Source organism: Xyrauchen texanus, chromosome 31 (genome assembly GCF_025860055.1).
Source record: "Xyrauchen texanus isolate HMW12.3.18 chromosome 31, RBS_HiC_50CHRs, whole genome shotgun sequence".
In the NCBI taxonomy this organism is placed as follows: Eukaryota; Metazoa; Chordata; class Actinopteri; order Cypriniformes; family Catostomidae; genus Xyrauchen; species Xyrauchen texanus.
This window is the reverse complement of record NC_068306.1, coordinates 26,925,756-26,987,310: the sequence shown is the minus strand read 5'-3', so window position 1 is coordinate 26,987,310 and position 61,555 is coordinate 26,925,756. Positions and strand designations below refer to the sequence as shown.

Below are 61,555 nucleotides of genomic sequence, written 5' to 3'. Positions count from 1 at the left end.
GAAGGGGTATATTTTGCAATAACAACCAGCTGACAGTACATTATCCCTTACATTTCTAACAATTATTCAGTGAAGACTTGATACCAACTGATAAACATACTTTATATCTCTACTATTTTTCCTTGTATCTGAATTAAACGTACATGTATACGTAGTACTTATTTGCAGGCTGGTTGTTAAAAAGGTCTACAGCATATCACAGAATGCTACATCCACAATGTGCAATTCAGCAAAGAAATAGAGAAATGTGTGATGCAGCCGTTTCCTTCAGAATCAAAGCACATGCTTATGTTTTACTAAAAAGAGAGAAGCCTAATTTTGTCGGCCAACAGGAAGTAAAGTAATTTCCGAAAATGTACTGTTATAAACACTTTGGTTTTTGGTTTCATAAAAATAAATAAAACCGTTTTAAACCATTTGCCAGCATTTAAAAATGACATTTTCACTCCAGAACAACTAAAAGAGACTTTGTTCCCATTTTCGGTTATGCGCTGCAAAAAATAGTTTTTAGTCCCTGATTAATAATGTACACAGACTGTGGTATGAGATGATTTTACAGTGATCTAAAGCAGCGCTAAACATCTCCTTTGATTGAAACCTACACACAATCAGAAAACTTATCTAACAAGTCATTATCTTAAATTAAACACAGACAAGGTGAAGTGGACATTAAAAACAGGAAATAAAATGAACATGAAACAATGATTTGAGCTGAAACTATTGTATTATGTGAGAAGAGACCAAGAAGTGAAACGACAGAGATGAAACTAGCAGATATGTAGAAATTCAGTTGCCAAGAACAGCAGTCAATTACACAGTTTAGCACCATTACACAAAAAAACATTTGACAGCAGTAGGGCTGGGTATAGAGTTCGATACATTTTATGCAAGTCAAGTCAATTTTATTTGTATAGCGCTTTTCACAACACACATCGTTTCAAAGCAGCTTTACAGAAGATCAGGCATTAACAGATGATAAAACTGTAATGTCTATAATGTTGATTAATTATCATTGTGTAATTAGATAAAATACAATTGTTAATCGTGTTTAATAATAAGTAATGAAATAATAATTGTATTTATAACCCCAGTGAGCAAGCTGAATGTGACTGTGGCAAGGAACACAAAACTCCATAAGATGTTGATTAATGGAGAAAAATAACCTTGGGAGAAACCAGACTCACTGTGGGGGCCAGTTCCCCTCTGACTAACATCATGAATATAATGTAAATATTACTTATGTATAGTTAAAGTCATGGTTTAAAATTATTAAACTAAGTAAGGTTTAAGGCTCAGTGTTTAAATATTGATTGTGTTTGAACTGTAATATTAATGACCAATGTCTTTGAAGTCCATCCTGGATTAACTGCAGAAGTTCACATAGATGCAATTGTCCTTGTTAATTAAGTCTTTTGTTGGCAATTGTTAGTCTATGTATTCCATTTCAAGATAGTAGTTCATCAATAGACCGAGGTGATGCAGGCAGAGATCAGGGATGTGAAACGCAGTTCAACCTGGCCGGTAATTTCGGTGAGGTTCGGTGTGTTCCATCCTAAATCCAAGGTTCAGACAATGGCATATGAAGTATCCCACGTCTTATGGTTGGAGCTGGCATCAGTTCATCCTCTGAAGTCCATCATAATAGACTGAAGTGATGTTTGGCTGGCACCGGCTGCATTTAGTCATCATCATTCAGCGACACATAGCAGTGGAGTCCAACATAAAGCAGGAATGGTGCTGGATCCAGCCGGTTCTGGTGACCTCAGGATTGGAGTCCCGAGGTTGAGACAGGGAAACAAATAAAATAATATAAGCATACATGCCATTCAATTTATTGCAGAGTTATAAATCATGATCAATGTCTCTGGTTTCTGGTTCCGGCAGACCCAACTAAAGCAGCCTAATTGTGGGTTGGAGGATAAATTAGGTGTATGCCTGGCTAAATAGATGAGTCTTTAGTCTAGACTTAAACTGAGGGAGTGTCTCTGCATCTCGAACAGTGTTAGGGAGACTATTCCATAGTTTAGGAGCCAAATATGAAAAGGATCTACCTCCTTTGTGGGTTTTGATATTCTAGGAACTATTAACAGGCCAGAATTTTGCGATCGTAATGAATGTGATGGAATATAGCGTGGTAGAAGGTCACTTAAGTACTGCGGAGCTAGACCATTCAAAGCTTTGTACGTAGTTAACAGAATTTTAAAATTAATACGGAATTTAACAGGTAGCCAATGTAACCATGATAAAATGGGGCTAATATGATCATATTTCTTGGTTCTCGTTAGCTTTCTGGCTTCTGCATTTTGAATCAATTGAAGTTTATTTACTGATCTTGCTGGACATCCTCCCAGTAATGCATTACTATAATCTTGTCTTGAGGTCATGAACGCATGAATTAGTTTTTTGGCATCCGCAACAGAGAGCATGTACCTTAATTTAGCAATATTTCTTAAGTGGAAGAATGCTGTTCTACAGACATTGGTAATTTGATTTTCAAAGGACAGATTAGTATCAAATATAACACCTAAGTTCTTCGCTGTTGAAGATGATGTAACAGTACATCCATCGAGAGTCAAATTATATTGTAGTGGCTTATTTTTAGAGATTTTTGGTCCAATAATTGGATATATATATATATCGTGAATAGGGTTGCAACGGTATGAGATTTTCACTGTATGATAACCGTCTCAGAAAATATCACGGTTTCACTGTATTACACAATTACTATTATCAGTGAAAACAGAAGAGTTATTTTATTTATTTATTTATTTTTGAGTAAACACTTTATTATAATTGAAACTTGAAACCATTTATTTTATTGAAGTGTAAAAAAAAAAAGTCTCCCTTTTGAAAATAAAATAAATAGAATAAATAAGGAAACTAACAGAATTATAATAAACATGCTAAAAATAGCATGTAACTATAACATATTAGTTTACATGTTAAATTAACTACAAAAAAAAAAATAACATCAGCTGTGTGAGCTTTTAATGTAATGTCCTTATTAATGAGTATTAATAATGAACATATACTGCTCCTGTCTGTCCCTTTAACTCAGTGGTTCTCAACTGGTTTTACTTCAGGTCAGATTTTACATTAGAAATCAAGTGTCGACATGCCATAGATTAAATATAACCTGTATTTAATGTATCCGGGGTTGCATAGTTTTGTTCATGGTTTTCCAGTTCAAGGACATGCATCAAGTGACATTATTTTTGTTGTTGATGTCAATAACAGAATCTACAGGAAGTTGAAGTGCAGATTTACTTATATGAGCCCATTATTATCCCGTTTGTTACCTAATATTACATATTTATACACATATTACACAGAAGGAAAGGCTCCTCGTTACCATGGTTAATGTGCTAGTCTTAAATAATATTAATAATAATAATAATAAATTAATGTATTTATGAAAAATAAATACTAGCTGAAACACATTTTAAAACTTTAACTAAAACTGCCACTGTTGATATAAAATGAGGTCTAATAGATTCTACTTTTAGATTATTTCACATGAATCTGAAACATTTTGTCAAAATATAAGTTACTTTTAAATTTGTAAAGGTGATGTGTGTAATTATTAATATTTTTAACTATTTTGGTAAAGGGGCCACATCAGGCTTTAAGTAGTGCATAGGGGGCCACATTTTATTGCTTTTGAGATACAATGTTCTGCATTGATTTGGTTTTTGTATCTTTTAAGCCCAGAAATAGTTTGTACTCAATTTTCTGAAGTGTATCTGTGACTAATGGGACTATTCTGCAATTGCCTAAAATATTGTATTGCTCTACAAAGATAGATACTTTTCTATCAGGCATTAAAAAACTGAATAAAGGCTGAGCTTATACATTTATTTTGCCATCTCTACTTCCCTGTTAATTTATTATTCAGTAATAATAATAATAAAATAAAATAAATTTATAGAACTTTTAATGTTTGTTGCAAAGCGGGCGAGTTTACTTTGCACAAATAAAAAAATACATATACATATTCTTCTCTGGCTTGCTTTTGCTTGCATGTCAATGATGCCGAGATCTACATTTATATTTAATTTAATCACTGAGAAGGTTTACCAGCAAAATTAGTAGCACCAAACATCACAAGCAGCCTCAAGAATGGACACAGAGTATATACTGTATAACACTTTTCCTGGAGCAGAATATTGCACAACAGATCGGCAAGTTTGTTCAAAGGAGAAAGCGAGACGTGTATGGTTGCCAGATTGCACAAAATAAGTATTACATTAGGAGGAATATTTCCAATTGCGCAAGTATAAATCTCAAACTGGGGGTGTTTGGTCTCTCATCTGGCATGTTAAACGCTTATGGAGACGCGTTAGGTCCTGTGGCAGGGCGCAGGGTGGGTCGGGTCGTGATCCTACACACCCGGTCCCGTATGAGGCTAATTAAGCCTCCTGAGAGGGATAAAGGTCGACTGCAGGGGATCGTGCGGGAGAGAGAGATCGTTAACGGACATGTCCGTCATGTGTGTTTATGTTGTCTTTTAAGTTTATCATTAAACCATTATTTATATCGTCAAGCCGGTTCTCGCCTCCTCCTTTTCATTGATCCCTTTCATCTCTCTCTCTCCTCTCTCTCTCTCTCACTGTCGCTCTGCGTTGGCCTTTTAAATTTTTCTTTTAAATTTGACAGTTTTTGGGGGGGTACTACACTGTTACAGGAAGTACCCCCCCCCCCCCCCATTTTAATTATTTCTGTTTCCCTCCCCTTGTCCCCTCCCTCGTCCAGCTAGACGGGGATGACCTGCCGGCAGACTAGACTTAAAGCATGCCCTCCCCCATGGAAAGAGGGGGGGTGTACGTCAGGCCGGGGGCTCCCCAGCCTGAGAGAACGAGGGAGGAATGTGGCAGGGTGGAGGGCGGGGCCGGGTCGTGATCCTACACACCCGGTCCCGTGTTAGGCTAATTAAGCCTCTGAGGGATAAAGGTCGACTGCAGGGGATCGTGCGGGAGGGAGAGATCGTTTACGGACATGTCCGTCATGTGTGTTTATGTTGTCTTTTAAGTTGTTCATTAAACCATTATTTATATCATCAAGCCGGTTCTCGCCTCCTCCTTTTCATTGATCCCTTTACAGGTCCCAATGCAAGTTAACTGAAATATCCAATGAAAAATAAAAACGTTTTCCGATAAATGAGCCACGGGCCGTATGTTGCCCATGTCTGCTTTAGCTGTTTGCGAGATTATCATTAAATCTGCGTCGGCAGTCCTCAATAGTCTATCACTTGGGCGGCCGCCGAAATATCTTCAATGGGAGAACCATGGCATTGTTCTTTCCCTGCTGTCCGCGACCCAGTCCGAATAGACCAGTTGAGAAACACTGCTTTAACTCACACACAAACTCATGTCAGACCCCCTTGCCTCGCTTCTCTCAGACATTTTCTCCGCTGCGCACACGCGTGTGTCGCAAGATGACGAGTCTGACAGGCAGACAAGGAATAAAGGAGATGCGAACATTCACGTGAGATTCTCTGTCCGGTTGCATTTTTTTCTCAATACCGTAGACAAGCAAATGTACATGTATGATAACTGTCCATTTTCAAACCGTGGTATACCGTGAAACCGGTATACCGCTGCAACCCTAATGGTGAAGGAGGGAACAAAACTAATTTATTCACACACATGAAATATTTTCCTGGATAATGAAATACCCGATGGGTAGAGAATGCACGTATGAAGCTTCTCTGCCAGAGAGATGTTTACAATTGTTGTAAAGCCATCTTTCAAAAAGTTGAACAACACATTTGAAATGCACTTATTTTTTCCAGTTTCATTTTAACTTTTAGTTCAAATAAATAAAAATTAAAGTTCAAAGTTTAAAATCAAGGTGTCTTGCTTTATTGTGTAAGCTTAACCCTAACCCTGTTTACCTAGACAGCAGGATGTCGCAATCAGAATCAAATTCAAAAGAGCTGTGTAATAAAGGATGATACACAGTGTCAAGAATGGTCTGGTGAACTGGTCATTGTCACAACATATACAGGGAAATATGGTGATCAGGATCTTGATGTACAGTGTACATTACCCCAAATTATTTTCCAACATTAAACATTGATTGCAATTTTAGACTATTTGAAATATTAAATTGAAATTATATTCTTTGCAGAGAGGTTTCCCGGATAACGCCCGTTTCACACATACGTACCGCATACGGTACAGGAGCAGCATGCGCTATAGTGCTTTCACATATGCTGCGTTTGCAGTGCGCTACTGATCCGCAGTTTCTGTGTGCCACAAAATCAAAAATGTGTAAGTAATTTTGATTTTAAATCCAAACGTTAACTTTGACATTGTTTAAGACATTGAAAAAGTATGAAAATTAATTTTAATCATTGTGATTCTTTGTTTTACATGTAGTTCGAGTTGTTGACAGAAGAAAAGCTACCGCGCTATATCTGTTGCTAAGAAGGAGAAGAATGAGACGCATTTGCGTTCACTCTGTCTTTTTTTTTAGGGTAAAAAAATCATATATGATGGCATTTTGCAACTTTTGGGACTATAATCATACTTTTTTGTTTTTCTTGACCCTGTAATTTAGTAACTGTAGAACACATTAAGTGAAATTATGCGTATATGATGAAATTATTACAGTTTCTTGTCAATCTATGTCTATTTTAATGTGAAAAATGCGCTGCCACTTTAATTCAGTGCGGTGCAGCACAGCAAAAATAGACTCGGTGCGGAAACCATCGCTGCACTGCTGTATACGCACCGCAACTGGAACGGATCGACGGACTGCATCCGCGTGCAGTGTGAAAGCTAGTGCAGTGATGGTTTCCGCACCGAGTCTATTTTTGCTGTGCTGCACCGCACTGAATTAAAGTGGCAGCACATTTTTCACATTAAAATAGACATAGATTGACAAGAAACTGTAATAATTTCATCATATATGCATAATTTCAGTTAATGTGTTCTACAGTTACTAAATTACAGGGTCAATTATGCCATCATAAATGATTTTTTTACCCTAAAAAAAGACAGAGTGAACGCAAATGCGTCTCGTTCTTCTCCTTCTTAGCAACAGATATAGCGCGATAGCTTTTCTTCTGTCAACAACTCAAACTACATGTAAAACAAAGAATCACAATGATTAAAATTAATTTTCAATGTCAAAGTTAACGTTTGGATTTAAAATCAAAATTACTTACACATTTTTGATTTTGTGGCACACAGAAACTGCGGATCAGTAGCGCACTGCAAACGCAGCATATGTGAAAGCACTATAGCGCGTGCTGCTCCTGTACCGTATACGCACCGCATACGTACCGCATACGCACTGCACACGGAGTATGTGTGAAACGGGCGTGACTCCGCACCAGCGCTCGATTATTACACCTTTCTTCCTACTATTTTTTGCGCTGTTGCATTACATCCCCATTCTGTTAGTGTAACGGAAAGTTTATACAATGTCATATTGCTGTTTAATATAAGACATGCATTCCTAAAACTACAGATGCAAGTTGTTTTTAAGAAAACTATATGCCAATAAAAACACGTTTTAAATGTAATAAGTCTTTACATTTTCTGCAAGAGAATAAATTATTTTGTTATTTTGTTGTTGTTATTTGATTCTCTAGCCTATATATATATATATATATCTTAAGACACAAACACATACACAAATTCTAGATCTGTCTTTGTCTAAAATGACTATGGACATTTAAAATAGTTATGAAATGTGTTATTCCTATAAATACATCCCAGAGAAAGAAATTTGCCTGTAATCTGAGAATCACCCATAAATTTGGTTTGGTTTTATAGGCAAATTTTGTATAATTTTAGAGCTTATGTAAGTATGTCGTAACCTATAGTTCATGTTACTGCATATACCTGCACAACAGGGAAGTTAGACGTTAGAGTCACATTCTGCTATTCTAGGTCTTCTACTTTTAAGTCTGGGATTCAAAAGTAATACATTTTAAACCTGGAAATAAATAAAATATTTAAGATCCTGCACTATTTCTAGGTCACTAATCAAATAAATACATTTGTGACCATGATCATGTTAACTTTGGAACATTCTAACATCATTCTGGGATAACATGGATCAAGATTTTTGTATTTATTATTTTATTTGTTTTGGATTGAGCACAATCTTAAGTGAGTTAGTGAAATGGAGTTGGAGAGAGTTTAAACACAACATTCCAGAACAATAAATTATTAACTAAAATGAAACCCTTCCTGTGGCAATGAGAAATAGAAGAGCCAAAACAAATTCACTCTATTGTGATTGAGATAATTCATTTGGCTGATGACACATTGTCTTCTGTCTTAAGTGTTGGTCAAGTCTGTAAAGTCCAAAGGAGAACTAAAGTCTCATTTCATGACTGCAAAATCACTTTCGAACCATCACATAAAAATACTCTAAAGGAATTCATTCCACAAGGAAAACACCAAAGCACACAGTCATTTATTAAAAATGTAATTAGCTTTTAGTAGAATCAGATTGGGTGCATTCACTATGTTATAGGTGTTGGATTAAGTGTGGATTTATTGGGTTAGAAACCATGTGGATTTGTAAGGCTTTTACTTCTTTTCACTTCTGCTTTATCGTCTCAGATTACTTCACTTCCTGATACACAACATACCAAAAAAACCTGTCTCGTGTGTTCTGTATTGTACTGTGTACTGTAGCAAAGGTAATGATAATGGAGTCCTGGTGAGTGAACGGTAAAATGTTTCATTTCTGTACATCAGCAGCTCAAGTTGAAAGCATATTGTAAGTAGACTACTGTGATTATTTATCTTTGTACAATGAATGAAAGTACTCATTTTCATGTACATTAGGCAATAATGATCCTAAGAAGATTATTTAACATGTGGAAATGTCGGTTAGGAATAGATCATTTCTATTAATATTATAGAAAATACTAATTTTGACATGAAATATTCTATTGTTCGTGTTCATGTTTTTGAAGATTCTTTATTATCTTTGCGAAAGGAACCGTTTTCATGACATTTCACATTAAATCAATGACAACATCGTACATTTTGCAAAAGTAGATAATCTGATAAAAAAATAATGGGTTCACTCACTAGTAACAATAAAAAATGTTCCCATTATCTAGATCTATAAGTTTTGTTAACAACATTTTGTTAAAGATTACACCAATAATTTTGATGGAATTTTGTTATGAAATCTTAAAAATAGGCTAAAATATGTTTTTTGAGTACATGGAATAATTAAAACATTTTCAAAATTTGTATTATAGGTAGTACAAAGCTAAAGCCTGATGGAAAGCTGGGCAATGGGAAAAGTACAAATTCTTTGAGAGTAACTATTTTTATACAAGGAGAACACAATGGTTCATCGTGTTTTGACATTAAAGCAAAATCTAGGAAAATGGAAAGTCTAAAAACAATCGTGTTGTATATTGCTCTCTGTGGATCCTTTTCTGCAGTTACTTCATTTTCCCTGAACAACTGCACCATAACTAATTCCCGATATGACATCAACCTGAAAGTACTTTGCTACAAAATGGGCTTTTTCAGTGTTCCTCCACAGATACCCAGCAACACACAGATATTAGATGTTTCCTTTAATGCCTTTGCACAAATCAAAATCGGAGACTATCAGAATTTGCTAAACCTGAGAGATCTGAATGTATCCAACAATAAGATTGTGTGGATCCAAGAGGGTGCGTTTGATTGTCTCTCCAATTTAACCAATCTCAATCTGGGCAACAACAAATTGAAAGGGGTCTCAAGCGGTATGCTACGCAGTCTAACCAATCTGCTGGTATTACGTCTTGATGGTAATAACATTGAAGAAATTGATGAGTCCGCTTTCAGCACCCTTCAACATTTAAAGGTGTTGAACCTCACAAACAACCACCTCCGTTACATAGGAAGAGTCAAGCCTGTTCTTGCATCTCCAGCTTTAGAGGAACTCTACATTGGAGGCAACCATTTTGATGTTTTTAACTCAACTGAAATGTCAACAAAGCCCTTGTCATTGAAAAAGCTTGATTTTTCCAACAACCCTTTGGGAACGTTTCATCTCACCGACAATATATTTCCTACTCTGAACCATTTTGATTTGTCTTTTTGTGGACAAAATGGAACCATGACTTGGAATGTTACAGAACAGACATATTTCACCTCAGTAAAAACATTATACTTCATGGATGTTCACATATCACACCAGAGTGTTGCTATCGTGCTTCAGAGCTTCAAGAAGTTTTTGTATAAAATCAGGCTTAATAGAAATGTCAAGCTTGTTAACAAGACAGAGCTGCTGTTGAACACATGTTCTCCTGCACTGAGAGTTGTTAGACTGAATGCTAATAAAATAACAGACCTCTCTGACCGTATATTTGAACCCTGTTCAAACCTGACAGAATTGGATTTAGGAGAAAATAATATATTCCAGTTGTCACCAGGCACATTCAGCAGATTTAGGCAACTACAAATACTGCGTCTGCAAATCAATAAACTAACTAATGTTACTAACTCCTTTCAGATGCTTACCACTCTTGAATTCATAGACCTTAGTAGAAACAGCATCAAGCTAAACTGTGGTGATTTCGGCAATTTGACACAGTTGAAAATTCTGTACTTGTACGATAACAAAATCTCACATATTAGTCCCTGTCTGTTCAAAGACCTTAAGAGACTTGAAGTCCTGAAACTTGGGACAAATGATCTATTAATGATTGGTGATGCTTTCAAAAATGGGCCCCATTCCCTGAAGGACTTGCAGCTGAGTTTTAATAAGTTAAGCAAAATTGGAAAAGGCAGTTTCAGCAATGTATCCCAACTCAACAATCTGGAGATACAAGATAATCAGATTTCAGAGATTGAAGCCAATGCATTCAGTGGACTGGAGAAGCTGACCTCTCTGTCACTGTCATCAAACAAGATAACAGCTAGAACATTCAGACACCCAAATGTGTTCTCAGGGATGCCCAATCTTGAGAGTCTAGATTTGTATGCCAATAGCATTTTATTTACTGATAATACATTGAAATACCCTCCCTTTACTGACCTGAAGTTGCTTAGGGTATTGACCATTCACAGTCAACGGCGAGGATTTGGCAAAGTACCCTCAAATCTGCTTCATGGTTTATCCTCCTTGGAAATGTTTTATGGTGGAAACATGAATCTTAATCATCTACATCCAGACACATTCAAGTTTAGCCCTAAACTCTGGTTTTTGGATCTCTCCAAGAATGCACTGTCAGATGACAATGCAATCCCCTCCGAGCTTTTCCATTCCATCTCAGGTCTTACCAAACTCATTATCTCAAGAACTCAACTTCGCTCACTGAACTTCCTGTTGAATGCAAATCTCTCAAGGCTTTCTACCTTAAGAGCCTCAGGAAATGAGATTGATGGAATTAACAAAACTTTGATTGAGACTCTGCCTCGACTCAAAGTCCTCGACTTGCAGAAAAACACTTTTACTTGTGACTGTAACAATGCCTTCTTCATCGACTGGGCCATGAAAAATAACAGAACCCAAGTCTTTTATTTTAACAAGTACAAATGTAGCTATCCTCCGGCTTTACGAGGCATTAGCTTATCTGTTTTTAACACAGATTCCTGCACTGTCAATTATGACATCATCTGCTTTCTTTGCAGCAGTCTTTTGATCATTGTCACCCTGCTTTTGTCATTTGTATGGCATTTTTTGCGATTTCAGCTAGTTTATGCGTACTACCTTATCTTAGCCTTCCTTTACGACAGCAAGAAGAAGCAGATGCTCCAGCAACATGCATTTCAGTATGATGCCTTTGTTTCCTACAACACTCAAGATGAGCTTTGGGTCATGGAGGAACTTCTGCCCAAACTAGAGGGAGAACAGGGCTGGAGGTTGTGCCTGCACCACAGAGATTTTGAGCCAGGTAGGCCAATCATGGACAACATCATTGATGGAATATACAGCAGCCGTAAGACCATCTGTCTGATTACCAGAAACTACCTGAAAAGCAACTGGTGCTCCAGTGAGGTACAATTGGCGAGCTTCCGACTCTTTGATGAGCAGAAGGATGTGCTGATCTTGGTGTTCCTGGAGGATATCCCCACACATCAGCTATCGCCGTACTACAGGATGCAAAAGCTGGTGAGAAAACGCACCTACCTGCGCTGGCCCAAACCTGGAGAAGATTCCAGGATTTTCTGGCAAAAGCTGAGGATGGCTTTAGAGAACAAGCAGAAACCCAATTCTGAGTGTACTATTCTACTGGGGTAATAGAACAATGGACAAGAAGAAGAAAAAAACTATACATTTAGTATTTGTTTTTTATTTCTACTGACTATCCTTGACTAATCAAGATTAACAGTGAAGGAACACCTTTTTGAAAACATTTGTGGCATAGCAAATGTTGATTTACACACACATTATTTGACTTATCCCTACATTTCTTAAAAATAAAAAAACAACCCTGCAAAAATCTGGGTTACAGAGAGGCACTTACAAAGTGAATGAGGCCAATCTGTAAACGTAAAAATACTCACTGTTTCAAAAGTATAGCCACAATACATAAACCATATGTGTGTAAACATGATTTCAGTCTGATAAATTTGCTTACTAACCTTTTCTGTGTAAAGGTATATCCAATTTTACAACTTTGTTGCCATGACAACATAACCTGTCATTCCTAAAATCGCAAAAAAAACTGTAAAAATTACAATTTGAACAACTTTACAGCTCAAATAATACACAAGTTTTAACATAAGAATTAATGTAAGTGCTTTTATAAAACCACAAGCTTCACATTTCTGCCTTTTAAACCCTGCAAAAATATGCCCTATTCAGTTCCGTTGCAAGTGCCTCACTGCAATCTGGATTGTAACCACTGTAATGTAATTGTTTTTGTGGTAATCGAAATTATTCATTTATATTATGGTAAATAATCTCAGTGAATACTTTTTAAAAACTAACCTTTGTGTTCCATATAAGAAATGAAGTTATTTGGGTTTGGAGTGGCATTATCTTTTTTTTTTCAGTTTCCATTTTGGGTGAACTTTCCTTTTAAGCTGAGTTAGAGAAAGGATTTATCATTAAAACAAATTATCCACATTAGGGTTAACTTCAATTCAGTCACAGTTCAGAATGATACAATTTTGTAACATGTTATACTGTAAATTTTGCAAATGAATGCTAAAAATTATACCTTGCCTTAACAATTTTGATGAACATTTTCAGGAAGCATTTCTATTTCAGTAAAATTTTACTGTAGCTCGAAAACTCATACAGTCAGCATGTTTAAAATAGTCCAAGTAAACAAGTCAGTCTCAGTAGGGGTCATTGTGGGATGATATTTGGCTCAAACACTGGACCCCCATATAGCTGGAAATGGGGATAGAAAGGGCCAAATAAAAATCGCCTTTAAGTTAACACTATTGTGCACTGTCTTTTTCAGCAAAGGGTTACAGGTGTAGAGTCAGCTTTTCTTCCTCCTGCCTTTGTGACCTTTGACACCAATGTGTCCATTAGTAGCTGACATAAGATCTATCTGCAGAACTGTTCTGAAGAGTACGTCTCCACCTTCACCACTCCACGCCTCCACGTTGTCTCCCATTGTCCACTTCCCAGCATGCGTCCTCTGCTTTCTTGCAGAAGCCTTTACACGCTAATTGCTTATTGCTAACTGTCTACAATTACAGTACAATGTGATTTAATCAGCTTAAGAGGCCTCTTTGTGCACAGACTAGTGGATAGTTAACCCAAACATTTTAATTATGTCACCATTTACTAATTCTACTAGTCTTCGTTTACGTTCATTTAATGGAAAAAAGATGCAATGAAAGTGAATGGCTAGCATACTGCCAAACATCTCCTTTAGTGTTCCGTGAAAAAAAGACTATCAGACATGTTTGGAACAACGAACATGAGGCAGATTTCATTTTTCATTGAAGTATTCTTTAAACATCTTCAGCTTCATGGATCTGCAGCAGTTTTGCAAGTGCAATCGATGTGTCTAAGGAAAGCTGAAATGTAAGCAATACTATGACTGTAATTCAGACCATGCTCTTTTGCTGCTAAAGGCACCATAGTAAAAATCTAGGTGGCAGATAGAAAGGACTACAGGAGCCTTAACAGCAGGAATTCTCCTTTTATCTCAAGCCCTGGAGGACCAGTGCATGAGGGCAGCATTGATTTAACACAAGATACAAAAGAGATCTCAATCAAACAGTCATATAATTGGGGGCTCTGCATGTTGTTGTTGTTTGTGTGTGTCTTAGAATTAAACACAGAATTAAACATTGTGTTATGTTTATGTTAGCCTTATTGTGAAGTAGTGTTTGACCACTTACTTTACTTGTATTTATTCTTCCTCTGTTTGTACTCATACAAAGTCCTTTTTGGTGCTTGATTAATATTTATTTTGTGTGAATATTTTACTTGGGATACATATGTTGGAGATGACTGTTTATGTTTTTCTTTTGTATAGATTAATATGATTGTGACTTTTATCCAGAGCTGCTTGACACTCACAGTTAAAGGAATATTCCAGGTTCAATAAAAGTTCAGCTGAATCGACAGTATTTGTGGTATAACGTTAATTACCACAGACAATTCCCCGGATGTTTCAGAGGATTTATTTAAGGACTGTTTTAAGGTAAAGGCTTGCATTTTGTGAATTTAAATACAAGGAGTTTATTTCTGAAGATTGATGAAGTAAGGTGGTTGCGTAATAACTGCCAAGTGGAAATTTTATGTATAACAGGGACGTGGTTAGATTTGACAATAAGTGAAGTTCTATCGGGAAGACACGCAGGCTTAAGTGAAGTTTAAGATGCCATTTATTTGATAAATGTAAAACAGAAAGTAATGCCTCTGACTACTACTACCCCTGGTCATCTATCTTATGTATGTTTTTAACTTTATTGTGTTTTCCTTGACTATTTGAGTTGTGATTAATTTACCTTTTTATTGTCAAATATATAAAATCAAGTCAAATTTTAACTTGACCCTCGTTACTTTAAATTAAGAAAAAGCAAAAAACAAGGTTACTTTGAGGCACTTACAATTAAAGATAATGGGGCTAGTCCATAAATGTTAAAACAAATACAGTTTCAAAAGTATAGCAACAATATGTACACATTATATGTGTTAACATTATTTTAATGTGAAAAAGCAAATATCTATTCTAGTTACACAGGGATATCAACTAAGTTGTAATATTTGATATAACTTTACACAGAAAAGGTAAGTGAGATATTTTATCACACTAAAATCATGTCAACATGTATAATGTTTATGTCTTATGATACTTTCGAACAGTGCGTATTTGAGCGTTTATGGACTGGCACTCTAACAGTGATTTTTAAATAAATGAGGGATGAGTCAAAATACATTTTTGTGGTAATCAACATTATACCACAAAAGCTGTTGATTAAGCTTAACTTGTACTGAACCCGGAATATTCCTTAAATATTCTCAACCGAAAATGTTCTTTAGCACATTGTAAGCAATTTGAGGGTTGCCTTCTACTGTAACAGAATTACATAACTGAATTGTACAAATCTATATTTTAGAAATCTAAGATATAATTACCTTTTGTTTGTCCAATGCAATTTTTCTATGGGGAAAGAAACTCTATTCCCATGGTAGAGAAGTCTTGTGAGGAGAGTAAAGGAAATGACTTCTCTTGTTCACTCAATAAAAGTTGATTCTAAGATGATACCTACTTTGCCCTTTGCCCAGTGTGACAACAGGGGAAATAGACCTAATGGGGCATGGAAAACAAAAACATGTCCTTTTATTGCCTGTATCATTCCCAACCCCTCTTTCACACCTTTGTCTCTCCACTAGAGTGTGAAAGCATTCATAAGACATAAGTGCACGTAGAGGCTATATATACAGGGTCCATTTACTGAAAAAAAAAATATCTAATTGTTCAACATTGCAAAACACACTTTTATGAACACCCATTTTAGTATAAACTAGTAAAAATGAGCCCAACAACCAGGATATATTCTTTAAAAATGTATTATTTCAGTCAATTTTACACAAATATAAATATGATTGAGGTGATTCCAAAACATACTTTATATAAAAAAGCACAGCTTTAGTCAGTTATACACATTTTCATAATATTAGCTACAATGGAGTAGTGTGAAATCAATCCCTGAGAAGAAATTGTAGCATTTTTGGGATAACTTTTATGTGCAATGTGCATTGAAATGGAGAAACTACTGATGAACGTAAATTTACATGGTAATATGATGATGATATATATATATATATATATATATATATATATATATATATATATATATATATATATATATATATATATATGGAATACATCTAAAATCCCAAACAATATGTGTATAAAACAAAATCTCATCTGTGGTTGACTGACTATTTTTGTGTTTTTGCTTGAAAGGTTGACCTTGCATATTATAAAAACTATATTTCTTCATCAGATTGTATTTACAGTATATTGGAAGATTTCATTAGCCAAAATTGGCTGGTGTGAAACCTTTGGCTCACTATTAAATTGTTCCAGCAAGTTCCATCAGTTTATTCTGTCATCCACTATGGCTTAAAGGTGTACGATATAAATCACAATTACTCATTTGCTGTACAATCCAGAGGCAGTGCCACTCCTGTTGGTTATCCACACTGGGAGGTTTCCACAGTAACTGATGAATGCAGATGTCAGGCACTGCTGTTGCTAAGCTGCCGAGAAGTTCTCACTCTGGTGTGTTCATTCACCAGGCCTGCAAAGGACACTGCAGTAATGATAGAGAGTAGCAATTAACAATCATGACTACAACCAAAGACTCAAACATACATAGTGAAAAGTGGTAACCTGCAATTGTTACCTCAAAGAGCTATTTCTACCTGATCTAACCCTTCAAATTAGTTTTCTTGGTGCAACCTAATGTATTTAGGTGGATTTGGTGATGTTAAAACCAGATAATTTGGATGTTCCCTTCCTGACCACAGGAAGTAAACTTTTTGGGTTAACATTTTTTGCATATTGTCAAACATACAGGGGCTCAAGAAAGATTTGGACACTTAAGACACACTTAAAATTAATTTATTTGCATTAGATAACAAAATACCAAACCAAGTGGCAAATAAATTAAGTTCCAAACTTAAGTTTGTTAGCAGCTTGTTTGTCTAGGCTTGCCAACCATATCCCAAGGATATATAAACAACTGCTTCCCTCGCCCCATTGACGATACTTCCGGCATCCCTCCACCTCCCCATCTACACCTTTATATTACATAAAGTCTATACCAATTATATTCAGAATTGTCTATTTCTTGCTTTAGTTGGTTTGGTTGTTCTCAGAGCTCAAGCCCAGTCCCTTGCTTGAGCCCCTTCATAATCGACAGCACATCAAATTTGTTTACCCTAATACATGAATGTAACGGGGTAAGGGATGGGGAAGGAGGAGGCGGGAACTGGCTAAACAGTCAACATAAAGTTTAATGGGGGGCCTGGGTAATTCAGTGGTAAAGATGCTGGCTACCACCCCTGGAGTTTCCAAGTTCGAATCCCAGGACATGCTGAGTGACATCAGCCAGGTCTCCTAAGCAACCAAATTGGCACGGTTGCTAGGGACAGTAGAGTCACACTGAGTAACCTCCTCGTGATCACTATAATGTGGAGAGTGGTGAGTTGTGCCATGGGCCTCCACACGTGGTCTCCGTGGTAACGTGCACAACGAGCCACGTGATAAGATGCACGGGTTGGCGGTCTCCGATGCAGAGGCGCTCATCCTCCGCCATCCGGATTGAGGGGAGTCACTACGCCACCATGAGGACTTAAGAGTCAACTGGGAATTGAACATTCCAAATTGGGAGAAAAGGGGGAGAAACAACTCACGGCCCAGCCCCACACTCCTCCTCATCAAAATGAACCACAGAACTGATATAATGCTTATAGACTTTTTCTCAGAGCTGAGTGAGTAACCACATGTGTAACTGGACATGGTCCACATTTGACAACCCAGTGTCAGAATATGTTTTAATCTTAATTTAAAACATTATAACAATCTATTTGATTTAAATTATATAATTTAAAACCTTGTAAACATTTTCTTTGTGAAAGGATTTGCTTCAAATGTGATCTTTCTTGCCAGTATTTTGTCATGACATTTAGTGCTTGAGTGCCATTGTATGTATGGATGCACACAGTTTAGGTATAGAGAAAAATGTCAACATGTCAAGCTGGAAAATAAAGCTGAGTTTGACCTGCTTGCTGGAGCCCAGGTGTGTGATGGTGTTGGTGTCCATTGTAGTGTATCGAGAGTGATGGGAATACTGAGCAGCTTCCTGTTTGGGAGAATACACTGGAAAAGACACAAGCAGAATGTGAGTTTTGAACCAGTGCTCAAATTCTGCATTCATAAGCAATGAAACATTTGCAAATATCAAAGAACTGTTTGTGAAAGTACTGTGTGTGCATGTATTTACTGTGAGATTGTGTGAAGGGCTGTGTGGAGATGTGTGCTGTGGTCAGTGGCGTCAGGCTGGTGCTCAGGGGGAACTGCATGGGCTGCAGGGTGGTGAGTCCAGATACACTGTTAATGACCGGCACACTCTGAGATGTCAAACCTGATATACAAAAAAATTATAAAAATGCTTTCAAAGTCACAAAAATTTGGTTTGAAGTGTACTCTAGCTTTTGTACTACGGCTTACTTTTGAAGTTCGGTTTTGCCATACTGCTAATTTTAAGATTAAGATTCAACTTTACTGTCATTGTGCAGAGTACAGGTACAAAGCCAATGAAATGCAGTTGTTTTTGCATATCCCAACTCAGTCAGAGCGCAGGGTCAGCCATGAAACAACGGCCCTGGAGCAGGGTCAAGGGCCTTGCTCAAGGGCCCAACAGTGGTATCTTGGCAGTGCTGGGGCGTCGCATTTTGAACCCCCGACCTTTCGGTCAGTAACCCAGAGCCTTAACCGCTGAGCCACCACTGGCCCTATTTTGCTTGCTCATGTAAGATAAATTGATTTTGTATTTCCTAATTTGCAAAATGATTATGTAAATGTAATGAAAATGCAAATAGAGTTATTAAATTGGCCACCTATAATGTTTCCCTTGAACCAAAACATTTGCAAGTTGTTTTAGTTTTGAATTTAATTATTTTAGCTATAGTTTTCAATTTAATTCGCTTTTGTACCTGTAAAGGTCCATTCGGGCAAAACGCATTCTTGCGTTGAAAAACACTAGGCACAGCACAAAGGCGTCTAAAAAGTGAGGCACTTCTGTGCAAGACACTGAAAATACATCAAAATGTGACGCAATATTCAAAGATGTCATATTGATGCAAAAATGTGTATGGCGTAAAAGGGCACTTGGAATTCTAAATGGTCTCAGTTAAGATTGGCTAAGCTCTGCTTACCGATACACAGTTCAAACTGTCCTTATCAGAGAGGGACAAATTTGATAAAACTGAAAATATGTTGATATGTAAACACAGGCGGTCTTATTTTAATGTATGAAGATTTCTGAATTGCTGGGATTTGCAGTTTTGTTTCAGTAAATTTTCTGGGTGGATTGGGAGCTTTGTGATATGAAAGTAAGCATATGTCGACACAGTACATTGAACACTTTTATTTCAAACTAGCAAGGGAAAGCTGCTTTCCATTTTATGAGCATAGTGGTCATCAACACTCAGTTTGAGCTTGTAAACTAATGACTGAAGAAGATGAATCTTAAACTAAATTTGACCAATAGAACACAAAGGACAATATATCACATTATATTTTTTGCATAAATGGGGCCTATTTTAGGACCATTAATATGTTTGCCGTTATAACATTTTCATGACTGTATACTCTCATTACTGCTCTCATTCTCTGTACTGACATACAGTTATGAATATCATCCTGTTTGACTATGTATTAACATCAATAAATGAAATTCAGTACAACAAAACCTATCATATATACAGTATATATGTCACGTTCTGTCTGCACCTTTTTCCAGGACTCTTATTTTGAAGATCTCTCCCTCACTACATTTCCCACAAGCCACTGCCCACTGTATATATACACACCTTTCAGTTTCTCCTAGTTTCTGTCAGTCCTTAAATTGTTATGTTTGAATAGTTATGTTTGCTCCAGTGTTTGCCCCAGTGTTATTATTAAAGGATTGAAAGTTCCTACTCCAGCGTCTCCTCTTGACTCCCAAGCATTACAATATATATATATATTACATAATTTGTAACTGTAAGACTATAAGATTGTAAGGAAAATGTCACAATACAAAAAATGTTAAAGGAATATTCCAGGTTCCACACAAGTTTAGCTCAGTCAACAGCATTTGTGGCATAATGTTTATTACTACAAAAAATTATTTTGACTCATCTCTCCTTTAAAAAAGCAAAAACCGGGTTTACAGTGAGGCACTTACAATGGAAGTGAATGGGGGACAATTTTTTGTGTTAAAATACACACTGTTTAAAAATTTTTTTACAAGACATAATGGATATTTGTATAAAATGATTTTAGTGTAATACAAATCACTTACTAGCCTTCTCGTTACAGCCAATTTAACAAATGTGTTGCATCACAATGGAATGTAAACAAACATTAAACCCTAAAATGACTAAAATTACAATTAAAAAAAAACTTAAAAAGCTCAAATAATAAATTAACAAAATAAATAATGTAAGTGCTTTTATAAAACTACAAGCTTCACATTTCATCCTTGAAACCATCTAAAAATAAGACCCATTGACTTCGATTGTAAGTGCTTCACTGTAACCTTGATTTTTGCTTCCTTAAATGAAAAAGAGGTACTTTTTCTTTAAAAAGAATCAACGTTATGCCACAAATGCTGTCAAATGAGCTAAACGTTTGTTGAACCCAGAATATTCCTTTTATATAACAAAACAGGCATTCTTTTTCATGCAAAGTTAAATTCAAATATAATATTTGACTTTAAGATGAAATATTAGTTTTGATTTTCACCCAAGAAAAATAAGGAGGAAAATTAAAAGGTGATACACTCACTTTGAGCAGCCAAATTCATAATGAGGTTCTGTGCTTGCTGGTGATGATGAGACGACTGAGAAAGACTATGAATGTTGGTCAGAGTGCTCACAGGAGGCAAGACTCCACCTGACACAGAGATCTGGACACACACGCACACACACACACTGTAAATACAGGTATATATAAGGTACACTAAAACACTTTGCAAGTAAGGGCAATGTTTCTTTCCTCCTCAACGTCCACAGTCAGCAATGTGTGTCTTTGTGTCAGAGTTTTTGGACTATGAGAGCTCATAACTCATGTTTATTGGGGGGGCCAATTCACACGAGCCATAAAATTGAATAAAGCCAGGGTTTCATATGCTCTGCCTCCACATGCTTGATCAATGTTTTCTTTGACCTAGTTGAGTCAGTTTTCAAATAAAGGCTGACTTTATCAATCATGTCAGTAAAAATGTGCATTGATCTCTGCTGCACCGAAGTTACATGATATTTCTGGCCTAAGAAACAGGCGGGTAGAATGTACAGTGCTTTTTATACTTTCTTTCAGGCTTGATACCTGTATTTGTCAAGCATGCATGTCCATGATGATTAATGCATATGAAACTAGATACTTTTTACTTTACCATTTTGCCATCCGTTGATAACAGGCTGTGGCAGGGGTCCAGACTACCTGGAGACACCTGTTGCAGTACTGAATGGCTGTTACCATGATGACTGATGGTTGTTGAAGAAGTGACCTCACTGATTCCTTGTTGACTATACCTGAGTTCTGCATTGAAAAAGACAAGAGAGATTGAGAGATGTCTTTAAATAATTACACTACTAAGCTTTGGCAATACAGTTGACATATTATCACAAGGAAGTTTAAAATAGCGAGAAAAGGAGAGAACTTTCCTAGTTGCTCATACTGGCCTGATTCTGTCAATCTTTATTTGACCTTGTAGCATGTATATCTGCAAAAATGATAAGAGTTTGCCCAGTCCAAATAATCCTAAAGACCGCCTTTATAAGATCGACTTATAGACTGACTCTATTACAAAAAACATGCTCCAAAACATACCTTAGAACGGATTATGCTAAATGTTGGTCACTTCCTTTGTATAGGCAAAAAAATTACAATCAAAGAGCTTTTGAACAGTTTGAGGTCAGTGACTGAAGCAGAACACACAGTTTAAGTAAACACACCATTCTCTGACATAATATTTGTAAACATTCTGCAAAATTCGCCCCATTTCACAGGGTGACGGCTTGTAGCTTTTCAGCCAAGTGCAACTGTGTGCTTCTTTCCTAAACTAAAGTTGAGCTGAAAACATTTAATGAATTTAGTCCTTTCAGATAGAAAACATTTATACATATAAATGATGCGATCCAAAGTGCATTTGAACAGCGGTGAAACACTTTCTTATGATGTTACATTCATACGAGCAGACAGAGAAGTAAGTTTGAAGTAAGTTTGGAGCAGAAGAAATAGAAATAAAGCTTGTGTAAATTGTCAGCTTTACACTAAGCTAAAATGCTATTTCTAGCCATTTTACATGCACATGATACCGGCACAATCATATTTTCTATCAAGAAAATTCAAGTTGGATCATAATTTCTTTTTTCTAATAAGTCCTTTGATATTAGGGCAAAAATCATATTCTTGTTAATAATTTTTGTATTGTTATGCTCTAAAAATATTTAAAAAACCTTAAAACAAGATCAGTTAGATTTATCTTGTGTTAGAAACAACACTACATAAGATATTTAGGTTTGTCAGAGAATGTATTTTTAATATGTGTATTTTGTCTTACTGTACTGACAGAGTTTTTATAGTGTAAACAAGTGAAAAAAATCTACTAGTGCTGTAGAAGTAATCCAAAGTATTTAAAGTATACGTTACTGACCTTGAGTAATCTAACGGAATATGTTACAAATTACATTTTATAGCATGTATTCTGTAATCTGTAGTGGAATATGTTTCAAAAGTAGCCCTCCCAACCCTGATAATGTTTAACTAATATACTATTTTAAAAACACTGTATAGTCTAGGGGAAGAATATGTGCTGAAGTTTTGTTTAATGTGATCACTCCCTCCTTGCCACCGAGCTAAAACCTTGAATTAACCCTGGTTTGACCCTAAAGATTGTGGCATGTGATTTTATGTCCTTCAATCTCACCTGTGGGTGTGTCAAAGGAACCGTGGAATTCCAATGAAACACACACACACACATATTCTGCTTCTGTGAGTGGATGTGCGTGTGTGTGCGTGTGTGTGTTATATGTGAGTGGTTGCACTGCAGTGAAATCTTACTGGAATCTGAGTTGCTGTGATGGTGCTGGGTGTGTGAGGATACATGAGACATAAGTGGGTTCATGCTGTGGGGAGTATACGTGTCCATTGACAGCTTCTGTCTGAAGGCCTCTTCCTTACGCCGGTTAGCAAACCAGTTGTACACCCGAACCTCTGTGACCAGATTAGAACCCAGTCCATGAGCTTTAGAGGGTGACACGCCCCTCTGCACACACTCTGCCCTAAAAACAACCCAAAAAACATAAATAAATAATGGAATTTATAGTTATCTATTTAACACACATATTACATCATGGCGCTTTATTTATAATGTTATAATTGCTCATTGTTCTTACTGTCAGAAATGACAAATGTATTTATTAAGAAGCAATATTCGCCATCTGAAGTAAATTTTTAAGGGCTTTTTTTCTTACCATAATTAGGGAATTTTTTCTAACCATATAAAAATATGCTGTGTTTCATCCTTGATTAAATATTTGAATTTAATTCATTCATTAGCATAGAGTATTACTTAAAACAATTAAATCAGTAACAATTTATATATTCTAAATAAGTTATATATATATATATATATATATATATATATATATATGTGTGTGTGTGTGTGTGTGTGTGTGTGTTATACAATATACATATGTAGAATATTTATAATTATTTAAATTATTATATATTGATTTACCTTCATTGTACCTTCACTTCAATTGCTTAATTAAAATAAAATCTGTAAATCTTTAATTATTTAATATGATTTCATTTTTAATGATTACTCAATTATATTGTATGAAATTGTATTATGAAATTCAAATGCGTATGTGTGTTATTATTATTAAAATATATATTAAAATGTATTATTAGTATCATCATCATCATTCATTTTTAACCCTGGTTTGAGGTTACCTGTTACATTCCTCCACCAGCGCCTCCCTCTCTTCTTTGCTGGGGTTCTTCTGTCGTTCATAAGCCTGATAGAGGATTTCCTGAGATGCAGGACCCCATTTGAAGCGGTTTCGCCTCACTCTCTTAGAGCCTGGCTCCCCCTCTTCTCTAAGTGGAGCACCTGATGCTCCCGCTGCCACCGAGCTGTGTCCGGCATGATTGAATTCTGGGAAAAAAAACAGGACCTGATCTTGACTGCCTGAGTCAATGGGGTCAGAGCCCTGAACACGATCGAACTCTGCAGAAATAAGAGGGGGAAACCATTGGGGCAGAGTAAGGCATAACTATACTGTCATATATATATATATATATATATATGACAGTTAATAGCAGCATTTATAACAACAATGTTAATAATTTAGCTATTAAAAAAAGAAATGCTTAAAAATTAAAAAGCTCACATCACCAAAATCTGAGAATTAAGAGGATATATATATATATATATATATATATATAGGAAAATAACAGGAAAATAAACACTGTCTATGGTAATTTTTACATTATATGCGAAAAGGGATGTCGACTTACGTCGGTCGATTTCGCGCTGTTTCTGGACATACCAGGTGTAAAGCACGGCTCGTTTGGTAGTCTTCATCGGTGTTCCTTTATTCAGGTGCTGCGACAGGTGCGACTGATTGAGACCCGTGACATCAACCACCTCGCGCTGGGGAATATTGTGCTGCTGCATGTAGCCTTTGACAGTGCGCGCGACCCTCCACGGATCCTCTCTGAGAAAAACACAAACTATTGTTCTGAGCATTCATAATTATCTATTACATTTTTTCTATATTTCTTTGTGTGTAGAATTAGCACATGTCCTTTAAGTCTACCGTTGTTTTGAAAATGCTTGAAAAAAAAAACCCCATATATATATAATATTCAAAAGTATTAAGAACTCTAACATGTATGGGCCTATATCAGTACAAATAAACATGAGTGGACATACTGGTTAAATTATTTTAACTCTAAGAGTAACGTGATAAAAGATATTTTTTCACAACGAGACTGTTTTGTCAGAATTATGTTGACTATCATTGGGAATAATATAGAAACAAAACAAGAGAGAAAGAAAGAAAGAAAAACTAATTCCATTGTTAAGTAATCTTCAGCACATAGCACATAAGAAGCATTTTTTATATACACGCTTGCTTGTTACTGTTTTAATACATCTTAAAGAAAATAACTTGTGAGTCCGCAAATGTTTGTATTGGGAAATGAGTCCTCACATTAGAGTGGTCGAGGATGTTGATTTAAGCCTATAACTCTGGACAATGAATAACTAGATATCTTTTCCATCTATTCATACGACATTGTGTATCTTTCCGTTGATGATTTATAGAAATAAATTAATAACAACAACAACACGTGGTTTCGTTTTGACTTTGTGCGATGTTTTTCTATTGTCCCTCAGCATGTTGCATTTTTGTCAAAAAAAAAGGCCAAAACAAATTACAAATGATTTAAAATGGTTAAAAATACAAAGTTACAAAATTAAGTAATTAATAGGCCTACAATAATACAATATTAGAAAAAAAAAAAAATAGGCTACTATAAGAAAAAGTTAAAATATACAGCCCATTTAAACGGCAAAACATTCAAAATAGCATAAACAGTTTTGTAATGTGTGTAGGCTAGGCTACTGTTATCTTTACAGATTCTTTTTTTTTTTTTAAGTAAATCAAAATAAATAATTGGATAAAACTAGATAATTTTACTATATTCGGTAGCACTTTACAATAATTTTTGCATACATTATTTTTAATAAGACCAGATTTATTTATTCTGCAATGAAATGCAATGTCAATCTCTGACTCACGATAACATGCGGTCCACCTCAGCGCGCTGCTCCGCCGCCTCCTCCGTGTTCAGAGACTGCAGCTCCCGCAGGATTGGCGGCGTGTCGAACTCATCCCCGTCATCCGAGCCTTCATCGCCGGACAGTTTGCTCCCTTTACCTTGCACGCTGCTCAGAGTCAGAAACACCGGTTTTGAATCATTAGAGTCGCTGCCGCCGTGGGCACTACCTGGGGATAAGGTTTTTTCCACTTTTATTCCGAATTCAGGGGGACATGGACACAAATCCTCCAGCGCCTGGACCAGCACATCCTTAGTGACCCCCGAGTCCAACAAGGCGCTCAGGAGCTCCTGCTGAAGCGATGTCAACTTGGACACCATGTCAGAAAACATCAATCCGGTATCGTTGGAAATCCTCGCGGACTCGGGAAATAGACGTAAAATTAAAATAGGATGAAATTAAGGCAAAGTTTGTGGACAGAGGTGAACAAAGCGTCCTTTACACAAAGATTTGCAGTTGCCCAGGGTTTAAGCGCACCTGCTGAAGGAAGTAGTTCCACGTTCGTGAGGGGCGGAGCTCTGGGGAAGAAAAAAAACAGGACCTGATCATGGGGACTGCCTGAGTCAATGGGGTACGAGCCCATGATTTAATGGCCATTGGCAGTCGCACGTTGTGCAAATTTGAAATGCTCTTTTTACGAATTATACTAACTACAAATTCATAATTCGTTGGTATACGTTTTCCTCAAGTACATGTATATGATTTGTTTTGACAGCTTAAGGGGTGAATTTTATCTAATTTTTTATAGCTGCACTAGAAAGATATTCTACATGTTTCAAACTGTTCATTTAGTTTTTCATGACTTTGCATGCATTGGCTCTTAAAGCATATTTAGTCATACTTTATAAATTTGGTACCATATATCTTTATAAGACTATATATCATTATACCTGTTTGATAACCTCATTGAGCACTCTTCCATAAGGTGATGACAGTTTTAATTATTATGAGATTAATTTAAATTTAAAAAGAAATAAACAATTCTGTCCTGCAGAGATCTTCAAGTGAAAAAAATAAATCCCACCACTTTTTGGGTGATAAGCTTTAGTTTTCAATTATAATATTAGGCCCATTTTCTTATTTATTAGACATTGAAATTTGGGTAGAATGTATGTAATATGGGCAATAGTTAATGTGACAAGGTAATCGTCAGTTGTAAATTTGTGAAAATGAAGAACTTTTCAAATTTCACTAATACAAAATGTATAAATTATAGTAACTTCATAAACATTTTTTGTGTGTGCTTTTTTGTTTTGTTTTTTGTAAAATAGATAATTATAGGTCTTAGACCAGTAATTCAAATTTTCTGCTGGAACAGAATTTTAATGCATGCTGCATTTCAACCTTCTCACACATTTTGAAGACTAGTCAGTTCTCAATGATTAACAGTAGTTAATAAGAAACTTACAGAAATTACATATTTGTTTCCAGGATGTGAATCTACTTCTGTTGTGAAAAGCTGCAGTGGAGTATGACTGTATCGGATGAATAATTTGTTCGTTTTTTTCCCTCTCTCTCTCTCTGTGACCAGGAGGTAATGGGGGTTATGTTGTTCCTTGATGCCATCAAAGGCTCTGCTGTCTCTCTAACATAGCCCCTTCCCACCCCTAATATTTTTACGAAATAACTGATTTGCCTATATGGATAAAGGAAGGGTAGGGCTTCGTCTTAGAATTTGGCCAGTCGTCTGTGAGAGCAGACTGTTTAAATGGACTGACCATTAATTTATATTTGACTTGAATTACCAGAGTTGTCAGCCACTTGCCAGATAGTGCATGTTGCTACTTTAAGCCGATTTATGCTCAAATTATTCTTTTTTGTTAAACCCTTTATAATACTTACGTTGTGACACACACACAAACATTTAGACATGACGGGCAAGTTGGGGAATCAGTGACCAGTGAGATGAGTTCCAGTCAGTAAGCTGGACCTTGACTTAGACTCAAAAGGACACACACACACAAAAATTGCATGGTTCATAGACTTATCCGATGTCCTGAAACTAAGGTGAATTCTCATGTTATTTATTGTGTGTTTGCTGTGAAAGGACTGTCCACAGGTGTTACATTATACTCCATTGATCACCCTGTTTGACAATAACTGCAGTAGTCTTTTACAGATTTGCACTGTATATATTTACATATTTTGCGTAGCAACGTATCATTGTAAAGACGTAAAATTTCTGCCAAATGCATGAATTTAAGCAATAGTACATTTAAAAATCATTTACTCACCATCATGCCATCCCAGATGTGTATGACTTTCTTCTGCAGAACACAAAAGATACAGTGCAATAATACATAGAACTCTAGTGGTTTAATCAATTTTTTCCAAAATGGTATAAGAGGTGTGGGTGAGAAACAGATCAATATTTAAGTCCTTTTTTATTATCAATCTCCACTTTCACTTCCACTTTTATTTTTGGCAATTCACATTATTTGTGCATATTACAAATGTGACGAAGGCAGGCAGAGAACGCGGATCTAAGTGCAGCTTTTATTAGTAAAAAAAAAAAAAAAAAAAACAGGAAAATTCAAGACAAAGAAAAACAAAAGGAAACCTGGCACAGAGCATAGTAACACATGCAAGAACCAACAAAGCAAACAAGAAAACTAAGGGCTTAAATACAAAAAGGAACAAACAAGGGAATGAGGAACACCTGGAGAAACAATCAGGGAATGAGAACTAATCAGGGGAAAACCAATCATAAAATGAAACTACAAAAAAGGACAACAAAAACCAAACAGGAAACAGGAACTAAACTTCAACATAAAAAGCACAAAAACAAAAGACAACAGTGAACATGACAGAGCCCCCGCTTTAAGGAGCGGATTCCAGACGCTCCAAAAAGCAAAAAAAAAGAAAAACAAGCAGTCCAAGGGGGGCACAAGGGGCAGACAGAGCGGTCCACAGGACGGGGACCGGGTCAGGGGGCCTGGGAGGAGGCCACAGGACAGGGTCAGGAGGAGGCCACAGGACCGGGCCAGGAGGCCTGGGAGGAGGCCACAGGACAGGGTCAGGAGGTGGCCACAGGACTGGGCCAGGAGGCCTGGGAGGTGGCCACAGGACCGGGCCAGGAGGCCTGGGAGGAGGCCACAGGACAGGGTCAGGAGGCCTGGGAGGAGGCCACAGGACAGGGTCAGGAGGCCTGGGAGGAGGCCACAGGACAGGGTCAGGAGGCCTGGGAGGAGGCCACAGGACAGGGACCGGGTCAGGGGGCCTGGGAGGCGGTGCCATGGAAAGCTCTGGGGGCAGAGCCATGGAAGTCCATCTGAGGTTGGTTCTTCTGTGACAAAGGCAGGCAGAGAATGCAGATCTAAGTGCAGCTTTTATTAGTTTTTTTTAAAAAAGAAACCTCAAGACAACGAAAACCAAAGGAAACCTGGCACAAAGCATAGTAACACATGCAAGAACCAACAAAGCAAACAAGAAAACTAAGGGCTTAAATACAAAAAGGAACAAACAAGGGAATGAGGAACACCTGGGGATACAATCAGGGAATGAGAACTAATCAGGGGAAAACCAATCATAAAATGAAACTACAAAGGACTACAAAAACCAAACAGGAAACAGGAACTAAACTAAACTTCAACATAAAAGCAAACAGTGAACATGACAACAACATTCTGGGCAGGGAGGAGAATTTATGATAAAAAAATAAATAAAAAAGGACTATTTCTCACCCACAACTATCATATCACTTCTGAAGACATGGATTTAACCACTTGAGTCGCATGGATTACTTTAATGCGGCCTTTATGTTTTTTTTTTTTTGGAGATTCAAAGTTCTGACTATTATTCACTTGCATTGTATTGACCTGTTTGTGTTCTGTAGAAGAAAGAAAGTCATACACATCTGGGATGGCATGAGGGTGAGTAAATGATGAGAGAATTTTCATTTTTGGGTGAACTATCCCATAAACTTTAAAGTTTGTTCACTTAAAAATGAAAATTCTGTAATTATTTATTCACCTTCAACTCACTGTTCCAAGCCAATGACTTAATTTATTGTGTGGACATTATAGCATGAGTAATTAATGACAAAATTGTCATTTCTGTGTGAACTTACCCTTTAACTTTAATAATATTACCTTATCTATTAAAATGTAGTTTTTTTTTTGAAACATCTCGGTAACCTCCCCTTCACTTTCTACAAAAGTATTTAAAACAAATTCATTGTCATTTTATGTTGGCAATTTTACGTTTATGAAAATAATAAAAATAATGTAAATCTGAATAATAGGTAAACTCCCACAAAACAAATTAATAAATACAAAATAAATGTTTAGCCTATTTTTCTATTTACATTTAAAAATGTAACTGAATTGTGCTATTTTTAACTATAAATTAAATAAATAAAACCTACTACTAAAGATTACTCAATTCAATTTGATGGAATTTTGTTATGAAATTAAAACGCATAAATCTTTAAATGACTTTTTGTCTAATGAATTAGAGTGCATAAAAATCACTGAAATTCACTGAAAGCTCAGAGCATTTGTCAAAATTAAAGTGACATGAATGACATTACACTCATTTCCTTTAAGGAGGCAGAGGAGCAAATGAGATCAGTTGTAGAGGAAATAAGGATTGTGTGTGGAGCTACTCTCCCAGAACATATTGCAGCTCTAAAGCCCCCCACCGATATGCACTTAAACACACTTATATGTGGGCTACACTTACACAAATTAGCCATGGCAACCACACTATTCACCAAAATACCAGAGTTACTACTGTTATTGTTGAACACTTGGTAACTTGCTAACTTGGTATTAGCAGCCACTGTCATCACAAAAAGAAATTAAGTGAAACTGCAGAAGGATTTTGAATGCTTAGTAGGGGCTGTTCAGACCGTACGTGCCCTTGTGCTAATAAAAGCTGGACGCAGCATCATGAGCAGAAAGCAGGTGTCTCTAACAGTTGACACGCTATTTAAATTGTCACTGCATCTAAAAAGTGGCAATTAAAAAAAAAGTTTTTTGATTGACTTAAAATTGATATGTAGCATTTTTGCATCACACTTTTTAAGTAAATTCAAATTATGGCCATTTTATTTCAGCATAACTAATAAACCTTTTTTAAATATTCACATATGTTTTAAGTATTCACTTTAAAAGGTATGTCACACAAATAAAATGTAACAAATAATACACATTTAGATTGTTGTTTCCACTTTAATTGGTTCAACAGATAATAATGACTACGGTCAATTGTTAAACTTGATTCTCCTAAGAAGTGCAGATAAAGCTGCACTTCAGCAACGCACATTCACAAGCACATGAAAAAGTTGCATGGAATGAAACTTCACCAAAGAGAACATTAATCACCCAAATGGTGACTTCACACAAAACAACTAATTACTGTAAAATAACATAATTAATTCTAAAAATAAAAACTAAAATTAATTCTTAATAACAATTAATTAATTGCCCCAATAAGTTCCTTTTGTCCAAACAAACTTACTTAAGTTATTCAAGCGCAAGTGCTTCAGTTCTTTATTTGATTGTTTGAATTAGAGTCTTAATTTTATGTTTTTTTAAAGCCAAATAAGTTCAAGAGACTGTCAATTATTTTTTTATTTATCACTCTAAATTTGCCTTAGAATTTATATATTGTATTGTACATATTAATGCAAATTAAGTAAAGTTACAAATTATATAAATATGTACACTGGAGGCCAAAGCTTTGGAATAATGTACAGGTTTTGCTCATATGGAAAGAAATTGGTTCTTTTAGTCACCAAAGTGGCATTCAACTGATCACAGTGTATAGTCAGAACATTAATAACATGTCAGTCTAGCTGATCCCACATTTGCTCAATAGGGTTAAGATCCATAACACTCTTTTCCAATTATCTGTTGACCAATGTCTGTTTCTTTGCCCACTCTAACCTTTTTTTTATTTCTGTTTCTAAAGTGGCTTTTTCTTTGCAATTCTTCCCATAAGGCCTGCACCCCTGAGTCTTCTCTTTACTGTTGTTCATGAAACTAGTGTTGAGCGGGTAGAATTCAATGAAGCTGTCAGCTGAGGACACGTGAGGTGTCTATTTCTCAAACTAGAGACTCTGATGTACTTATCTTCTTGTTTAGTTGTACAGCAGGCCTTCAACATCTCTTTCTGTCCTTGTTAGAGCCAGTTGTCCTTTGACTGTAGTGTACACCTTTGTATCCAAGCACTCAAGCATTGTATAGCCATCATTCCTCAAAACAATGAATGTCTGATGAGTTTCTGTTTTGCCATGTCTTAATATTGACCATAAGACATACCAGTCTATTGCACACTGTGGCAACTAAAAAACAAACAAGACAATGTTAAGAAAATTTGATTTTATAGTGCCAAATGATTTAGCATGATTACTCAAGAATAAGATGTTGCAGTGATAGCTGATGGAAATAGGGCCTGTCTAGATCTGATTACTTTTTTCAGAGAGTGATGGTGCTATTTTTACATCAGTAATGTCATGACTATACTTTGTGATCAGTTGAATGCCACATTGGTGAATTAATGTACAAATGTTCTTCCAAAACAGCAAAATCTATACATTATTCCAAACTTTTCACTGCCAGTTTACCTTTCTGAGTAAGCTATTTATTTTCATACATATATTTCAATGTTCAAAATCTTTTTCAGTTCATGTTTACATAGAAACCAAATGAAAAACAGAGTGGATGGCCTCAATAATGTGTGTGAACAGCCCCTTGCACTTTTTGAAGGAGACCCAAAATTCATTTATTATGGTTAAACTGTAGTAACAACTGGTATATTGGAGTGAACTATGGCTACTGAGGTCCTATTTACATCACAGATATTTAAAAATCCTATCACACACAAACAGCAGATCATTTTACAATTTTTGCCTTCCCATTCAAAGTGTTAGCAAACATCCTTTAACGTTAAACATAAATTGCATGGATCCCAAGACTATAACAACACTTAAGTGAAAAGTTATGGTGCTGTACTGTGGTTATATAACACAGTAAAGAATGCATGTTCTTTTTATGGATGCAATGTACAAAAGAAAACTTTAATGGCTCTTCATGAAGGGTCAAAATCTGAAGACAAGTGTCACTGTAAATGTACAAAAGCGAATAACTTCAGGCTGAGCATGTGATTAGGGCACAGTTTCAGACACTTCAAATGTCTGAGATCCACATGTACAGCAAGCCAGAAGAGGTGTTGATGCGACATGATATGGCATCTCTTTCGGGCTCCTTTTACTCATTACTCTCATTTGGAGGCATCACTCACCCATATACACAATTATAGCTAAATGGTTACTCAGGTATTCCGTAACTAATGTGTTGTAAATATTTCAACCAACACAAACAATGTTAACATCTACCATCTTTCTTGAAAACAAGTATTTTTGATGGGTTGTCAAAACATAGCATGTCCATAGACTTTAAAAAAAAATATATATCAAGATTTTATGTTAGAATTTACTTGTATAAAGTTGTATGTACTGTATATTTCAGGTGGTTTAACAGGTCACCATTTATGATTTGTTTTTCTTAATTTTTAATCACCTTTTTTGCCTTAATTTGTTAAAGTACAAATATATGTCTCTCAAGTAATATAAATTCATAAAAGCTGCATGTATAATAATAATTATAAACAATAAGCAAAATGCTATATAAAATAGTTTTAGATGAAGTGCAGCCTGTCACACCGCAGGACATGTCAATTTCATGAAGCATTATTTTTATCACAGCACTGTTTCATGTTCCAGAATGTTATGTTTCATAACATTTATAACAAACTAGAACCATCGCTGGAAGTATAACAGCTTCTCACTGTGTATTTTCTTCATTAACCTGAAACATTTATTAGTAAAGAGGTTTTGATGTCTTTTAAAGCTCTTAATTGTCCCTCATCACATCTTAATTGTCCTTTCCCCACCTCTCCAGCCCCCCAGTGGGAAGAGCGGGATAAGGGTGAGTGCTCAGGAACAGACATGCTTGAATCAGCACTCCTCCTCCTGTTAAAGACGAGTGGACTCTGCCCGCTGAACCTCACGCTCGCTTGATCTGATCTTCACAGAAATCACACGTTCTGTTCTCTTCTTCATCCTGATTGCACTCCTCCTGCTGCTTTCTCTCTCATGCATCAGTGATCCCGAGGCCTCTGAGGGACGAAGTCAATCAAGGAGTCATCAAACCATAATGTATCGTTAATTTCATTGCAACTTTTTAGGTGTTCTTTATTCACTTGAAGTTTAGACAGTTACTGTTGCTTTTCCATAATGGAAATACAGTAAAAAAAATTATTAGTTATGCAACAATAGTCATGATTTCATGATTTTAATAAATAAAAGTAAATAAAAGAAATACATTAATGGGAGTCACGTGATGCCATGCGAGGAGCGGACGTGTGAGCGGAGAGCTCTGCACACAATTTTATTACTATGTGTCATAAACGAGTGAGATTCGATACACACTGATTCTTAACTGTATGTAAAAAATTCAAAATCCTCAGGCTCTGTAGATAGCAGACTTTGAGGATCTGGCTGTGATATGTTGAACAATTACTGCGATGGAGACGGAATTTGATTACAAGTTTGTCAGATCAATTATCTGGAATCATCGGAGAGGAAATTAGCTGCTAATCCGTTAGCAACCAAGACGTGATTTGGAAAAATTGGAATTTTGGAAATGCCTGGGTTCGGGAATACTTTAATTGAATGGATTAAGTTACTTTATAGACACCCTGTAGTGGTGGTACAAACAAATGGATTAATTTCAGATTATTTTACTTTGGATAGGGGCAACAGTCAGGGGTGCCCTCTTTCCCCATTGTTCTGTCTTGCCCTGGAACCATAAGAAAGGAGGATGATTTTCCAGGTGTGATGGCGGGAGCTGTGCCGCAAAAGCTTTTGCTTCACGCAGATTATATTTTATTATTCGTCTCTGACCCTACTAGATCTATGCCTTGCCTCTACAGAATTATTAATGCCTTTTCGAAGTTCTCAGGATACAGAGCCAATTGGTCTAAATCCAAAGCTTTGGCTCTGACAGCATAATGTCCAGTAGCGGCTTTCAGACAGATTTCCACTACCTGCTACAATCTCTCCCTATACAATTTTTCAAACAATTTGATAGCATAGCGAAGTCCTTCTTTAGGAATGGGAAATGTCCCAGATTACATTTCAGTAAACTGCATAGGACAATTGATAAAGGTGGGCTAGGCCTACCCAAGATTTTGTTTTATTATTATGCATTCGGTCTCAGACATCTGGCCTTTTTGTGTTCAACAGGAAGTTATTGCCGCTATTTCACCATTGCAAAGCCTTTCTATCAAACAAATCAGAGAAGTTAAGTTACACCCGTTGTCTCACATTTGCACTCTGTATGGACAAAAGTGTTGCAACTTTTGGGAGTAGCATGCACCCCCCTAAAGTGGCAAGATTCTCTGGGAGTGGTGATTTCTGCTTTTGGAAAAGGTCATCAAGGCATCAGTGTATTACTCCTGGCTAATTCAGAGTCTGGGGGACGGAGCATCAACGTCTCTCAAGATATTATTGGAGAAAGATTTAAACTTGTATTGGAGGAGGGAGAGTGGGCTAGGATTCTAAAAAACATCAGGTCTGCATCTAGAGACGCAAGGGTGTGTATTATGTAAATATCTGCCCCATTTATGTAAATGGGGCAGATATTTGGTCTTTTTGGAAGGCTTTCGGGGAGGGGTAGTGGAGAGGGATCTCTAGATTTAAATGTATGTGTGCAATTTGATTGTTTTTTGAAAGTATAATTTTTATGGGGTTTTTTGTGTGTTTGGGGGGAAAGGGTTTGATTTTATATAATTTGATTCTGCATTCTCTGATATGTTTATTTAATTTGTTGAATAGAATCAATAAAAAAATTGTTGTGCTGGAGATGAATTTAAGGAGTGTTCACGGAGCTGTCGAAACAACACCATGACGAATGCGCACCATGTTCAATGCTAAAGGCGGTATTGACGACAGGAGTTTCGAACCACTCTGTAAAGTCTTCTCCAGCACATCCCAAAGACTTTCAATGGGGTTAAGGTCATGTGTGAAAATGATTCATCATGCTCCCTGAACCACCCTTTTACAATTTGAGCCCAATAAATTTGGGCATTGAACCTTGGTTTGAACTTGATTCAATCATGGATAGTGGTTCCACATTTGAGATAAGTTTTCTTAAACTAAATTAACATGTAATTTGAATTTAAATACTTCAAGTATAGGAACCTAACTGAATCAATTAAATCCAACAAAATTTTTACATGTCAAAATAAATGTTAGTACACTAAATATACAGTATGCTGGTGGGAAGCATTATTGGGTGCAACTAAGTAAGTTTGCTATGGTTAACACAGAAATTGTTAAATGGACAAAGCATTACATACATTTTTTAAACGTATTGGTCCTCAACCTAAGCTCAAGCTTAACTCTTCACCATGATGGCAACCCTATTAACCCCAAACTACAAAACAGTAATTCTTTAAAATCTCAAGTCTCTCCCTTGACATTAATCTTGCACAAAGACACAAAAAAGCAAGTTATTGTAAAATGTACTCTCCCTGTAAAGTCACATGAAAAGCATGCTGGGAACTAGAAATACTCTACCCAATAAATTAGTAAAATTGACAAGACACTATTACTAGTTGGATCAACTCATTTAAACTCATCATCGTTCATTTAAGTTATCTTGGTTACATGAATGTTTTGAGTAATGTGACCATGGGAGGATTGAGTAAAACTGAAAGTTTTCTTTTTTGATGCTTTATGGACTTATCCCTTTGAACCTTTCGGGACATTTTCTTTATTAGAAAATTATTAAAATTATCAAATGTACTTTTTTTAAATTGGAATTACTATTCAAATGTGAAACCGATGGAGTGCGTACTCCAGGTAGGGAATGAGGTTTTGCCCCAAGTGAAGGAGTTCAAGTACCTCGGGGTCTTGTTCACGAGTGAGGGGACAATGGAGCGGGAGGTTGGCCGGAGAATCGGGGCAGCAGGGGCGGTATTGCACTCGCTCTATCGCACCGTTGTCACGAAAAGAGAGCTGAGCCGAAAGGCAAAGCTCTCGATCTACCGGTCAATTTTCGTTCCTACCCTCACCTATGGTCATGAAGGTTGGGTCATGACCGAAAGAACTAGGTCGCGAGTACAAGCGGCCGAAATGGGCTTCCTCAGAAGGGTGGCGGGCTTCTCCCTTAGAGATAGGGTGAGGAGCTCAGTCATCCGTGAGGTGCTCGGAGTAGAGCCGCTGCTCCTTTGCGTTGAAAGGAGTCAGTTGAGGTGGTTTGGGCATCTGGTAAGGATGCCCCTGGCCGCCTCCCTAGGGAGGTGTTCCAGGCACGTCCAGCTGGGAGGAGGCCTCGGGAAGACCCAGGACTAGGTGGAGAGATTACATCTCCACACTGGCCTGGGAACGCCTCGAGGTCAGCCCAGTCAGAGCTGGTTAATGTGGCTCGAGATAGGGAAGTTTGGGGCCCCTGCTGGAGCAGCTGCCCCCGCGACCCGACTTCGGATAAGCGGTTGAAGATGGATGGATGGATGGATATTCAAATGTATATAATATTATTCTATAGAACAACAAATACAGAGCATCACAAACCTGCTTATGTACATCTTAATGATGCAACTGTTAAAAAGAAAAACAGGTAAAACAACGAATGAGGTCTAATAGTAATCTAATGATTAAACTAATGGCTGCTAATATACTGTAAGTTACCGGTTCAGTCCCAAGAACGAATGACTTAAAAACTGGAGAGGTACAATCACATTGGAGTGTATAACACTTTGATGGAGCAATAGCTCCCTAGTTGAGCCCAGGTGCCTCATCTTAATTTAATGGCACCTTCTAAATTCTGACATTAAATAATCAACAGAAGAACCAGCAAATGCAACATTTAAGGGGGTTAGACAATGTCTAAAATTTTCATACATCCAGTAAGAACAGAAAGCTGAGGCTGCAGTGGGCACAGGCTCACCAAAACTGGACAGTTAAAGACTGGATAAGCATAGCCTGGTCTAATAAATCTCGATTTCTGCTGAAGTACACTGGTAGGCCCACTGCAGCCACAGCTTTCTGTACTTGGCTTTCAGAAGTGGAACCCAACGGGGTCTTCTGCTGTTGTAGACCATCTGCCTCAAGGTTCGACATGTTGTGCATTCTGAGATGCTTTTCTGCTCACCACAATTGTACAGAGTGGTTATCAGAGTTACCATAGCCTTTCTGTCAGCTCGAACCAGTCTGGCCTTTCTCTGTTGACCTCTCTCATCAACAAGACATTTCTGCAATCAGGATGAAAAACTGGATGTTTTTTGTTTTGTTTGTAAACTCTAGAGACTGTTGTGTGTGAAAATCCCAGAAGATCAGCAGTTACAGAAATATTCAAACCAGTCCGTCTGGCAACAACAATCATGCCACAGTCCAAATCACTGAGATAAAATTTGTTTTCTCCATTCCAATGGCTGAAGTGAACATTAACTGAAGCTCCTGACCCATATCTGAATGATTTTTTGCACTGCACTGCTACCACACGATTGGTTGCTTAGATAAATCACATGAATCAGTAGGTGTACAGGCGTACCTAATAAAGTGGTCACTGAGTATATATACAATGTATATAAACATATTAATTTGCATTAACTGTACTCCTTCTGTGCATACATGCTCATTATTAAGCATGCATGTGTTTGTTTGTGTGTGTGTGTGTGTGTGTGTGTGTGTGTGTGTAGCGTGTATTTATCACATTGTGGGGACCAAATGTCCCCATAATGATAGTAAAACCTGAAACTTTTGACCTTGTGGGGACATTTTGTTGGTCCCCATGAGGAAAACACCTTATAAATCATACTACATTATGTTTTTTGAAAATGTAAAAATGCAGAATGTTTTCTGTGAGGGTTAGGTTTAGGGGTAGGGTTAGGTTTAGGGGATAGAATATAAAGTTTGTACAGTATAAAAACCATTATGTCTATGGAAAGTCCCCATAAAACATGGAAACACTACGTGTGTGTGTGTGTGTGTGTGTGTGTGTGTGTGTGTGTTTGTGTGTGTGCGTGTGTGTGAATGATTTGCTCTCTTAAGATAATATATCAGATATCTATATCTATAACTAAGGACAGCAGAGTCAGCTGCAGTGATTTGGACTGAAAGCTTTTATTTTATTTCCTGATGTTTTGGACACGGCTTAGTAAAAGCTGAGATTTTCTTTCAAGTGAAACAATTTGTACAGTGCAATTAAAACTATTTTTTTACTGCAAGCCCAATTCAATTCCCTTGATACTTGCACGGAAATGTGTGTTTATTTAGTATTTTTAGTTTCAATAAGATAACTAGGCCTATAATCTTACTTCAATTGAGTTAGTGTAAAATTGTTAAGTAAACAACTCAAACTGAGGGGAATGATGCCACCATTAATTCATTAAATCATGATAACATCAGTCTACACACTCTGTATAGTCCAAAGAAATTGTTTCCAATAATATTAGGTAATTCACACTGACAGACAGACACACACACACACACACACACACACAAAATCTAAAAGACATTCTTAAAGGGATAGTTCACCCAAAACTGAGAAGTCATTTCATTTACACACCCTCATGTTGTTCCAAACCTGTATGACTTTCTTTTTACCGTGGACCAGAATGTTAGCCAGTCACCATTCTTTTTCATTGCTTCTTTTTTCCATACAATGTAAGTGAATGGTGACTGAGACTAACATACTCCTAACCTTTTCTTAAATGTTCCACAGAAGAAAGTAAGTCATTTGCGTTTGGAATAACATGAGGGTGAGTAAATGATGACAAAATCTTTATTTTTGGGTGAACTATTATTTAAATGCCAAACAGTCTTTTTTATATGGCTTAATCATGTATCTGTAATTTCACTTTGATTGGTGTGGTGTTTTGCTGTGTGTAAATGATTAATCTTGTCTGTCAGATGCTTTCATCACCTCCAAATCCCTCACTACATCCTGTAAGAAATCCACCAAAGTCTTCAGATCCTCACTGCTGTCCAACACAGGCTGTCCATGCAGTCTCTTCAGCCTTGTCAATGCCTCACCGAGCATCATCAACCCATCTTCAGGCACCGTGTGATCCCCTACCTCATCCCCAGTGACACAGTCTTCCCCGGCAACCAAAGCCACTCCCCTGTCGCTAAGGTAACAAACTAGGAAGCCCTGAAGAACTGGTCTGGACTGGTCACTCAGCGATGACCTCAGGGCTGGAAGGTCATCAGGCAGGCATAAGGACAGCAGGTGCAGGAGAGCAAGAAAGAGTTGAGTATGTAAACTAGCATAATAACGATATTCAAGAAAGTCCTCTGTTTCTTCACTGTGTTCAAGGGCTTGAGCAAGAGTAAGCCACACCTCGGCAAACTGCTGAGGGTCTCCGTAGCAATCCCGTGTCCCAGGTATGGAAAGCGCAGTTGCAGATTTGATGCGTACTTGCAGAAAGTGACGACGTAGGATTGGGCTGAGTAAGCTCCTTGGACCAGACAGCTGTACCTGAAGGTGAAGATAATGGAACATCATATTCAGGGTTCCCATAACCTTTGACTACTGCATTTAATGAATACCAAATTTGAATAGGGAAATGAAAGCATAATTTTATAGAGATTGCACTCAGAAAATATTTTAGAACCTTAAATGGTGCACTCAGTCATTTTTACCCTATTATAAAAGTTTTACTCCTAAATAAATAAATTGTAATTTTGAAACATATGTATAAAATCATGACCACTCACATGAGTTGAGAACTCTTGTCATCTCAGTAACCATATAAAAGCTGTTTTATTCATCATGGGGCAGGGGTGCCCTCATGGGAGATTTTAGAATCACATGAGCAGCTGAATATTACTCACTTAATCTCAGTAACTGTTTAGTTTTTGGACACTTTCACTCATTAATTAAATTAATCATATTTACTCTCCTATATTCCAGTACATGATACACATTTAACATGCATTACAGAATGACTAATAATAATAATATTATTGATAATAATAGAAATTGTCACCATTCACCACCATGTTGTCGCAAACCCAAATTACTTTTTTCTTCAAAGCATCAAATTAAAAGGATATTTCACTGTGGAGCGGAGGGGGGCGGGGCCGGGTCGGAATATCGCACGCCCGGTCCCCAATTGGCCTGATGAGGCGCGCGAGGGATAAAGGCGACCGGTGACGATGTTTCGAGAGAGAGAGAGAGAATTATGGGCATGTCTATGAGGTGCCCCTAGGGACATTATTCAGAATTACCATGCACATACATGTACTTTTCCTCTCACATACACATATGAAACCAAATTCATTCACATACTATAGTGAAATGCTCACACACATACAAGTGAAATGCTTTTACAAACACAACTGAAACGCTCTCATACATACAACTGAAAATATTACGCTCACACACACGCAACTGAAATGCTCACACACACGCAACTGAAACGCTCTCACACACACGCAACTGAAATGCTCTCATACATACAACTGAAATGCTCACACACACGCAACTGAAATGCTCACACACACGCAACTGAAATGCTCTCACACACGCAACTGAAATGCTCTCACACACGCAACTGAAATGCTCTCACACACGCAACTGAAATGCTCACACACACGCAACTGAAATGCTCTCACACACGCAACTGAAATGCTCTCACACACGCAACTGAAATGCTCACACACACGCAACTGAAACGCTCACACACACGCAACTGAAACGCTCTCACACACGCAACTGAAACGCTCACACACACGCAACTGAAACGCTCACACACACGCAACTGAAACGCTCTCACACACGCAACTGAAATGCTGTCACACACACAACTGAAATGCTCACACACACACAACTGAAACGCTCACACACACACAACTGAAATGCTCTCACACACACAACTGAAATGCTCACACACACGCAACTGAAATGCTCTCACACACACAACTGAAATGCTCTCACACACTCAACTGAAATGCTCTCACACACACAACTGAAATGCTCTCACACACACAACTGAAATGCTCACACACACACAACTGAAATGCTCACACACACACAACTGAAATGCTCTCACACACGCAACTGAAACGCACTCACACATACAACTGAAACGCACTCACACACACAACTGAAATGCTCTCATACATACAACTAAAATGATTACACTCTCACACACACAACTGAAAAGCATTTCAGTATGTTGTATGCAAGCATTTCAGTATGTTGTATGAAAGCATTTCAGTTGTGTGTGTGAGAGCATTTCAGTATGTTGTATGCAAGCATTTCAGTATGTTGTATGAAAGCATTTCAGTATGTTGTATGAAAGCATTTCAGTATGTTGTATGCAAGCATTTCAGTTGTGTGTGTGAGAGCATTTCAGCTGTGTGTGAGAGCGTTTCAGTTGTGTGTGTGAGAGCATTTCAGTTGAAACGGAAGCACATTTCAGTTGAAACGGAAGGTGGTTAAAGTACCCACTCCACTCCAGTTGGTGGCAGTATTGTATGGCGTTTAATTTTGGACAAAACAGCGCAAGCGCAAAAACACAGCGCGCAAGTGAATTTCAACAGTGTGAGCACCATGACACAGCTCGCACGTAAAATTTAAACCTGCAGAACTTGCAAATCACAAACTCGAGCACAAAAATATGATTGTGCACACAAATTAACAAGTCCCACACACGCGCGAGTTCTTTTCTGCACACGCACGAGTTCTTTTCCTATGGGAAGCCAAACAAAGCAAAAGTGGGACGAGACAGCGGGGGTTTACAGAGCTCGCGCAAACCATACATGCAAATAAATGTAGGCCCTACAATAAAGAAACCCCTCCTTCCTTACAAAAAATTGGTTCTCTGCTGAAGTTTAGCAGTTTTTCCCTACAGAAGACAAAGAAGAAGAAAGACAAGATGAAATGCATACATTTCTTATGTTTATTATCTTTAATAGTGTTAGTAAAGAGTAGTGTTGTGATATATATATATATATATATATATATATATATATCTGTATAATGTTTTAGAATGACCTTAGCAGAAGGTTGGCGTGCTCCTCAAGACGACTACGATATTGAAAGTCATTGAAGTTTCTGCTTTGTACAGCTCTTTCCGTAGCCTCTATACATATGTGCAGTTCTTCAAAGTAGGGTATCGACGCACAACACTACTCTTTACTAACACTATTAAAGATAATAAACATAAGAAATGTATGCATTTTCACGTTGTCTTTCTTCTTCTTTGTCTTCTGTAGGGAAAAACTGCTAAATTTCAGCAGAGAACCAATTTTTTGTAAGGAAGGAGGGGTTTCTTTATTGTAGGGCCTACATTTATTTGCATGTATGGTTTGCGCGAGCTCTGTAAACCCCCGCTGTCTCGTCCCACTTTTGCTTTGTTTGGCTTCCCATAGGAAAAGAACTCGCGCGTGTGTGGGACTTGTTAATTTGTGTGCACAATCATATTTTTGTGCTCGAGTTTGTGATTTGCAAGTTCTGCAGGTTTAAATTTTACGTGCGAGCTGTGTCATGGTGCTCACACTGTTGAAATTCACTTGCGCGCTGTGTTTTTGCGCTTGCGCTGTTTTGTCCAAAATTAAACGCCATACAATACTGCCACCAACTGGAGTGGAGTGGGTACTTTAACCACCTTCCGTTTCAACTGAAATGTGCTTCCGTTTCAACTGAAATGCTTTCACACACACAAGTGAAATGCTCTCACACACACAACTGAAATGCTTGCATACAACATACTGAAATGCTTTTCAGTTGTGTGTGTGAGAGTGTAATCATTTTAGTTGTATGTATGAGAGCATTTCACTTGTGTGTGTGAGTGCGTTTCAGTTGTGTGTGTGAGCGCATTTCAGTTGTGTGTGTGAGAGCGTTTCAGTTGTGTGTGTGAGAGCATTTCAGTTGTGTGTGTGAGAGCATTTCAGTTGCGTGTGTGAGAGCATTTCAGTTGCGTGTGTGAGAGCATTTCAGTTGTGTGTGTGTGAGCATTTCAGTTGCGTGTGTGTGAGCGTTTCAGTTGCGTGTGTGTGAGCGTTTCAGTTGCGTGTGAGAGCATTTCAGTTGTGTGTGTGAGAGCGTTTCAGTTGCGTGTGTGTGAGCATTTCAGTTGCGTGTGTGAGAGCGTTTCAGTTGCGTGTGTGTGAGCGTTTCAGTTGCGTGTGTGACAGCGTTTCAGTTGCGTGTGTGTGAGCATTTCAGTTGCGTGTGTGAGAGCGTTTCAGTTGTGTGTGTGAGAGCATTTCAGTTGTGTGTGTGAGAGCATTTCAGTTGTGTGTGTGAGAGCATTTCAGTTGCGTGTGTGTGAGCATTTCAGTTGCGTGTGTGTGAGCGTTTCAGTTGCGTGTGTGTGAGCGTTTCAGTTGCGTGTGAGAGCATTTCAGTTGTGTGTGTGAGAGCGTTTCAGTTGCGTGTGTGTGAGCATTTCAGTTGCGTGTGTGAGAGCGTTTCAGTTGCGTGTGTGAGAGCGTTTCAGTTGCGTGTGTGTGAGCGTTTCAGTTGCGTGTGTGACAGCGTTTCAGTTGCGTGTGTGTGAGCATTTCAGTTGCGTGTGTGAGAGCGTTTCAGTTGCGTGTGTGAGAGCATTTCAGTTGCGTGTGTGTGAGCATTTCAGTTGCGTGTGTGTGAGCGTTTCAGTTGCGTGTGTGAGAGCGTTTCAGTTGCGTGTGTGAGAGCGTTTCAGTTGCGTGTGTGAGAGCGTTTCAGTTGCGTGTGTGAGAGCATTTCAGTTGCGTGTGTGAGAGCATTTCAGTTGTGTGTGTGAGAGCATTTCAGTTGTGTGTGTGAGAGCATTTCAGTTGCGTGTGAGAGCGTTTCAGTTGTGTGTGTGAGAGCGTTTCAGTTGCGTGTGAGAGCATTTCAGTTGCGTGTGTGAGAGCATTTCAGTTGCGTGTGTGAGAGCGTTTCAGTTGCGTGTGAGAGCGTTTCAGTTGCGTGTGTGAGAGCATTTCAGTTGCGTGTGTGAGAGCGTTTCAGTTGCGTGTGTGAGAGCGTTTCAGTTGCGTGTGTGAGAGCATTTCAGTTGCGTGTGTGAGAGCGTTTCAGTTGCGTGTGTGAGAGCGTTTCAGTTGCGTGTGTGAGAGCGTTTCAGTTGCGTGTGTGAGAGCGTTTCAGTTGCGTGTGTGAGAGCGTTTCAGTTGCGTGTGTGAGAGCGTTTCAGTTGCGTGTGTGAGAGCATTTCAGTTGAGTGTGTGAGAGCATTTCAGTTGTGTGTGTGTGAGCATTTCAGTTGTGTGTGTGTGAGCATTTCAGTTGTGTGTGTGAGCGTAATATTTTCAGTTGTATGTATGAGAGCGTTTCAGTTGTGTTTGTAAAAGCATTTCACTTGTATGTGTGTGAGCATTTCACTATAGTATGTGAATGAATTTGGTTTCATATGTGTATGTGAGAGGAAAAGTACATGTATGTGCATGGTAATTCTGAATAATGTCCGTGTGTGAGAGCGTTTCAGTTGCGTGTGTGAGAGCGTTTCAGTTGCGTGTGTGAGAGCGTTTCAGTTGCGTGTGTGAGAGCATTTCAGTTGCGTGTGTGAGAGCGTTTCAGTTGCGTGTGTGAGAGCGTTTCAGTTGCGTGTGTGAGAGCGTTTCAGTTGCGTGTGTGAGAGCATTTCAGTTGCGTGTGTGAGAGCATTTCAGTTGCGTGTGTGTGAGCATTTCAGTTGCGTGTGTGAGAGCATTTCAGTTGCGTGTGTGAGAGCATTTCAGTTGCGTGTGTGAGAGCATTTCAGTTGCGTGTGTGAGAGCATTTCAGTTGCGTGTGTGAGAGCGTTTCAGTTGCGTGTGTGAGAGCGTTTCAGTTGCGTGTGTGAGAGCGTTTCAGTTGCGTGTGTGAGAGCCTTTCAGTTGCGTGTGTGAGAGCATTTCAGTTGAGTGTGTGAGAGCATTTCAGTTGTGTGTGTGTGAGCATTTCAGTTGTGTGTGTGTGAGCATTTCAGTTGTGTGTGTGAGCGTAATATTTTCAGTTGTGTGTGTGAGAGCATTTCAGTTGTGTGTGTGAGCGTAATATTTTCAGTTGTGTGTGTGAGAGCATTTCAGTTGCGTGTGTGAGAGCGTTTCAGTTGTGTGTGTGAGAGCATTTCAGTTGTGTGTGTGAGAGCATTTCAGTTGTGTGTGTGTGTGAGCATTTCAGTTGTGTGTGTGAGAGCATTTCAGTTGTGTGTGTGTGAGCATTTCAGTTGTGTGTGTGAGCGTAATATTTTCAGTTGTATGTATGAGAGCGTTTCAGTTGTGTTTGTAAAAGCATTTCACTTGTATGTGTGTGAGCATTTCACTATAGTATGTGAATGAATTTGGTTTCATATGTGTATGTGAGAGGAAAAGTACATGTATGTGCATGGTAATTCTGAATAATGTCCCTAGGGGCACCTCATACATGTCCGTCGTGTGTGTTTTGGTTTTGAGTTTAATGAAATATTATTTATATTGACAAGCCGGTTCTCGCCTCCTCCTTGCCCATCTTAACCCCCTTACATTCACAAAAAAATTTAAATGCTATAATTTTCTCAACCTCATGCCATCTCAGACATGTATGACTTTAATTCTTCTGCAGAATACAAATGAAGATTTTTAGAAGAATATCTCTGCTCTGTTTGTGGCTGGTGACACGAACTTTGAATCTCCAAAAAACACATAGAGGCAGCGTAAAAGTAATTCATACGAATTTCGGAAGCAATATGATTGTGGGTGTGGGTGAGAAACAGAAATATCTATAACTTTAGAATATATAAAGTCTGTTTTTTTTTTATTCTCCTCCCTGCCCAGTAGTTGGCAATATGCCCAAAGAATTGAATCGCCATAAACGCAAGAACGTGAAAGTGGATATTTATTAGTAAAAAAAGATTTAAATGTTTATTGTTTATCTGACATTTCTTTTTCTAATTCAATGACATTCACACATTGCAACTAATAATTTTTTGAGGCCACTGTATATATACACGCGATTACCTTTAAGACTTGTGTGAGTCAGGAGTGAGAGTCTGGCATGAGGACGCTGCGAGGAGTGCTAGCAGCAGCGGTGCATCTCTGACGCTGGCAGATAATGTGGCGGAAAAGAGCATGTTCCAATTCCAGGAGCGTCCGGAATGAAGAAGGACCAGTAGCCGTAAAGGACTCGTTTTTCAACGCACTTCACCACAGCCAGGAAACACTGAAACGCACTCTGCCGCACACGTGCTTGATACAACCTAGACGAGACAGCAAACAAAACAGTTATATACAACCAGTCACATGTTTGGACTTAGTTTATGTTTCTAATAAGCTAACAAACTAAAGTAGATTGATGTATCAGTTTCACAGATTAATCTGTGCCGATAGTTGCTTTTTGGAATTTCCGGTTAACCGCATACATTTAGATTTTCCTCTGTGGCTGGTGCTGGAGGATTTTACTATTAGAACAACTTGGATCTACAGTTGAACAGAGAAATAAAGAAAAACAATCACTGACACCTCGTGGTGATTTGATTGCATTGACAATATTCATCCATATTTGTTTCTGTCACTTCAATGGATATTTAGTTATTTTTATTAGATAATAAAGTGTTTTAAATTGAAGCATGGACATGCAAAGAAAAATGTGACTATATAGAAATGTTCCCCATCAGTACATATATCATGTCTCCAACTTCATATCTTGTGAATAATAAACTTATTCCTCATTAAACCTCATCTGGTGATATATATAAACAGTATATATAAAACACTTCATCTGGTGAATATATAGACCATTGTAAACAAGCCGAGTCTCTGTCATTTTAAAATAAGCCCCTGGTGTGTTTTAAGCATGTTTAGTTAAAAGTCCAGTGTTATGAACTAAATCTGAATTTTTATTGTTTTATTATTGGGATTTTGGTTGAAAAATAAACTGCATCAGGGATTTTATTCATTTTTGACACTTAAAGCATCTATGTCTGAGTAAGGAAAGACCAAGAAACTTTTCACCACCTTAGTATTAGCAAAATCCACTAATGGATCGACATCTACTTACAACTCTTTGCATGTAAAGGCTAATAAGGCTTATGCTTAAATGCTTGAAAATAGTATTGTGGACAATAACAAATATAAACTGTGCCTATGAATTAAATTCTTATTCTTTAAGGATTTGTTTGACCAGATATTGGAGCAAAATCAGCATCCCAGGTATTCTAGGCAAAAACTAAATGTGGCTAAAATGTAGTGTACATATTGGTTTAACATTTTTGGTCACTATGGAGACCAGGGCTAGTTGTCTCACATTCCTTACTCCAATTAGTGTTTCTCAGAATAAGTTTATTTGTTCAAAGATGATTTTTGTATAGCCAAATACCTTAAAATATTGGCTACAAAAAATAATCATAATAAAAAACAATTGAAACAAAAGTTAAAAAGTAAACAAATAGCAAAGGACAAAATGACAAAATTAAAAAATACATTTCAAAACATGGTTTTGACCAAAAAGTATTGTAATTAATACATTCTAAATATTTAATACTGCCCCACATGTGACAACATGCTGTGACTGTCATGAAAAATACCTTTGTCCTAAAAAATGTAAATCTATGGTAATCTTTCAGTAAAGATCTGCCTTCATAAAACAGTTGACCTTGACTTAATGTATGCCAGTGTGCTTTTATTGTGTAACACATTTTACCCATGAGCTATTACAAAAATATTATAACAGTGAAAATTTACTTTGTAGTCCACAAAAAATATTCTACTTGAAGAGTGTTTTGAACTAGACATTTGAAGCCAACAAACAAACAAAAACTGCTTGGAAATTGTGTAATTGGGCTTTTGACTCCAAGTTCTATAGTTCCAGAGATATAGCATTTGTGATAATTTTACTGTGTGACAACCAGTCTGCCCTAATTACTATACTTCCATTTGTGTTATCTTGTAGTTTTTATGGCTTTACTAATATAACAAAATGTGAAAAAAGTCATAAAGAATGAGCAGGTGTCTCTTAACATAGAGGAAGTGCATATTTACAACCAATGTACAAAATATAAAACAATCCAAAATATGTGTATATATTTGTAAGTTTTCTAGGTCATTTACCACCTGTCAATGTTTTATTTGACCTAATAAGTTCAGAAAGCTTTCACAGTATTAATGGTGCTCACTCAAACCGGAGTTTAGATAGCATTCCTCCCACAAGGTCGGAAAATTGTGTGTCAGAGGTTCCGTTCTTCCAGGAGGGGTAGAGCTGAGGATTCACTCCATGTAGATGTCAGACTAGAGGACTGAGAGCCAAGTGACCAGCCACTTTGATCAACTCCTCCTCCCCCAGATTTAAGAGACTCATTACCCTCTCCCTCCTCTCCATTCCTCTTCCCTTCAGCTCCAGCTTTCTTCCCTTTCCCACGAGACTTACATTTCTTGTTCTGTTGGGGATAAAGTAGAAATAACATTTAGAGAATATACAACTACAGTGTGCAAATTACAAACAACAGTTATCCTGTTTTTGACACATGTGCACTTATTGCAATGACATTTTTTAACTTGTTCGGCTAAAATCATTTGGCCACATACCACTGGAGCTTTTTTCTGTGCACTCAAGTTTTGTGAAGGTTCAGCATTTTCAGCGCGAATAGTCTCATACTGAGGAAGAGGAGCTGGGTACAACAACTGCGGCATCTCCACACTTAATCCAGGTAGGCCATGGAACATGAATCTCTGACAAAGGGACAATAATAACTTCAACCAACTGTGGGAATCAAAAGGATTCCTGTAACATTCCGAACATCTCTATCAATATGATAATTGACTTTACAGGACCTTTTCCGCTTTGAGATGGCTGGATAAGGATTTTAGAAAATTTTAAAAATTCGGAACGATTCACTAATGAATCATTTAGACCAATTTGGTAATCCATTCGGGTGATTCATTAAGAAATTTTATTTTACAAAAAGCATTATCTAGATAAAACAAGACTAGATAAATGAATATACTGTAGAAATGGCCATGGAAACCCTTTAAATTGCAATCTGTAAATATATAGTTCTCAGAACACACACACACACACACACACACACACACACTACACACACAGGCACGTACACACATACACACAGAGTACATATACAGCCTACATATATATATATATATTTATTTATATATATACACACACATTTAAAAATGTTTATACCTTGAGCACAGACAATAAGGGGCCCAGGTCCTGGTTCTACGCAACTTTCCCCCATTGAGAAAACACTGCATTCCCTTTAGAGTACCATGAAAAATATGAGACAAAAACATTTAAACACTTGCATACTACTACATCAAACAAAGTGGATTATTGTATTATATCAGCATATACACATGCAGTACTGACTGTACAGACGACAATATCCTCCATGTTAGGTGGTTTGGGGTACTGTAGTGTACGCAGCAGGATTCCCTAACATACATCTTTATATGGCTCCTCTAAATATGGCTGATCAGGAACACTAGTATACACACACACACACAAACACACACACGTTTAATGTTTCGTAATTATATTTGTTTTTATATGTCCTTTTATATGTAGATCTAGACTTTCAATCTTAAATATTGAAAATCCAACATAATAATAATTATTACATGTTGAAAATGATGATAATTTCACAGAGTAAAAAGAAAAAAAAAACATTTATATTTATTGTCTGAAAAATATTTATATTGATTAAAAAAAAATACTATCCCAAAGTTGTGGCTTTATTTCCACCACAAAACATTTGGCCTCTAATTTAGTAATTAATCTATTTTAATCTAATTCATATTTTTTTGTTTCTTTTTCAAAATGTGTTTACTTGTTTACCAAGGCTTTAACAACAGTATGAGTGAAGAACATTCTTGATATGAAGTATGAAAAATCATACTCACCTGAGACACAGATTACCTAAACAATGCATGGCAGTGCGACGCAGCTCTATGTCGGGCTGACTGGTATCACAATACCTCACCAGAAAACCACTTGGCCTAAGGATGTCTGGAAGTTGCTAGGAATAAAATGAACGTAAATCTTAGTGCATCAATCACATTATACACACTAGGGTGTTTTCAGACCTATGGCTCGTTATGATTTATTCTGAAATGGGCTAAAATTGTTATAATGTTGCATTTTCTTCTTGGTTTGGTTTATCTTTCACAAGGCACCCTTTCAAAATGAACCTGATGAACTGCTACAGAGTTAATTTGCAATCAGTCCAGGACCACCTTATGCAGTAGGTCTTGGGCCAATTGTTTTTGAGCTGATTAGAGTCAATTGCCATTTTTATATGCCTAAAGGTACCGAACTAAGGGAGAAAACGCACCAGGTTCCAAAACAAATGCTCTAAACGAGCCAGGTGTGTAATTGCCCTTAGATTAACTGAAAATTGCCAGGTCTGTCACTCTTTCCTGCTGAAAATTGGATCCATTGCCATACACCAGTGATGGGGCAAGCAGCAACTCTGGGTGAGTCCATGAGCTGCAAGAATATCAAGAGTTTGCTCATCCACTATTACCTGCGATTGAACAGTAACATGGCTTACTTTTCAGAAGATTGTCACTCTTAAAGGGATAGCTCACCCAAAATTGGAAATTCTGTCACAATTTACTCACTCTCATGTTATTTCAAACATGTTTGATATTCTGTGGAAGACACAAAATAAGTTAGGCAGAATGAGTCATCATTCACTTTTATTGTACAGAAAAAAAGCATACAAAGTGAAAGGTGACTGGGGCTCATCATCATCATCTTTAGTGTCCATACAGGTTTGGAACAACATGAGGGTGAATAAATAATTACAGAATTATTATTTTTGAGGGAACTATCCTTATAGTATGAAACCATAAATATATTCAATAAGACTACAATGTACCCGCAACTGGTTTAGAAGCTGATGAATCAATTGGCACAGTTTGATGACCAGATAATCTTGGCTGAGAGGAACCAGATGACTCGCTTGCACAAGCAGCTTGCACACAACCCAAGAAAGATGACAGCATGCCTGTGTCTCAGAACCTGGTGAACTGCCCACCAAGACAGAATTTTTTATGGATCACGGATGTCTATGATGCACCAAAATACTGTAAAGGTAGGACAGTACCAACCTGGCCAAGCTGGTTCTCATCTGGTCGGACAGCTGGTCTTCAAATCTGACTAGCTGACAGGTGCCCCAAACCCTTTTAAAAGCAGAAAATAGACCAGCCGACCAGCAAACCAGGGTTTCAGTTGCAGGGTTTATATCAGATAATTATTAACAACCAAAAGCTACTGCACATAAAAAGAGTTGTTCTCAGGAAATGGTAACAGTTTCAGATATCGATTTTAGTTGCCCTCTTTAGCCAAGCTCTTAACACACCTAGGCTGGTGACCTACCTAGACAGCATTTTAAGGCATTGCATACACAATTCAGTTGACAGCATTTTGAGTATAAAACTCATGAGGTGCCTATAGACCTCATTCACGCTAGCACCATTTTTTATTTTTAAGGGGAATGACAACAAGGCTGTGAGGAATAGATATACAGTCTCTTCAATGGACTGCACTGCAGTTTAAAGTGTTTTTGGAATGTTCCGCAGACAAAACATTGAGAAAATATCTGTCCAAGAACATACAGTATATACAAAGAACTCCAGACAACATGAGTTGTGGAAAATCAGATGTGATCTTGGAGCTTTATACAGCTTTATACTGTTCTTGCCATTGAATAGACATTAAGTCTATCCTTCACAGGCCTCCTTTTCATTCCCCTTAAAAATCAAAGATGGTGCTAGCGTGAATAAGGTCTTATTCACAGTAGCACCATCTTTGGGAATGAAGACGAGGCTGTGAGGGATCAGATTTGCCATCTATTCAATGCCAATGAGCCACCTACACAGCATTTTTGGTCATCATCCGAATGTTCAAATCAAACATTCGAACACAGCTGTGCTTATTTGCTCTCTCCTGAATGGCTCTTCAATCACATAGGCTGTCTGAAAACATTAGATGTATTGAGACATACAACATCTATTGTTGTGTTGTTATCGGAGATTGCAACATTTCCACGTACTCTTTTTATTTGCTTTCTCCTGTTAAGACAGGAACACCAAGGATATGTCTCGAAACATAGTGAGCTGCCTATCTAGTTGGCATTTTGGGGTATCAAAATGTTCGATTCGAACTTTAAAACATGCCAAATGAACGTTCGATTCAAACTTTTAAACGCGCCAAATGAAATAACGAAACTGACTTTTGAATGCCCAAATTGAAACCTTTAAATGCGCTAAATAAACATTTGAATGTAACATTTGAACGCAGCACATGAACGTTCAATTCCAACTTTTGAACGCGCTAAACAAACGTTCGAATCAAACTTTTGAATAGGCCTACGCCGAATGAACATTCAAATCGTACATCATGCCAAGCCCGAAAAACAGCCCCTTTTAGACTAACTCTTTGCTTGTTTGAGTGTGACAGTATTTTCACTGTACAGAAAAATCCTTAATGGTGGTAAGTAGCTATGGGTCCTTGAGGCTTTTTTGTTAACCATGAGAAATGAGACATATGTTCACATAAGTGTGGTCCACTTGATATGGCAATCTGAAAGTTGCTCATTGTAAGTTGTGTGGCACTTAATCATGTGAGACACAGGAGACTTTCTAGCATTGTTTGTAATCTTTGCCAAGTACAACCCCTGGCAAATATTATGAAATCACCACACTTATCACCCAGATGTTTTACTTTGTAGCAAATAAACAAATCACAGATATGACACAAAACTATTTTTGTACTAAAATAACATTCTGGATTCAGGAAACATCCCTCAAACAAATTAATTACATTATTTTAATAAATGGCATATTTTTATTCCAGATCAAGTAGAGGAAAAAATTATGGAATCACTTAATGTTGAGGAAAAAATTATAGAACCACCATGGTATTTGCATTTCTAAAACAAATCCTGGAACAAGTCTAAAAATGCAAATTAGTCTGCAGTTAAAAGAGAGTGCTTACAGACATAACGAGCTGTTGAGTTTGGCTAATTGAATGAAAACATGGTCCCAACAAGACAGTTGTCAATTGAGACAATGGAAAGGATTGTAAAACTCCTTCAAGAATGAAATCAAACATGGAGTGTTGCAAAGTAGTTGGCTGTTCCCATTCAGCTGTGCCTAACATTTGGTGCAAGTATAAACAATATGGGAAGGTTATAAAAGGAAAACATATGGGTAGACCAAGGAAGACGTCAAAGTGTCAGGATAGAAAACAAGGCTACAGTGGGCTAAAGAGAAACAATCATGGAGTGTCAATGATTGGATGAAAGTGATATTAAGTGATGAATCATGAATTTGCATTGGCCAAGGCAATGATGCTGGAACTTTTGTCTGGTGCCGTTCTAATTAAACATATAAAGAAGACTGCCTGAAGAAAGCAATCACATTTTCCCAGTCATTGATGTGATATGGGGTTGCATGTCAAGTTAACGACCAGGGCAGATGGTGATCATTACCTCAACAGTCAATGCAGGTGTACATTGAAATTTTGGACACTTTTCTCATTCCATCGATAGAAAATAGGTTTGGTTACTAAGTCATTTTTCAGGATGATAATGCATCTTGCCACAGAGCAGAGCGTTAAAGCTTTTCTTCAGGAAAGGCATATTAACTCAATAAGATGGCCAGCAAACAGTCCAGATCTCAATTCGTTTGAAAATGATGGTGGAAATTGAAAGAAATTGGTCCATGACAAGGTTACATCCTGCAAAGCTGATCTGTCAACAGCTATTCGAGAAAGTTGGAACCAGCTTGATGAACAATATTGTTTTACATTAGTGAAGTCCATGTCTCAAAGAATTTTGGCTGTCATAAATGCCAGAGGGGGAGCAAAAAAGTACTAATTATGATTTCTGTTTTGTTGATGATTCCATCATTTCTTCCTTTACTTGATCTGGAAAAAATATCCCATTCATTAAAATAATGTGGATTAATTTGTTTGAGGGATGTTTCTTGAAGCCAGAATGTTCATATCTGTGATTTGTTTATTTGCTACAAAGTAAAAGATCTGGGTGAATATCCTCTGTGTGGTGATTCTATCATTTTTGCCAGGGGCTATAATAAGCTCATGGCAGATCCATTTCATTTATGGGTGTCCATTGATGGACCCATTTATGGATGTACTGTACATTAGTGCATATCCTAGGCAGAGCTTAAGAAAATCAGTGCAGATGTTAGGTTCTCAGGGAAGCAAAAGCCTCAATAGCCATATTAGAGCAATAAACATGGCACATTGCTTCAATTCTGAGTCATGTCACCAAGGGATAGTCCCTGTGAGTAGGACCGCTGACTGTTTAAATTTATTTTAAAAAGAGGGGTAAAAGAAAACTCATCAGAAAAACATCAAAGCCTTTGTTAAATGTACATGCTTGAAATCTGAGAGGTATTGTGGATTTAATCTGCCGCAACTTCACAAAACCAACACAGTGCTTGGAAAAAGAAAAAAGTGTAAAATTGAAAAGCAAATCCAGCAGCACTTGTGGAGTGGAGAATAATTCAAACTTTATTTTGCCAACATGTTTTGCCATCTAGACCATCATCAGGGATAAAACAATAAATGTGGACAAAGGGTTTTTCAAATACAAACAAAGGAACAGTACAAATCAACAAACAACCATTTGATGGGCTAGAATGTAATCACATGGTCTAGTACCTTTAAATTATATAACAGTGAGAATAAATCACATGATTAACTTTCAACCAATGGTATTGTCTTGTGAATTGTAAAAATGTCTCATCTAATAAAAATACATAAAAACAAAACAAAACATTTTGAAAATACATGAACAATTGTAATATGCATAAAATAATTATAAACAAAGAGTTGATCAAATTAGGAATTTAAAACAATTGAAAGATTTATAAGAATTCTTTTAAAACCAATTCTTCATTCTTCCCTTCTTGGAACAGACTCTTTAAATCATGTATTTTTTTTACAGAGCTGATCAATATTGCCTCCTCTTGTTGGGGATTTTATATGTTCAACACAAAGAACAAAAAGGAGGACATGGGATGGTTCTGTCTTTAAAGTGGATTGGCAAGGTCACTCATAACTGAACTCCTGTGATTCAGTAATTTTTTCACAAGGGCATTGAATTATGTATATACATTTGGTTTTGCATGTGATAAAACTTTTTATATAAATATTATCTTTGTATACTGTATGATTAAAAAAATTTATCTCTTGTATATTGTCAATTAATACAGTTACCACATTTAAGTTACAGGTTCCATTGGGAGATGAACTCTCACTCTTTGTCCATAATGTTTCCTGCTCTTTTGTAGGTTATAAGAGGTGGATCTTTAAACGTATCTTTTAAAACTGGATCACTTTGTAACAAATACCAAAATTTTTGACCACTTATTTTAGGGACATAAGTGGTACAGTATATAAGACCAGATTTCACTAAGGAACTTCTGTATGGGTTCAGAAAATCTTTTCAAAATCAGCCATTCTTCTTTATAGATTTCTCTTCTCAGAATTTTGTAATCATTTGTAATTTACCTCATAATCCTCACTGCTTGCACAAATTTCAACCTTGTAAGTTGGCTTATTGGCAGGCTCTGTTTAAAGGGGCATGGTGAAAGCTTTGGCCATGTAGAAGAGTGTTTCTATCCATTGATTTATCATAGAGGAATAAAGAAAGACTTGTTCCTCTTTCTTTGATTTATATGTCAATGATACTAATTTCTTCAACACTATAGGTTAAAGAGAAGTTACATCCACCAAAGTTAGCTTAAAAACTGCAAGAAATAATGAAGAGTGGTAACTGGGCCTTTCCATAGTACAACAATATCATCAATGTATCTTTTTCATGATATGATGTATGAGAGGAAAGGGTTTTTTTGTGGTTCATATAAGACAGTTTCTTTTAAATGGTCCACAAACAGGCATGCAAAAGTAGGTGGCATTTTTGTTCCCATTGCAGTTCCTGAAATCTGTAAATATAAGGTATCATTGAAGAAGATAAAGGTCCTTTTTAAAACAAGATGCTAAAATGGTTAAAAAGGCTGTTGATGGTGTTGAAAGTTCTAATGCCTTAAGTCCTTTGATCTGGTTAATGTAAAGAGATTGTATATCAAGGGTGCACAAGATTGTGTCAGCATCAATTTGTGGAGGACCATTTAGAAAAAGTAAAAACTCAACGCTGGCTTTAATATATTTTAAATTGGGGGCAAAATGTTTAATATGATAGTCCCCAAACCTCGAGATTTCCCTGTGAGAATACCCATCCCAGAGACAATGGGTCTATGTGGGGGATTCTCAAGATTGTTTTGGAAGTATATATATATATATATATATATATATATATATATATATATACACACATACACACACACATACACACATACACATATGAGAAAGCCTTCAAATGATTTTTTTTTAAGTTGATTCTTTGGGGGAAAAATAATTGAGAACACCATCGTCAAGGAGTAATCGTAGCTAATCCTGATATTTTATGGTTGGATCCCCTGCTAATCTCTTATAGAAACTTGAGTTGTTCGTATACTTCAGCTTCATTGTCCATCTTATCCATTACAACAAATGGCACCACCCTTGACAGCAGGTTTAATTACAATCAACTTCTTTTTTTCCAAGTTCAGAAAGTGCTATTTGTTGTGCTCTGGAGATATATCTGTTTCCAAAAAAAAAAAAAAGCTTGCCGTTTTTCAACTGATTTTCAAATTCAGTCAATTTTCTATAGTCCTATTCTTCAGATGGATAAAGGTGCTCTTGATTTGAAAAGTCCTCTTGGGGGTAGAGGCTGGATTACAAATGGAGTTCATAAAAAGATTCTGTTCATTAGTAATTGAACTTCGTATACTCTCTTTCTCAGTAAAAATACATGCAGCAAGTGCTTCCATCTTGAGGAGTTTGGTCATGAGTTCCACTTTGCAAGCAACTGAAGACAACTGACCATGTTACATTATTACACAAACAGAGGCTGCAAAGTAAACTTAAGTATACATAATCTTATTATGGTTACAAAACAAACAGCGATCCACCATCAACCTCTAAAACAGACTTTTAAGAAATCCTCTGTTTGGATCTAGCTGAATTGGGTAAAAAAGAATAGCGTCTTACAAAGTATTTATGATTTATCATTCTTTAATATAATTTAAAGGCAGCGGTCAAAGCATTTTGTACAACTTCAGTGCAAAACAAATTTAGTTTCAGGAAAAACTAACAAAAATGGTCTTGTTGCTTCATCTTGTGCAATGACAAAGAGCAAAACTTACTGTATTGCAACATATACAAATAAAATATTATACATGGTCCATGCATATATACACAGCCTATATAGCTAAAGTCATTAGTGTGTATGTGGGATAATGTAATGCATCTATATGTGTGTGTGTGTGTGTGTGGTCTGAGTGTGGCTCAAGCCATTAGTGCATCACAGTCCAGGTTTGGAGATCTGACTTCCAGCTTTCATGAATGACAGTTGTTCCTTCAGCCCGATTTGAAGAGCAGAATGGCCACTTGACCCAAATAAAAGTAGATGAAATGCTTTGTTTCATGCGTCACGTAACTGCCAAAGTTTCGTCCCACAATACAATGCCATGTTGGATTATACTTCTTATCAAACTCCTGTAGAGAAACAAGAAAAAAATTTTCACAATACAGGTACTTGATGAAAACAGAACGTTGTCATTCTGGTAAAGCAGACTTACAAGTTCAGTTCACATGTCACTATTCTCAAACAACATTATCTAACAGCTATTAAAAAAGACTCATAAAAAAGTCATAAAATTGTATTGCTTTTTAAAATATCAATTAAACCAACAAAGGCATCTCTCGCACATATTTGTACCTTTTTGATATATGCAGCAATGTCTTTTTCAATGTTGTACTTCTCCATGGCCTGTGTGGCACAATCCACTGCATCCTGCTGCATGTCCTCAGACATATCAGCGTTCTTTATTACTGCCTTCCTGTCAGTCATGATGGCTACAATTATAAAGAGAGAGAAAACAACTTATAAAGTTGTGGTGCAAAGAAGAACATACCAACATCATGAAGCTCAAATAGCAACTTTGGAGGGTTTAAAAAGTTGAAATGAGAAACTCAAATTTTTGTAAAAGCAATTGAAATCTTCCTTTTAAAAAGTTTATTATTGGAGCGGTTAAGTTGTCCAAACCGTCATTTTTGCAGTGTGACTACTGTTCTAGGCGGATAAACCAACTCAATTATTTTGTTAACTTTGGACTTTTCTGAATGTAAAAAGACAGTCTCTCATATCCTTGTGTTCATTATGCAAAAGTTACAGGGAGATGAAATATTGGCAACAACTTTACACAAACAAGGTTGTTAAGCCATTTGTATTACTTTACTAATCACATTTTAACATTTTACGTGCTATGGCTATACTTCCAAAAAGTTAAAAGGTAGACAGACATATCCGTTTCACTGATTAGTCAATGCCGATATTTGCTTTTTGGAGCTACCCGTAATCAGCAAAAATCTACATTCTACAGTTAGAGTGGCTTGATTCTACAGTATTACAGTGGCTTCTAGGAGTGAAACAAAACACTGAGACCCTGTGGGAATTTGATGCATCTATAGCTTTCATAATTGACAATATTCACGCATATTTTTATCCTCGTCAATGAACATTTTTATTATATAATCAAGTGTTCAAAACTGAAGTGAGGGGATGCAAAGAAAAATTTGACTAAACAGAAACGTGTCCCGTCCACACATTATGTCTCAAACTTCATATCTTGAGAATAATAATAATACATCTTTCTTCTCATTAACCTTCATCTGGTAAAATATATAGCATATATGCACAACCCTTCACCTGGTATTCTTATGTCATTGAAAAGCAATATTTGGTGAATACTTGAACATAGAACAGAATTGTATCAGAGGTAAGACTCTTGTCATTTCAAAATAAGAGCCTTGTGTGTTTTTGGCTTGTTTACTTTTTAAAAAGTCCCACATTATGCACAAAATCTTTACTTTTTTCTGGTTATATTGGGATTTTGGTTTAACAGTGCCAATTGTTGTCTGTACCTGTCATAGTAAGGGAAGATTAAGAAAACTTTAAACATTATATGAATCAATTTTAAAAACTATGGGCCGATTAATCGGTAATCCGCCTTTTTACATATCAGCAAAGCCCACTATATCAGATCACTCTTAAAATTAAAATAAAAACTTATGATGTGCAGACAAACAGAACAATCAAGAAAAATGTAGCTAATATAGCCTTTGAGCCTATAAAACTTTGCAAATGTAAATGAATTAGTGAAACCTATCTTTGATCACTTAAACCCCAGAGACCTGAGGATTTTATTCTGTGGTCTAAAACAACTGTAAATCAACTGAGAAATCATCTACATGTTTGCACTCAGCCAAAGATAGTAAAGAATACAAAAGTTGGGCCTACATGTTGACCTCCCAAGCCATTGGATTTACTCAGTTCTTCTGGTCAAAAACATCTGTTCTTTAAAAGGCAAATACAGATGCGCTTGCGTTTTAGTTTACAGAGTCAAACATCTATTCTTCAAATCACCTTATAAAGGAACTAGTGCATCAACTAAAAAAGAACTGTGTAGTCATGATTGGACAAAAAGGAGGCCACCTCAATCAGCTCCCTCTTTAAAAGACTCTCGGGCACTCACAGTTGGGCCCAGGAGAGGGATAAAGTTGATGAAACCATTCAGTGAGAAAGACATTGAACACAAAAATTTAGAAATCAGACCATTACCCAGCATAGTTTCCTGAAATGAAACTACATGTAGCCCTATTGCATGTTTAACAGAAATGTTATTAAAAATAAATAACTTGCATGCTATAAAATGGCATTTAAACTTATACACGTGTAATGCAGTTTCATAAATAAGATGACCTTAAAGCAAATGTTAAGGATTAAATTTCCTTGGACAAGAAAGTGGGAGTACATTATGCTGCAAAGAACCATTAATAATTTACCTTTGATAAGGTCATGGAGAGGGAATCACAGAAGGATGATATAACTATGCATGACAATCCGAGGGTGTTGCAAACTGTGGCTATTATCTATACATGTCAAATTACTGTAACTTTCAACTAAGTGCTGCCATGTCAACATAAAATAACCTCTGGGTGGACTTCAGTGTACAGACATGGGGCTATTAAAGCCATACGGTGGTAGTGTCCTCGGCATCTGCTTTCCATGGTCTCTCATCTTTGGCATAATTGCATAACAGTAATTCTCTCGAGACCGCAAGCACATTTAACTTTCATTTCATTTCACGCCAGCGACCAAATCATCTCTATAGAAACAATCTGCGCCGCAACACTCCAATTCCACCAATATAATGATGATTTTAAATCCTTACATCTCCTAGAATTATAGCAAACAGAAAGGCCGCGATAGGTAGCGTCTGTCTCGCGGTGTCCACAATGTTTCATTTGAATTGTGGACTACTGACTTAACTTGTAGAAGGCATTTAAATAATGAAATGCATACAAATTTTCCTCGTACGCTCTGTAGCTGCATGCATAGTAAATAAAATGCATATTGCTCACCCTGTTTTGATGATTGTACACTGTGGTGTTCAGGCTTTTTCTTCA

General features: G+C 37.1%; 3 protein-coding genes and 1 pseudogene across 4 annotated transcripts in view; 1 reads left to right on the top strand and 3 right to left on the bottom strand.

Annotated features, from left to right (window-relative positions):
- Positions 1-8,657: 8,657 nt before the first annotated feature.
- On the top strand, positions 8,658-16,266 carry LOC127625360 (toll-like receptor 13). The gene is made up of 2 exons (XM_052100619.1): positions 8,658-8,742; positions 9,236-16,266. The coding sequence occupies exon 2, from the start codon at positions 9,367-9,369 to the stop codon at positions 12,214-12,216; it is 2,850 nt and encodes a 949-aa protein (XP_051956579.1). The 5' UTR covers positions 8,658-8,742; positions 9,236-9,366; the 3' UTR covers positions 12,217-16,266.
- Positions 16,223-26,504, bottom strand: LOC127625363 (hepatocyte nuclear factor 1-beta-B-like). Of its 2 annotated transcripts, none has more exons than XM_052100622.1 (9): positions 25,986-26,504; positions 24,698-24,897; positions 24,131-24,335; positions 23,234-23,454; positions 21,564-21,709; positions 20,957-21,077; positions 18,408-18,548; positions 18,186-18,283; positions 16,223-16,712 (listed from the first exon to the last, which is right to left on the bottom strand). In XM_052100622.1, exons 1-9 carry the CDS (start codon positions 26,354-26,356, stop codon positions 16,692-16,694), a joined length of 1,524 nt encoding a protein of 507 aa, XP_051956582.1. In that variant the 5' UTR covers positions 26,357-26,504; the 3' UTR covers positions 16,223-16,691. The 2 variants fall into 2 exon arrangements, with proteins under 2 accessions (XP_051956582.1, XP_051956581.1); XM_052100621.1 differs by having other exon boundaries at positions 24,131-24,407; positions 25,986-26,502.
- Positions 26,505-39,152: 12,648 nt separating this feature from the next.
- LOC127624906 (HEAT repeat-containing protein 6-like) lies at positions 39,153-52,082 on the bottom strand (annotated as a pseudogene).
- Positions 52,083-57,324: 5,242 nt separating this feature from the next.
- The window catches only part of dynll2b (dynein, light chain, LC8-type 2b), a 4,300-nt gene continuing 69 nt past the window's right edge, over positions 57,325-61,555 (bottom strand). Inside the window, exons 1-3 of the mRNA XM_052100630.1 lie at positions 61,511-61,555; positions 58,806-58,942; positions 57,325-58,582 (exon numbers count right to left, since the gene is read on the bottom strand). The exon at positions 61,511-61,555 is cut by the window's right edge and continues 69 nt beyond it. Of these exons, the coding sequence (XP_051956590.1) occupies positions 58,445-58,582; positions 58,806-58,937 (270 nt within the window). The 5' untranslated portion in view covers positions 58,938-58,942; positions 61,511-61,555 and the 3' untranslated portion in view covers positions 57,325-58,444. The remainder of the gene's footprint in view (positions 58,583-58,805; positions 58,943-61,510) is intronic.

Coding starts and splice junctions, on each gene's coding strand:
- LOC127625360 (XM_052100619.1), top strand. CDS start 9,367: ATGGAAAGTCTAAAAACAATCGTGTTGTATATTGCTCTCTGTGGATCC.
- LOC127625363 (XM_052100621.1), bottom strand. CDS start 26,356: ATGTTTTCTGACATGGTGTCCAAGTTGACATCGCTTCAGCAGGAGCTC. Junction 21,710..23,233: donor TCACAGCAACTCAGATTCCA/GTAAGATTTCAC, acceptor TTTTCAATGCAG/AACTCAGGTATAGTCAACAA. Junction 18,549..20,956: donor TATGAATTTGGCTGCTCAAA/GTGAGTGTATCA, acceptor TTTGTATATCAG/GTTTGACATCTCAGAGTGTG.